General features: G+C 34.7%; 3 protein-coding genes across 4 annotated transcripts; 1 reads left to right on the forward strand and 2 right to left on the reverse strand.

Moving 5' to 3' along the window:
* The first annotated feature begins 18,773 nt into the window (after positions 1–18,773).
* Positions 18,774–24,449, forward strand: LOC114276320 (calcium-dependent protein kinase 2). Of its 2 annotated transcripts, XM_028218115.2 has the most exons (9): positions 18,774–19,168; positions 19,313–20,036; positions 20,972–21,115; positions 21,240–21,392; positions 22,050–22,165; positions 22,460–22,627; positions 22,742–22,869; positions 23,883–23,982; positions 24,067–24,449. In XM_028218115.2, exons 2-9 carry the CDS (start codon positions 19,340–19,342, stop codon positions 24,145–24,147), a joined length of 1,587 nt encoding a protein of 528 aa, XP_028073916.2. In that variant the 5' UTR covers positions 18,774–19,168; positions 19,313–19,339; the 3' UTR covers positions 24,148–24,449. The 2 variants fall into 2 exon arrangements, with proteins under 2 accessions (XP_028073916.2, XP_082736308.1); XM_082880182.1 differs by having other exon boundaries at positions 18,778–20,036.
* A 2,669-nt stretch (positions 24,450–27,118) lies between these two features.
* On the reverse strand, positions 27,119–30,549 carry LOC114276327 (protein translation factor SUI1 homolog 1). The gene is made up of 5 exons (XM_028218122.2): positions 30,278–30,549; positions 28,595–28,684; positions 28,111–28,316; positions 27,968–28,021; positions 27,119–27,382 (listed from the first exon to the last, which is right to left on the reverse strand). The coding sequence occupies exons 2-5, from the start codon at positions 28,641–28,643 to the stop codon at positions 27,338–27,340; spliced, it is 354 nt and encodes a 117-aa protein (XP_028073923.1). The 5' UTR covers positions 28,644–28,684; positions 30,278–30,549; the 3' UTR covers positions 27,119–27,337.
* A 5,077-nt stretch (positions 30,550–35,626) lies between these two features.
* LOC114276337 (AUGMIN subunit 4) lies at positions 35,627–42,711 on the reverse strand. The gene is made up of 13 exons (XM_028218129.2): positions 42,395–42,711; positions 42,265–42,312; positions 41,583–41,708; positions 39,817–40,170; positions 39,478–39,577; positions 38,881–38,926; positions 38,231–38,324; positions 37,991–38,062; positions 37,788–37,846; positions 36,916–36,984; positions 36,781–36,832; positions 35,967–36,044; positions 35,627–35,882 (listed from the first exon to the last, which is right to left on the reverse strand). The coding sequence occupies exons 1-13, from the start codon at positions 42,524–42,526 to the stop codon at positions 35,805–35,807; spliced, it is 1,308 nt and encodes a 435-aa protein (XP_028073930.2). The 5' UTR covers positions 42,527–42,711; the 3' UTR covers positions 35,627–35,804.
* Positions 42,712–72,089: the final 29,378 nt, after the last annotated feature.

Below are 72,089 nucleotides of genomic sequence, written 5' to 3' on the forward strand. Positions count from 1 at the left end.
TATATATATATATATATATATATGAATGTATTTGAAAATAAGGAAATTGTAGAGAATCAAAACAAGCATGAGTTGTGATTGGTTAGAAATGATGGGTACATAGATTTATTTGCTAGAAAAACAAAAAGGGGATACAAAGTCATACTAAATAATTTTTTTTAAATTAAAAGAATTTTTCTTAGTTATGAACAGATTTAACTGAAATCATCTTGTTTCCCAATGTTATGCTTCATTTATTTAGATAGAAAATATTTTTTAATGAAAAATATTTTTTATAAAAAAAATTCAAAATATATTTTTTTATATTTGATGGTGGTGGTGATAGAACGAAGGTGAAAGTAGAAATTGTTACATAGTGGTGGGGTGATGGCGGCAGTGATGATGGTAGTGGCTATGGTGATGGTAGTGTGACAGTGAAAGTGAGAATAGTGGTGATGGTGTTGTGAAATTAGTAAAAATTTAATTGAAAAAACATTTTTTGTTTTTTAAAAGTAACAAACAACAAAATTCGTGGGGGACTAAAGGAAGAAGATGGAGGATGGATTGGGTGTGGTAATGCATAGATATCTTAAAATGAGTGGTTCAGATTTGTTAAAGGTATAATTAGATTTTGGATAAATTAAAATGAATTGTCCAAATTTGCTAAGAGAAATATGGTTTAATGTCTAAATTGTCCGTGGCTAACAATTCCTTGTTTATGCCCTGATGCAATTTAATATGAGTCTTATAACACTTTCTTCAAACAAACTTTTTGATTTCTCAAAATTATATATTTGATTATTATAAAACAAACTTTTAATTAATTAATTAATGTGTATTTGATTTTGTTGTTGAACCAAATAAAATAAAATAAGATTGAATGTATATTTAGCTTTTGTTGTGAACCTTAAAAAAATAAAAAATAAAATAAAAAAATAAGTTGTTAACATTAAATATATTAAAAAAGAAAGAAAAAAGATTGAAGGTATATTTAGCTAAAACCTTTATAAAAAAAAAGACAAAAGAAAAACAAGAAGGTTGTTAACATTAAATATATTAAAAAAGAAAGAAAAAAGATTGAAGGTATATTTAACTTTTGTTGTGAACCTTAAATAAAAAATAAAAAAAAATTGTTAACATTAAATATATTAAAAAAGAAAGAAAAAAGATTGAAGGTATATTTAACTTTTGTTGTGAACCTTAAAAAAAAAAATAATAATAAAAAATAAATAAATAAATAAATAAAAATTGTTAACATTAAATATATTAAAAAAGAAAGAAAAAAAATTGAAGGTATATTTAACTTTTGTTGTGAACCTTAAAAAAAATTAAAAAATAAAAAATAAAAAATAAAAAAAATTGTTAACATTAAATATATTTAAAAAGAAAGAAAAAAGATTGAAGGTATATTTAGTTTTTGTTGTGAATCTTAAAAATTAAAAAAAAAAAAAAAAAAAAAAAGTGGTTGTTAACATTAAATATAAAAAATAAAAATGTGGATTAAAGTGGGTTGGGGAAAATCCATACCCATTAAAAAATGGGGAGGGTGGTACCCATGGAGAATGAGGAATGGAGAATGCAGAAAATTTATTATAGGGGAATGGGGATGGGGAATTAATATCCACCCCATTGCCCCCCATTGCCATTCCTAATGATTTGAGAAGTTGGTAAAAAGTGACTTTTTGACTTTTTTGATTAATGTTTGTTTATGATGTCAAATCATAATAAAATGACCAAACTACCCCCATTTATTTAAAATATTTACAACTTCACCTATGCAACACATTTTGACCCATGAGGGGTAAAATTATAATTTTACCGTTGGCTAAAAACTAATTTCCCAAATAAAAAAAAAACAAAAAAATCAACTTTTAACTTTAGTTACTAACCAAAAAAAAGTTACTAAAATAGGCCTAAGTAGGATGGAGTGCCCATATACAGCATCCCTTTGGTTTTGTAATTAAAGGACACCATGCTCTTGTTAATGACCTCAATAAAGGAGGGAATCAATAAGTGACCAAAAATGAATGAGAGAGAATTTCAAAACCAGGTGCTGAGACTCTGGTTTGCGGCTTCTCGTTCTGTGGGCTGGATAAGCTTGAGAGATATTTATTTTTTTGGGCAACGTTGGAGATGTATAATTTAGATTTTTAAATTTATGTATAATAATATAAAGTTATTTTGAAAAGATAGTTAAAAATTATTTTTTGACTTTTTTGGAGATCTATAATTTAAATTTTTAAATTTACGTATAATAATATGAAGTTATTTTGAAAAGATAGTTAAAAGTTATTTTTTGACTCTTTTATAAGAAAAGAAAGTGAGTTAAAAATTGAAAAGTGACTTTTAAACTCCCTTCCCAAATGGACTTATAAAAAAAGTAGGCTACATAAATATATGACAAATCAATTTTTTATTTTTTATTTTTAGATAGCAATTAAAAGATGACATTTAGGGAAAATTTGGAAAGTTAGAGCATCTCCAACGGTTAATCAAATTTTTCACTAAATTTGAGTAAAAAAAATCAATTTTCTCAATCTGATATGGCTTGCTCTAACCGTGCATCAAAAGGGAAGGGTCGACCAACCGATCGACCGATAAGGGTAATTTTTTTTTTTTTTGGAACCTTTTTGACCGGTTTGAACCTACCTATTTGAAATGGAACTAGTCAACCGGCCGGACAACTGGTTGGTTGACCGGTTGGCCCACCTCAACGGCAACGCACAGTGAAATAGTGAAATCTGGAGCTTGTTCTCATTTTGATGAATTTTTTGTTCTATTCTCATTTTGATACCAATTTGGTGAAACCATTGGAGCTCCAAAAAGTGACTTTTTCACCAAATTTCAAATCTGATACAAAGTTTGATGAACCGTTGGAGATGGTCTTATCTAAAAACTAGCTTTGGCTTTTAACCTATTTTGAGTCACATTACTTCTTACATTTTTAATACACAAAAAGATAAAAGAAAAAACTAAAAAAAAATTAAAAAGTCAACTTTTAACCAACTTTTCAAATCACCCTATATTATATTACATCATTATAGATTAAATTGTGAGAAATCTTTTGTAGGTGTCAAGTATTTTCCTTATTTTTTTATTTATTTACGGTAACTTAAGGTGTATTTAATTTTTGTCTCTTTAAACAGTTCAAGCAGGCAATATTTTGTGTCTAATGGAATTTATTTCGAATTTTATTTCGGTAATTTAAATTATTTATTTTTTAAGATACGTCAAGTATAACATATTTTTAAAAAATTAAATTTGATCGGATTTTAGTAATCTTTTCCTCAAATCACATTTATATTTTGAAAAAAAAAATTATGATAAGTAAGATTTAAAATATAAAACTAAATACAAATATAATTTGATGAAAGATCTGCCAATATTTGATCAACTTAATTTTTTATAAGTATTTTATTTGATATACCTTAAAAAATAAACATCATTAAAATGAGACTCAAAGTAAGCCCATTAGGATCATAGTAGTGACGGTTGTGTATGTCGCACATCAACCACCTCGATTGCGTGTATATATATGTAGGTCTGTTATGTGCACAGAGAGAACAACATAAAGAATATATAGATGTGGGACAAAATTTGTTTGTATCTATAATTGCAAACATGTTACAAACAAATTGTTTCTTACATCTGTGTATTATGCATTGATATTCTATAATTTTTCAAATAAATATATACATTAAGAAATATGAGGAAGTAAATACCAGTAGAAGCAAGGTATACCTACATGTATTCTAATTTGTTACTTTCTCCTAGTTGGGTGGCTTACCCACCATTAGCTAGTTTCTTCACTTTGGGCTGATGTAATCTCTCATCCTTCGTGAGTTTTAAATACATTTCGTGTTTAAAAAAAATTTAAAAAGTTAAAAAATAAAAGGTATACCTACATGTATTGTATTATAATCTCAAATTTGTTTATTTCCTTCTAATTTTTGCTTTTGTTTTTTTTTTCTTTTGTGTGTCACCTAAACACCTTTCTTTTGGTACTCTCCTTTGTAATTTCATATAATGGAATTTGGGCTTACAATCAACCAGCTCTGTATTTTTTGAAATCCAAAACAAACTACTAATATGAGACCTTTTATACATATATATATATATATATAAATGGTTGAAAATAAAATTATAATATGAATTGATATTTGAATCATTTTTTGGCAGAATCGAACTAGTTGTTAATTTAAATTATATTTATTTTTTTTGAATTTTCACATTTTTAATTGTAAAATTACAATTATGTTTGTTTTAATCAACCAATTGTAGAGGATCAAAAATTAAGTCCCAAATTAAGTATGGGCCTAAGTACTGAGGTCGCCCCAAAGAGACGACCATGAATGAAAAAAGGAGCATGGGCTAAAACCCAAGGGAAGTGGGCCAACAGAGGGCCGAAGCAGGTCCGACCCGTGCAAGGGGTCCAAATGGACTCCACGAAGGAAAATGCCTAAGTCAAGTTGCAAAGGCAACACATGTAACGATCAAGTTACAGAGGCAACACATGCAGCGGGAAAGTTGCTGAGGCACTTTGCCTCAACATCACCATTCCTAATATCTTCGGTTCTGCCACCATCCGAAATTGCTGAGGGAAAGAAAAAGCCGCTGCAATTAAGTTGCAGAGGCAACACTTGCAACGGCCAAGTTGCGGAGTCACTTCGCTCCAGCGTCGCCATTACAAGTAACGTCAGTGCCGCCGCCATCTCAAGTAATGTCGGTACCACAGCCATCTCAAGTTGCTGATGGAAGGAGAAAACCGAAACAACTAAGTTGCAGAGGCAGTACTTGCAGCGCCCAAGTTGCGGAGGCATCCTGTCGACGCCGCCATCTCTAATATTGTCGGTCTTGCCGTCTGAACTCGTCGCGAAAAATGGTTACCGCAGCAACTACGACCGTAACAACTAAGTTGCAGAGGGAATATCCTACCGAGGTGATAGCAGCCTTTGAGAGAGGCCTCCCTCTGCAAGTAGAGGCTAATGCTTGGCGCTGATAGTAGGTCCCAAGGCATTACTAGCCTAGGGTTGATAACAGGCCCCAAAGTTCATTTAACTTAGCGCAGATAGCAGGCCTAGAGATACCAGTTTACCGCGGCAATCTTGCGAAAATGGGAGCAGAGTAGCCTGAGCATAAGGGACTCCATTTCCATTACTCAGATCATGGACCTGCCTTAGTCGCACATGCAGGACTAAGGAGGCCCCCTTGGGTTTGGTACTGAGGCACAACAGGCTAATGGAGTCCTAAGAATGCATGTACTGGCCAAATAGAACTGAGAAGGCAAGTGTAGCGGCAAGGTTCACCGCTGCAAGTGCACTTGTTGGGATTCAAGCTGAGAAGGCAAGTGCAGAGGCAAACACTCCCGCTGCAACTGCACTTGCTGAGGCTCAAAAGAGAGTTGTAGTGCCAAACACTCCCATCGCAACTACACTTGTTAAGGCTTAGAAAAAAGGTAGTTGCAGAGGCAAATAGATAATACACAGTACATGCAAAGGGACACGTGGCACCTTCAGCCTGGTGACTCAAAGTAGAATATTCCATGTGATTCTCTGGCACACATGTCTTTTCTCTACTTGGCCACTTAGCGTCGTCTTGGCACCAAGAAAAAACTTATAAATAGAACCCATTTCCCAAGGTTCAAGAGAAGGAAATTTTTGGGATTTGGGGAGATGCTGCCTATTTTGGTACTGCCATACATCTCTTCTTGAGCCACTTACTTCACCCTCACCCAACTACACACTCTCCAACTCTCAGATAGTTGCTGTTACTCATTCTTCAACCACTTCCATCATTGTTGGACCATTAACATAGTTTTGCCTCTTTAATCACATCTCTAACCTCGAACCTCCTACACCAATCAACCAAACTCATTCAATCTTTCTTGTGATATACTTCACTAAATGTATGATTTAATCAATTTCAAATTTGAAACGTTTCTTTTTCTCATAAATAATTGTATGTAATAATTATAATCAATAATATTCTATACACAATTCATATATTTGAAAAACAATTATCAATTAGTTTTAAATAAATCACCAAATCAATAATTTTTTTTTATATTTATTTTAAGAGCCCTTTTTAGCAAGTACAATAACAAAAAAAAAAAAAAAAAAAAAGACTTATATGATATTTTTTAATTTTTTGGAGCCTTTTTTCCACTAATTTTCGGGACCCAAAGTGACCCCTTGTGCCAGTTTGTCCCAAAGCCCCCAAAGCGACCACTTGTGCCACTTGTGCCACTTGTGCCCAAAGCCGCCACTGATGATAATAACAAAATAGGTCGTGGTAATAATAATCATTTACTCATTTAGGAAAGAGTTCAGATTCATAATAAATATCAACTTATCATTGTACTTTTTGTGATTATTAAATGTTTTAATTATTTGTGTTTACTATTAGTGATTTTAATTAGATTAATGTCCTGTTTGGTAATGACTTTTTGATTAAAATAATTAATAAAAAAAAATATCACATCTAAATTATTATTATTTCACTTTTTTTTTTCTTCACAATCATCAAATCAATTACAAAAAAAGAAAAAAGAAAACAATCAAATTCTCAAACATAACTTTTTTAATCAAATTAAAAAAATTAAAAAATTAATTAAAATAATCAACTTTTCAAACAAGGAAGAAACACGTTAATGGTGGTAAAAAATGTACAAGTTAATTTCTTGCTAATGGTAACTTGGTACGTCATGAGGAGGTGGGTTTGAATTTGATGCGGTAAATATTACACTAAAGGAAAATATTAAATAAATATATATTTTTTACAAATTATTTTAACTCAAATAGATATTATATTAAATAAATATATATTTTTTACAAATTATTTTAACTCAAATAGATATTATGTATTATTTAAATATATAGTAATTAGGGTTTTGTTACTCAGGCTTATTTTGAGAAGATGGTAAAAAGTGACTTTTTGACTTTTAATTAAGCTTTTGACTTTTTTAGACAAATGATTTGGGAAGTTGGTAAAAAGTGACTTTTGACTTTTTTGATTAATGTTTGTTTATGATGTCAAATCATAATAAAATGACCAAACTACCCCCATTTATTTAAAATATTTACAACTTCACCTATGTAACACATTTTGACCTATGAGAGTAAAATTGTAATTTCACCGTTGGCTAAAAACCAACTTCCCAAATGAAAAAAAAAAGACAAAAAAGCCAATTTTTGGCTTTTGCTACAAACCAAAAAAAGTTATTACAAGCCAACTTTCCAAAATAGCCCTCAGTCTCCCTAGGATACAAGAATATATATATATATATATATATATATGACACTTTTCACCTATTTCAAAAATTCTTCACTAATTTTATAACTCTTTTAATTTTTTCATATATTTTAAAAACATTTTTCATATCATTCTTGATAATGATATTGAATGTCTCATAAACAAGTTAGAATTTGCTTAGAAATTAATGCTTCTTCATGATAATAATATCTCTATAAGTCGTCATATTTTGATAGCCAATACAAGACTGATAAAATAAATTACGTGATCAAAATATAATAAGGCGTAGCGAAAATGATCCGTAGCTCGAATATTGCAGGCTCGAATGGCTCGAAAGTACAAATATACCACCTTCAACAAATTGACTCTCACCTCTCTCACTCTCGCCTCAGCCGTCTCACCTCTCTTACCTCATCCCTCTGATTCACTCACTCTCGCATCATCCCTCTGGTTCACTCACTCTTGCCTTATACCTTTCACCTCTCTCGCCTCATCCCTCTCATTCACTCACTCTCACCTCTCTCTCCTCTCTATCTCTTCATTGTCCCCTCTCTCACCTGTCTCTTGAAGGAGTACGAAGAACGACGATACGGTGGACGAAGGACGACGATACGGTCGACGAACGACGTGGGAGGACAACCAACGACGACGGATGACGAATGACAGCCTACGATCTGAGGTAAACCAGAAATCGGAAAGTTAAGGTTTACGTTTGGCTTCAATTTTGTAGAAATTAGTCAATTTTGAGTGTTTTGGATTGGATTTTGCTTGCAATTTGTGTTAGGGTTAGGGTTAGTGTTAGGGTTAGGGTTTTGCTTGAAATACACCTCTGTGATGAGTTTGGTCATGCAAAATATACCTGCTATCAAGAATGAACTCTGTTATCAAGATTAACCTGGTGGTGTGCCTAATTCAAGGTTGAACTCTGTTAACAGGTTAATCTTGAATTAATTTTTAATCTTAACGAAATGTTCTTGAACTTCATTAAATGTTCCTATGTTAAATCATTTCAAAATTAATTCAATGAATAATTCAATGTTGAGTGTAGAGAAAACAAATTGAACTCTGTTATCTTAATTTAACAGATTGAACAGAGTTCTATGAAAAATTAATTCAAGATTAACATGTTAACCAAATTAATTCTAGGTTAAACTCTGTTATGAAGATTAACCTGGTTAATTCAACATATCAAGATTAAACTCTATTATCAAAATTAATTCAAGATTAACCTTTAACAGACTGAACAGAGTTCTGTGAAAAATTAATTCAAGATTGAACTCTGTTATGAAGATTAACCTGGTTAATTCAACATATCAAGATTGAACTCCGTTATCAAAATTAATTCAAGATTAACCTGATAAGAGAGTTCAATCTTGAACGCATCTGTCTCTATTTTAAACAAATTCAACTGTGTTATCAAGATTAAACTCTTTAAGCAAATCTGTTATGAAGATTGAATCATCATTTTATAGTAATAGGTAGTTAAATCATCATCTTATAGTAATAGGTAGTTGAATCATCATGTTCTACTAATAGGTAGAACAGCTTGGAAGATAAAAAAAAAATAAGAAGAACATTATCTTCTACTAATAGGTAGTTGAATCTGTTGGTACTTTTTTTTGTAGATAAAAAAATGGCTTCATCTTCTACTAATAATAGGAACATAAAATTAAAGCCAAAATTGTGTAATTGTGGAAGAACAACTTCCATGCATATTGTACGAACCAATGAGAATGGGAATGAAGGACGTGTTTTTTTTGTTTGTCCAACAAAATATGTAAGTATTTGTTATATAAATTAATCTTTTACTTTTTACAAATTTCATTTCTCATTTAATCATTAATTGATTCTTGTGCATTGTAGAACACGAACGAACACTGCAATTACTTCAGGTTCGCAGATGATGATGACGACGACGTTACCTTCACAGTCCGTGCCAATACTGGACCTCGGACAGATTCAAGAACAGAAGAAATTAATGATCTAAGGAGAAGGCTTGGTGAGATGGACAATGCAGTTCATGAACATGATAGAAGGCTTCAAAGGATGGAGAAGATTTTGAAGGCAATGACTTATGTCATTGTATTTTGTGTATTTTTTTACTTTATCATCTAAATGAATCAGTTGTTAGGTTTTGGACAATGTTATGAATGTAATTAATACTTCTTTTGTATTTTGTATTTTGTAATCAATACTACCTACCATCTTTATTTTGTATTTTATTTTATTTTGTATTTTGTATTTTGGAAGCATTGGATATGTTAGCCATGACCTAAAATTAAATAGTGATTTGGATATCAATGTTTATAGGTTCTGAAATCTGTTGGCTTGAATGAGAAACATTGATAGACTAATAGAAAGTTATTAATGATGGCTTGAATGAGAAGTGAGATGCATACACACAGGTTCAACAGGTTTATATCAATGATAATGGATATCAGGTTTATTGATGATGGCTTGAATGTTTATACAGGTTTCAATGTTTATTGATGAGAATGGATATCAATGTTTATAGGTCCATGTTGAACATGTTACGATCTTTTGGGTCTGTTTTGGTCTTGAGATGAGAAGTGAGATGCATTCACACAGGTTCAACATGTTTATATCAATGAGAATGGATATCAGGTTTATTAATGATGGCTTGAATGTTTATACAGATTTCAATGTTTATTGATGAGAATGGATATCAATGTTTATAGATCCATGTTGAATAGGTTTCTATTTTTTGGGTCTGTGTTTGGTCTTGAGATGAGATGAATACACACAGGTTTCAACAAATTGCAGGTTTCACTCACACAGGTTTCAACAGGTTCACACAAATTCACACAGGTTTGAACAATATCACACATGTTTCACTCATGAGATGCATCTGTCTCTATTGTTTTGCATCTGTCTCTAGTATCAGCTCAAAGTGCAGATTTTGATGTCAAAAAAATATGATTACTAATACATATGATGAAATTTGATGTCAAAAGAAAAAAAAAAAAAATGATGTAAAAAAATATATATATTACTAATCTATAGACATGCTAACAGTGAGGAAATAACAACTATTAACACATTATAAATTAACAAAGATTCAAGATACATGTATGTTCCTTGATAGTGAGGAAATAACAACTATTAACACATTACTTAATTGGCAAAAATGAGGTACAGTTTAGTTTGGGTCTACTCAACCAAAAATGAGATACAATTGTACCCATCTCATTGATCCCACATATCGAACCCTCATTTTACGTTGTAGTGATAGCAGTCTCTTGGAACTGTACTTTAAGGTCATGTTTGATTCACAAGATTAATAGTGAAGTATTAATAATCCTATTAAATTAGTGTGGTATTCATTATCCAATTGGATTAATATCCATTGGATTAATAATCCCACCCCTACCCCATTACTAATAATCCTACAAATTTGTTGGATTAATTATCCATTGGATTAATAATCCTAAACTAAAATGTTAAAACAAACATAGGATAATTGGGCCCACGGATTATTAATCCTAATCCCATGTCCTAATCCACCCAATCAAACATGCCCTAATTTCACCAATTTGGTTAACTTTTTCTTTCAACCATTTGAATCTCACTTTATAAAGCTTCCCATTTTACAATTGATCAATAAATGAAAGTTGATAGAACAAAAAATCATGCTGAGCCCCTAACATTCCATGGTTTGAATTCATATTTTATTATTGATGAATAAACCAAGAACAAAAGCATTAAGCAGGAGAATGTCATGGTGCACCAAAATAGAAAGAAAGAAATCAATAAAGATTGGAAAATCAGAGAGAAAGATAGACAAAATTTAAGGCTTGTTACCTAAAAGTCCAACACACCACCAGTGTATGGTCTCTCCAGAAAGGCCCCCTTAGCTCTACCTAAAACAATCATTCAAACATATTATATATATAGTTAAATTTCAGTCTCATCAGTTTGGCTCCCTCTGTAGATAAATAGTGAGAGTCTGATTTACTTAATTAGCCACATTGAAACTTAGCTAGGGCAGCCATGAGGTACAGTCTGATTTACTTAATTAGTTTACTTAATTAGTCTAATTAGCCATGGCAGTTCAGTTTAGTCTAGCTACCAGCTATGGCAACAACAATCACAGAACAATGGAAGAGGAATGGCACAAGGGGAAATAAAACGCTAAGAGGAAATACCTTATCCACAACTCAGTGAATGGTCCGATTTACACAGAAGCTTCGTCCTCTCCCACTCCGATCAAACAACAGTAGCGACGCCACAAAGAGACAGTTCTGCTAGGTTACGAACAGACCGGTTCGAAGTCAGTGGAGACTTCGATTGCTCTGCAGCACATAAACTTTCTCCTCTCTCACTCCGATCAAACAGCAGCAGCGACCAGACGACTTCGCTAGGTTATGACGACATGGTGCTTAGCTTTCTCTCTATATGGTGCTTCGCTCTGTTCGTTTATTTTTTTATTTTTTGTTTTTGAAATCAAAACAATTGTGGATGTATCCCGCGTAACAGAGTAGCAAATTCATTAATTCGAGCCACTCTTAAGCCTCGCCTTTCGAGCTACGTAGCAGAGTCGTAAGTCGTAGTGTGAAAGGAAAATGTTTGGTAGCTCAAAATTTTGTGGCTCAAATGGCTCAAATCTGTCAAAACGACGTCGTTTTACACTCAAAATCTGTCAAAACGACGTCGTTTTGAGTGATTTGAGTTATTTGAGTTACAAAATTTTGAGCTACCTAGTATTGTTGGTTAATAGTAGTTGGATTTAGTTTGTTTATTTTTTTAATTTTTTGGTGCATCACATCAGAAGTTGTAGTCTAAAAAGAAGAGTCTTCCCACCTTAAAAATAAAAAATAAATAAATAAATATAGTTTTAACTATAATAGGATTTGTTTTGGGGGATATTTACCAATAAATCCCATTTCACAAACAAGTACTCCAATTAGTTCCAAATTTTTTCTATTGATCTGTTAAGTCCTATTAGTAGAGAGTTTTTTTTCTGTGTGGTACTATTTTTGATTTTGGTAGTATTTTGGTAGACAACTATACCATTTTATTAATGTGACAGGTATGATGTGATACTCCAATGTAACAGGTATTAATGTGACACTCCAAAAAAAATTAGAAACTCCTTAGTGTATTTTTTCGAATTGTGACAACGTGGCGAGTATGATATGACACTCCAAAACTTTTACTCAAAAAAAAATAAAAACTCCTTAGTGTACCTTTTCCAAATGTGATAACGTGACAGGTATGATGTAACACTTCAAAAAAAAAAAAATTCCTTAGTGTATTTTTCCAAACATGACATGTGACACTCCAACATGACGGGTATGATAAAACTCCTTAGTGTACTTTTCCTAAATATGACAACATGACGGGTATGATGTTACACTCCAAAACTTTTACTCCAAAAAAAATAAAAACTTCTTAATATACTTTTTCCAAATATGACAACATGGCAAGTATGATGTGACACTTTAAAAAAAATAAAAATTTTTTAGTATACTTTTCGCAAACGTGGCAATGTGGTGGATATGATGTGACATTCTCAAAAAAATTAAAAATTCCTTAGTGTATTTTTTCCAAAAGTGACATGTGATATTATAACGTGACGGGTATGATATGACACTCTAAAAAAATTAAAAAAATCTTTAATGTACTTTTTTAATGTCATATTTTAACGTGGTGGGTATGATGTGGCATTAAAAAATTCTTTAGTGTACTTTTTTCAAGTGTGATACTCTAATGTAACAGGCAAATAAGTCATTACACATCCAAATAGACTAAATGGATCACAAAAAAAAATATGGAACTATATGAATTACAAGTTCAAAATATGAAATTTATTGATCAATCTCTTTTTTTTTTTTTTTTTTTTTTGGAGGGGGGACTAATTAGGCATGTCATTAGTTAGCTGGGCCGAGTCATAGATTACGAATTGGGTTAGGCTTGCACCTCGGAGCCCAAGTAGGTTGCCAGCAATTACCAGGCCGGACCCAATCAAAGCCCAGTGGGCAATCTAATCATACCCGACCGTCTTTCACACACGCAAATATGCCAGTCGGGTCCAGCGAATGCAAAATGGTCCCAAGATCCAATAAAACATGGGGAAATTTCAGTTGAAATTTTAAAAAATAATAACTACAAATAAGTGATAAATTATAGAGATTTTGTAATAAATTTATGGAATTATCACTCAATGATAATTTCCCCATAAAACATCAAGCCCTTTTTCTAAAATTTAAAATAAAAATTTGTTTAGTCTCTGTTTCTTAATTTTTAATATATATATATATATATATAAATTAAGTACAAAAGATAAAGCATGATGGTTTTTAAATTTTTAACATATTTTTGTCTTAATATTTGGATAGCTCAGATATGTTTAAATTATAAAACAATGGCTGAAATATATTTTTCAAAAAATATTTTACATGTATATTTTATACTTTTCCGTTTCTCTCTCTTACTTTTTCTTTTTTTCACTCATCTTTTCATGATCCCATGATCCCACATTCCCCCTTCTTTCTTTTTTATTTTTTTATTTTCTCTCATTTTTATTTTTCTCTCATTTATTTATTTATTTATTAATTTTCTCATTTTTGTTCACTTATTTTTATTTACACTGTACATTCAGGTACGGCCATACACTAGTACATATATAAATTAAGTACAAAAAGATATTAAATTTTAGTAAATAAAAAATTTATTTATTGGGTAAACTCGAGGCTAAAGGCCAAAACATTGCCCCCTGAGAAACCCCTATCAAGCCTTTTGCCGCCATTCTATCTGCACATCCATTAGCTTCTCTCCTTATGCACTGCAAGAAATAATTTCACTCTTTCACCATAAGACTCAGAATTTTCAGATTATGAAAAAAAGAGTTTTTTTTTTTTTTTTTTTTTTTTTTTTGCCCTTTAGCCCTCTAGCCAACAACCACCATACATGACCACCACCATAATCAGCCACCTCCATCTCTGGCCAGTGTCACTAGTGACCACCTCTAACTGAGATAAGCTCAATAAATCATTATCACAATATCACTGGACTTTTATGTCAAATACAAATGAGACTTCCCAAAGATCTTTTATAGAAAAGAATTTGGTCTCAAGTGATATACTTTAGTTGCTACCTATCAATAAGATGTGATTATTATAAAATTCAAAAAACAAAAATGGAGATTACTTTTCTCCAGTTGATTTTGAGATATAAATGCATTGATCATTCTTAAAAGCCAAAAGAAATCACAACTGGCAAAATTTCATTTGGTCAATTTTTATGGCGTCCGGATCCTCTAGAGTGATCCTGTGAAGTGATCCTCTAGAGTGAGTTTTTATGGTGCGACACGTGTCCCATTAATGGAATCAATGACTGAGATGATCCCTCTCCAAAACGACGTCGTTTTGGTGATTTTTTTTTTTTTTTTTGCAAATCAAGAGGGAGGAAGGAATGGATTAGAGAGAGAATCTCCTCCTTCTCTCTAGAACCGTGGAATCAATCTCCTCCGTCTTTTTCTCTGCAATTTTTTTGCAGAGTTTGATGCACGCCGTTTGAATTTATTCTTCAAGAAGCTTCTCTGCAAATCCATGTGGGTTTCATGAAGAATAGATTCTTCAAGAAGAATAAAATAGGATTTGAATCTAGAACTAGGATGGATTTGCAATTGATTCTTTTTCTCTGCAATAGGATGGATTTGCAAATCCATGTGGGTTTCATGAAGAATAGATTCTTCAAGAAGAATGAAATAGGATTTGAATTCAGAAATAGGATGGATTTGCAATTGATTCTTTTTCTCTGCAATAGGATGGATTTGCAAATCCATGTGGGTTTCATGAAGAATCTTTTTCTCTGCAATTGATTCTTCTTGAAAAATGAAAGAGGATGGATTTGCAGAGAAACCCACATGAACCTAACACAGCAAAAAAACGAAGATCGATTTCAAAGCTTAAAATTGAAATAAAAATTCGAACTCATGAAGACCCAAATGAATTCCCTTTGTCAAAGCTATCACAGTTCACTATCTGATGAAGACCCAAATGACCAACAATAGGGTTTGAAGCCCAAATTGAGATATGGGTCTGGTTCTTCAGTTTCGAAATTGTGTAATTCATCTGTTGGAAACTCGTTCACCATGTTTGCTGAGATCCTTTATTAAATCTTATAAACTGACCATAACCCCGACGCATTCAATGAGAGATTGAATCCAGAATCCTAGAACAAAACACGGTTCTAGAGAGAAGAAGGAGATTCTCTCTCTAACCCATTCCTTCCTCCCTCTTAATCTGCAAAAAAAAAAAAAAAAAAATACCAAAACGACGTCGTTTTGGAGAGGGATCATCTCAGCCATTGATTCCATTAATAAGACACATGTCGCGCCATAAAAACTCACTCTAGAGGATCACTTCACAGGATCACTCTAGAGGATCCGGACGCATTTTTATGAGGCTCACGATCACACATTAATATATGATGTTTTTATGTAAAAAATTATATATTTATTCCTAACTTTAATGGTAGTTATAATTAAATATTGGGCCTGGACTGTCTACAGTTTAGATCTGCGACAGCCCGGTCCAATTCGGCCAATTGGCCCTATTTTTGGATCATTTTCGATAATCTAAACCGTTTACATTTTAAAATTTCTTACGTACATTATCTCTGCAAAAAATTACGTTGATTGGATAACGGATACTATGTATTCGGATCACTTTTGTGTGAAAGAAAATGGGCCATCAAAAAATTAACAGTTTATAAAAAAGTGATCCGAATACATTGTGTGTTTGGTAACGTTTACGTTTTCAGTTTATATTTACAAAGATCTTATAAACTGATTTTTGTTTATTTTTAGAAAAACATAAACTACAAACGTGTTTGGTAATTGACAAAATGTTTAAAAAAATTTAAAAATATAAAAAAGAGTGAGAAATGGCAACTGGTGGCAAGTAGCGGCGGAAGACGGTGGTGGAGAGTGTTGACGATGGGTGGTGGGTAGCTGGTGGTGGTACGTAGTGGCGAGTGGGTGGTGGTGGTGGTGGTGGGTGGGTGACGGTAGTGGGTGGTAGCGAGTGGGTGGTAGTGGTGGTGGTGGTGGGTGGGTGACGGTAGCGGGTAGTAGCGAGTGGGTGGTAGTGGTGGTGGTGGCGGGTGGTGGCTGGTAGTGGCAGGTGGGTGACGGATGGCCGGTGGTGGTGGGTGGTGGCGGGTGGGTAGTGGGTGGTGATGGTGGGTGGGTGAGTGACGATGGCGAGTGGTAGCGAGTGGGTGGTGGTGGCAGGTAGGTGACGGATGGCGGGTGGTGGTGTGTGGTGATGGTGGGTGGGTGGGTGAATGGCGGGTGGTGGGTGGCGGGTGGCAGGTGGGTGACGATGGCGGATGGTGGGTGGTAGCGAGTGGGTAATGGTGGTAAGTGGTGGTAGCGGGTGGGTGGTGGGTGATGGTGGTGGTGGTGGTGGTGGTGGGTAGTGGTGGCGGGTGGGAGGCAAGTGGGTGGTAGTGGCAGGTGGGTGGTGAGTGGTGGTGGCAAGTAAGCAGCAGGTGGTGGTGGCGGGCGGTGGATGGTAGTGGCGGATAGTGGCCGGTGGATGACAGGTGGATGGTGGGTCGTGATGGCGAGTGGGTGGCAGGTGGATGGTGGCAGGTAGGTGGTGAGTGGTGGCGAGGGTGGGTGGCGGGTGGTGGTGGCGGAAGACAGTGGTGGAAAATGGTGGCGGGTGGTGGCTAGTGTTGGGTGGTAAAAAAAAAAAAAACTGAAAACTTAAAATGGAAATACATTTTTTGTGTTTTCATTTTTTAGCCAAATTTATAAACTGAGACCACTGATTTATAAATAAAAAATTTTACCAAACAAGTTTTTATTTGACTTTTTAAAATTTTTGTAAATATAAATAGAAAACTGAAAACGTATAAGTGTTACCAAACGGCATAGTATTCGTTATCTGATCGACGTGATTTTTTACAGCAATAATGTACTCAACAAATCTTAAAATGTGAACGATTTAGATTATTGAAAAGGAGTCCAAAAGTTCACCCAATATGCCGAACTAGACCCTCCAATCTAGATGGTGGAGTGGAGACAAGCCACTGCCTTAAATACTAAAGACCAAAATGATATAAATTTTTAGAAAGTAAAATGAAATTAACCTTAAACTTTAACACGAATCTAACATTTTAAGGATTAAAATTTTATATTTGACTTATTTGAATTTGGCATCTCAATTTAATAGAATGCTTGGATTTGGTAGGTTCATTTAAAAAAAAAAATATTATTTAAACATATAACTACTGATATTCGATTATTTTAATTTTTTATATTCTACTTAAAGAGTTCTAAAAAATGAATGGTTAAAATCACTAAAATTGATCTCATAATTGACATATTAAATCCAAACGGGTGTTTTGGGAAGTTGATAAAAAGCTGACGTTTGGCTTTTTTACCAAGCTTTTTAGCTTTTTAAAAAGTAATTTGGAAAGTTGGTAAAAAGTTGGTTTTTGACTTTTTAGTTTAATATTTATTTATGGTGTCAAATCAAATTAAAATGACCAAAATACCCTTACTCAACATAAGAAATTTATTTTTTTATTTTTTTATCATAGGCCCTAATTTATAATTTTACACTTGCGTTTTTAGAACCTCTTAAACCAATTTTGTTGTGTTTTTGGTCACTTGCGTTTTTGAAAAATGATAAAAAAAACGTGACTTTTTTCTAAAGTTCCAAAACGGCACTCTATCTAAGATGATAATTTGAGAAAAATTAAATCTTAAAATTTTAATTAACCCAATTATTTATTTATTTATTTATTTGGGATAAGAACCCTAACCTTCGATATATGACGTTAGACAACCTTTTATCTTTTTAAAGGAGACACACATTGCATGTGTAAACCAATTAATGAATGAACTTAAATAATAAGGCAAATTACATATACTCTCTTTCAGGTTTAGCAAAATTATCGATACTCTTTGAAATTTGAGAAATTACAGATACTCTCTAAAGGTACTATTTGCATAATAAATTAGAAGGCAAATTGTTATGAAAATATAAACCTCAGGAGTAATTTGTTATGAAAATATAAACTTCAAGGGAGTATCTGTAATTTCTGAAACTTCGGGAATATGTGTAATTTAGCTAAATCTCGAGAGAGGTATATGTAATTGGGTATGGCTCTGTCCAGTCCAGGATCGGATTGGACCGTGTTGTTGGGCCCGTGAGGGCCCACCACGGGTCCCATTTTGATAATCTGAACTGTTCAATGTGTAAAAATCGTTGAGTACTATACGCTTGTAAAAAAACACATTGATCGGATATCGATAGCTATGTGATCAAAATAATTTTTTGTCAACCGTTAATTTGTTCACCGTCTAATTTTTTTAATATGAAACTGATTTGATCATATAGCTATTGATATCTGATCATCGTGATTTTTTTATAGGCATATAGTACTTGACGAGTTCTACATATTAACGATTCAAATTATTAAAACAGAATCCATAATGGAACCTCACGAACTTAACAATACGATCTAATTCAATCCCGGACTAGAGAAAGCCATACCCTTTGATTTGCCCAAATAATAAATATTGATAAAACGCGTTTTCTTGGCATCCCACTCTGTCTCACTCTCTCTCTCGTTTCCTTGTCGAGTCTTAAAGAATTCATCGAGTTCAATTCAAACTCCTCGTGCTTTTGGCCACCTCTTATTACCCTTTCACTATTCAGACTTTTCCCAAGAAACAATCAAACCTTTGTTCTTTTTATATCCGTGTTTCTTACCCCACTTTCTTCGTAGCCCCCCATTAGAAAGAAAGATCATCATAACAGTCCCAATTTGAGTGCTGAATCGCATCATATTCTCTCTGATTCTCAATCTGGGTTTCAGAGCTCACCCACTTTCTTCACCAAGAAAACCAACTCCAGCTCTATCACTCAATTTTCTGATCCAAACCTGAAAAACGGTTCTTTTTCTGAATTCCCATCTGGGTTTTTTTGTTTTTTGTTTCTTGTTTCTTGTTTCTTTCTTTATTTGTGTATTTATTATTCCTCTTATTCCCTTTGGTCAACTGTGACCCCAGCCCTGACTTGGGTTGTTTTCTGTCCAGAGTTTGAAGATTTGACAGCAACAAGAGATGGGCCTTTGTCTAAGCAAATCAAAAAATTTGGATTCAAATGTTAATGGCCATAGATCAGGTGGTGGTGGTGGTGGAGTGCACTACCAAAAACCCCAAGAGCCACCAATTCATTACACCAAATCCCCTGCTCCGGTGGCGGCAGCGCCACCACAGGCATCCCCAAGCCCTAGACCAGTTTTAAGGCCAGATACAATTCTGGGTAAGCAATATGAGGATGTTAAATCTTTCTATACCTTAGGGAAAGAATTGGGTAGAGGTCAATTTGGAGTTACCCATCTTTGTACCCAAATTTCAACCGGTCAGCAATATGCTTGTAAGTCTATATCTAAAAGAAAACTAGTTACTAGGAGTGATAAGGAGGATATGAAGAGAGAGATTCAGATTATGCAGCATTTGAGTGGGCAAGCAAACATTGTTGAATTCAAGGGTGCTTATGAGGACAAACATTCAGTCCATCTTGTGATGGAACTATGTGCCGGAGGCGAGCTCTTTGATCGGATTATTGCCAAGGGGCATTATTCTGAAAAAGCCGCATCTTCGATTTGTAGGGCTATTGTGAATGTGGTGCATATATGTCATTTTATGGGGGTGATGCATAGAGACTTGAAGCCTGAGAATTTCTTGTTGTCTGACAAGAGTGAGAAAGCTCTGTTGAAGGCAACTGATTTTGGGTTATCAGTGTTCATTGAAGAAGGTGAAATTTCTCATGTTTACACTTTTGCTTTTGATGCCATGAATGAAATGTTGAATTCATTTGCTTTATATTTTTTGTTTGGATTCATAGGATTTTGTGATAGATAATAAATTGTTGTGCCATTGACTGAAATTTTCTTTGGATATATGTTTCATAGCATTGTGTTTGTATCTTAGATTTGAGGAGGAATTTGAAAATGGAAGTGGGAAAAAATTAGCCTCTATTTCATTTATTTTTCCATTCCCTTCTATTTTGCCTATACAAGTACTTCCTCAAATTCAACATCCAAACACAACCTAAAAGTTTTTGAAATCTAAATCTAACCTTTGGCTGAAAAGCTGTTCTTGGTTTTAAGATATATATTTCATATTTACATTGTTCCATTAGATTACCATCTGAAATCATCTCGTGGCAGTAGTAGATTGAATCTATGGTTTTTGTACAAACTAAAGAGGTTTAAAAAGAAGGATAAACTTGTTGCACACGAGGAAAGAGAGCAATGTCATTATATGAATCTCTGTCTAGAGGGAAGATCAATAACATACTTCATCAATGTCTTTGTGACTTTGTGTCTTACTTCCTTGAACTTTTTTGTACTGGCCATGTATTGAATTTGAAGGACTCTCCAAATGGAAAATCCTATCAAAATAAGCGTTCGGTCTAAGTATCTATGTCAATATTAGCATTTGTTTTCAAATTCCATTGCTAAAAGTAATACGTAAATATGAAATATATATATATATATATATGAATGTTATTGTTTTGGCATCTGCCTTTAAGCTTAAAACATTTGAATTAGCTTATCTTCATACGAACATCAATTAATGATTTTATGTTCCATCAAAAGGTGAATTCATATGTTTTATACTATTATTACTAACCTCTTTCTGATATAGAGCAAATGTGATTTTGTTTTATTTGATCAATTTTTTCAGGCAAGGTGTATCGAGACATAGTTGGGAGTGCTTATTATGTTGCTCCTGAAGTCTTACGGCGTAGATATGGAAAAGAGATAGATATTTGGAGCGCAGGAGTTATATTGTACATTTTACTTAGTGGTGTACCTCCCTTCTGGGCCGGTAAAGTCATGAATCCATTATTGTCCTGCTTGAAAACATAGCTATATTGCATGACCTACAAATTGCCGTTTCAATTGCTTTTAGTTGAAAGTGTTGGAATCATGACTGTAGAATGTTCTTGCAGAAACGGAGAAGGGAATATTTGATGCCATATTGAAAGGAGAAATTGACTTTGATAGTCAACCTTGGCCGTCTATATCAAGAAGTGCCAAGGACCTGGTTCGGAGGATGCTGACACAAGACCCAAAGAAACGAATTACTTCTACTCAAGTTCTTGGTACATCTCGAACTGCATAGTTTTAATAATCATTCTGGTCATTCAAACAAACCCTAATATTAACTTTCTATTTCTCATGCTTTTCATCAGAAATTAAGGAAAACAAAGAAATATTATGATGTTCAATATAGCTAAGAAAAAGATGTAATTGGATAATCAATAGTAACATACACTTTTAAACAAACTAACCCCGATAATAAGAATACAGTCGAAAAAATACTTCTAAGCATGTGAAAAACTAGTCGATGAGAAGGAAATCCAAATTGTTGGTTTAATTGATGAAAAGTTTATGAAAATAGTGGGAAGAAAAAACCCCCCAAAAGTTATCAGTGAAGCCCTAGAAGTGAATTTGATGATCGATTATCTTCTTCAGTGGAAATCATGTGCCTTTGCATGCTCAATTCTTTTGCCATTGTTTCTTTTCTGTAAATTCTATAAAAATGTAGCTCTGACCTAGTTTTGATAAATAAAAAAAAAAACTCCCCAACAATCTCTGTATAATTCTGTTTCATTTTTCCCTTTTCTGTTTTTGAGCTGTTTTATTTCCTTTTGTTCCTTGATTGGTTTATCATAAACATGTTTTTTTGAAATTTAGCCCCCACCCCCTATCCCAAACAAAAATTGACTGAAGTTTCATTATGTACCCGGCTTATCTAGAGCATCCATGGATTAGAGAAGGTGGAGAAGCATCAGATAAACCAATCGACAGTGCAGTCCTATCCAGGATGAAGCAATTCAGAGCAATGAACAAACTCAAGAAACTTGCACTGAAGGTACACTTGAAGGCCCTCTACTTGTGAAATTTCAGTATATTTTAGCTCAGTAGATGTATACTGGTATATGGGCATGAGAAAACTTTGATTTGGTATTGTTGAAGTAAATAATCTGCTTCAAAATTAATGGAGAAAAAATCATACTTGGATCTCGAAATATAATTTGAAAGACATACAGCTCGTGTCTTATGATCCATCTTCCTCTTACATGGTTCTCAACATTTCTTTCCCAAATTTGGCTCATGGATCTAAATCTCCTTCTGATAAAATTGATGGATTGTGAAAACTATCCAGGTCATTGCAGAAAATCTATCCCAGGACGAAATACAAGGGCTGAAACAAATGTTTACAAACATTGACACCGACAACAGCGGCACAATTACTTATGAAGAGCTTAAGACGGGATTGGCTCGACTTGGGTCGAAGCTCACAGAGGCTGAAGTTAAGCAGCTCATGGAAGCTGTAAGATACAATTGAATATTGAATTGCTTTGTTTCTTAATCCACGCTCCGTCAATGTTGAACCTCAAATTCTATATTGTCATCTTAGAAATAACATATGTGTTCTCTAATTCAGGCCGACGTGGATGGAGATGGGACAATTGACTACATTGAATTCATCACTGCTACAATGCACAGACACAAACTAGAAAGAGATGAACACCTTTACAAAGCATTTCAGTATTTTGATACGGATAATAGCGGGTGAGTGAATTTACTCAATGTATGTCAATATATAGTTCTTGCATTTGACACTTTCTATCTTAGGTTGTGAATTCCATTGTCGGAAAACACAATCCTTTTGATTATAAATCTTGTCTTCCATTGCATGAGAATCTATCGTACAGCTTAATGGTCACATTGTTAACATAAACGGACGTGAATGTTATTGCAATGATGTTAGTATAAAGGTGCATGCCTCTGAATTATGACTTATCAGATTCATATCAAGCTTCAGATGATGGGATGTTTGAGGCACACCTAATAAAAAAACAAGATTGAATCTGCCCTTCTACCAAATTGCTATACAAATAGGTTAGCTTATTTATACAGAATGGTGAAGTGGTCCACCAAAAACTTAGGCCTTGTTTGGTTTGTTTTTTAGAAAAAATTCTCTACAAACAAATTTTCAAGAGTAATCAAACTAAACAAATTTTTTCAAAAAAAATCTCAAAATTTTGTTTGGTTACCTACTTTTCAAAATCACTCTCTCATACACATCAAATCAATCACTTTTTTTAAAACTCTCTCTCAAAAACAATTTTCCAAAACCATTTCTGAAAAAAGACATGCCAAACAAGTTTTCGTACTTTTTATCTCAAAAACTGCTCTATAAACACAAACCAAAGACACCCTTAATGTTCTTGTGTACTTAATTTAGATTTTTGTTTGATTCATGTTTGTGTTTCGCATTTCACCGATCTTGGTTAGATATATTAATTCCTAACTAGTCCCCATAGTTAGTTCTTGGTATTCCAGTCAAAAAACAACGCCGATGAAGTACACTGAACTTGGTGGTCCAAAATAATAATAATTATTTTTCTCAGAGAATAAACTTTTCTTCTTGGTGGTCCATGGTAACTTCCATGGAATTCCCATTTGTTTCACAGAGAATGAACTTTTCTTCTTCCTTTTTTTATTCCATTTTTTCCCCTTTATTCGACCTTCGAATCAAAATCCTTAATTAAATGTTTTTCTTCTTTTGGATGTGACTACAGGTTTATTACAATGGATGAACTAGAATCAGCCATGAAAAATTATGGAATGGGCGACGAAGATACCATCAAGGAAATAATATCAGAAGTTGACACTGACAATGTGAGTCATAGTTTATATAATGAAATCATAAAGCAGCATAGCAATGCATAAGTGCTCAATTTGTTTTCAAATTTTTGTCAACAGGATGGGAGAATCAATTATGAAGAGTTCTGCGCGATGATGAGGAGCGGAACCCAGCAACAGCCTGGCGGCAAGTTCTTCTAGAACTAATAGCGCTTACCTTTTCCAACTACTCGAGGGGCCATGATCAAGCAATGGCGGCTTCTTCATACATTTTTTTATTAACAAAACTCGAGTTTGAAGGTTTTTACTTGGACACGTAGTGCACGCGTGCTTGTTTGCTCTCTTGTTTTTGGTTTTACCTTTGTGGCTTAGTTACATTTCGACAATTCTACGTGGACAGTTATTTTTTTATGTTAAAAAATGTATTTATTCTTTGTTTTTTTTTTTTGGGTCAAAACTGTTTGGTGAAGTTATAGAATTGGAGATTTGTTTTGTGTTTGCAATGTTAAAGGTTCATAAAATACTATGGAATGGGATGTGAGTCTGATACCATTATGTTTGGGCTTGAATCAGTGATGAGAACATGCTTGTTGGTCGAGCCAGGAATAAGGGAACATGAACACGTTTGAATTCCACTTAAAAAGGAAAAGTTATGCGGTCAAAATTCACATGGTATTGGTTATTGATTAAAATTGTAAGATTTAATATCTTTTGTTAGAATTTTGAAGAATAATTTGACAAGTGTCCAGTGATAAGGGATATGCATTAATATTTTAAAATAAAAAATATTAGAAACCTTCAAAGTTTTATCAAATGTCTCGCATGGGTATGGGGGTCAAACAATGTGAGTCTCACACAATAGAATTTTTAGGATTTCTAACATTATTCTTTTAAAATTATCAAATAATCACTTCTTAAAAACATGTTGGAGAGTCGTTACGGTGTACATTCTTAAAAATAGATATTATATATTATACAGTGCATCGGCCTAACATAATCATAATAGGTTTGTTTGGTGTAATTTTTATCAAGTTGAAAATTAAAAATTACAAGTAAAAATTTAAACACTTTTTTCTTAATTTTTAGCTAATCAATTTTATTTCAATTGTTTTCACCTTATAAGCTAAGTTGTATCAAACATTAAAACATAAACTCTATGTAGCCTCTATAAAATGGTTGATAATAACATAACTTTCATTTAAAAGATGCACAACATATATAATAGTAACGATGTTTTTAGGGGTTCACATTCTAAATTTCCAAATGTTGGTAATGGTGTTTAATTATTTAGATTGATAGTGACCAAACTGTGTGATTATGACAGAAATGGTTTTTTTTTTCTTTTAATTAAATTATCTATTTTATTGTTTTAGATTCTATATGACTTGTCAGACTTGGACCTTCCTTTGTAGTGCTATGAATGTGTTAAGCACAAAAGACGTGGGGCATGTTTGTAGCAGAATCAATCAATTCTAAATCCAAATAAATAATAAATAAATAAAAATAACACCAAACTCTTGATGTTCAAATTTTGGAATAATAACTTATTTCGTTGTCGTTTCTTAGATGAATCTTCGCTGTCAAATGAACAATCAAGAAGAGAATATGATTTATTTCTCTCAATAGTATTTAATTAAGAATAACAAAAATAGAACACCAAAACATTCAATATACATTATTTTTTTGATCGGCAAATGTTAATTGTTAGTCATTAGATTAACACCTATGGGAGAAAATCTCCCCACCCTTAACAAAGCACCTAAGTACTTGTACTCCCTTAATTCAACTCTCTTAAGAGGAATTAAACTCATGACCTCCTTAGATGAATCTTCCCTGTCAAATGAAAAACCAAGGAGAGAATATGATTTATTTCCCTCAATAGTATTTAATTAAGAATAACAAAAATAGAACACCAAAACATTTAATATACATTTTTTTTTTTGATCGGCAAATGTTAATTGTTAATCATTAGATTAACACCTATGAGAGAAAATCTCTCCACCCTTGACAAAGCACCTAAGTACTTGCACTCCCTTAATTCAACTCTCTTAAGAGGAATTAAACTCATGACCTTCTTAGATGAATCTTCACTGTCAAATGAAAAATCAAGGAGAGAATATGATTTATTTCCCTCAATAGTATTTAATTAAGAATAACAAAAATAGAACACCAAAACATTCAATATACATTTTTTTTTTTTGATCGGCAAATGTTAATTGTTAGTTATTAGATTAACACCTATAGAAAAAAATCTCTTCATTCTTGACAGAGCACCTAAGTACTTGCACTCCCTTAATTTAATTCTCTTAAGGAGAATTCAACTCATGACCTCCTTAGGAGATGACCAACTAAGTTAGGCCTAGTTGGTTAAAAACATTCAATATACATGATCACATATGTAGATCATTTATCATCCCAAAGAAAACCAAACATTCACTGGGTTACAATTTTTTTTTGACAAATATAAATCCCTCATTTTAAACCAACTGCAGATGTTTTACCGTAATGCCAAGAACATATGAAATCCAAAAAGAAAGCACTTAGCATTAATATCTTTATTTCAATTCAAAGATAAATTTGATTCACACTCTATATTCTATATTTATCATTCGAAAAGAGGAAAAAGTAAAAATATTTATATTTATCATTAGAAAAAAGATAAGAAAGAAATGAAATTCCCATTCTTTTCATCAAATACTCTGCTTGATATTCTCATCAAATATTCTGCTCGATATTCTAAAATATCCACGAATTCGCTGTTTGGAGACCAAACGGGACATACTATTTATTGAAAAACCCATCTAATTCACTGAAATGTAGACATCATAACTTTGCATTATTAAAACACAAATATACTTCCCACTCGGTTTTTTCCCCTTCAAATAGACAGCAACTTGAAAGGAATCTATATTTGTTTCAGCTTTGTCAAACTTCAACCAACAGACTATCTATTACCCTTTGCAATACTTGCTTGGAGAGGGGGAGAGAGAGAGAGAGAGAGAGAGAGAGAGAGAGACAGACTTGTCACTGCAAAAAACACATTTTATTGAGAAGTTATTGGTTGGTCTTGGAGCATTTATTGAGGGACAAATGACCCATTGTCTCCTAAAATGAGACAGAAAGGTGGTAGGTTCCACTAATTCAATCAATAACAATCAAATTGAAGTACCAGTAGGAACAAATAATAATTTTCCCATTTTATTATCACTGGAGAAATTTAGGAGCCAACACCATTGTACTGAAATCTCCATATCATATTAGAAGTTTCAAGAAAAAAGGCAAAAACAAGCCAAACACAACCTATATCTATGGACACAAAACAGCAAATTATAATAGGCGTTTATAGATCAACACAACCACACAAAACGCATCAACACCAGGCCCAATTGCTTTAGAAACCATGCAACTTTATCTGTTCCTTCTTCACAATGCCAGCCTGCAAACATTAACCAAGACAACTCAGCACACAAGCCACACAAGAAAACTAGACAGTAACTACAACTACAAGAAATCTTCATTTTTTCCCAGGATTAAAACTATAATTAGGAAAGGTCTTGGGTTCAAATCTCCATTAGCATCAGTTTTCCGTTTCTATTTTGTTACCCTATATGTTTTCATTCCCACATGAAAGATGGGGTTACACACGAAGAAATGTGTCTGAGAACTTGATCAGATACAAATAACGAATGTGCATGCATGTCCTAGTGTCAAACTTTTAAGGTATTAGGGTATGTATCCAAAATTACATATGGCTACATATTTGTATCTTGTATAATATCTTTTATCTATATGAGAGATTAGAAATGTTTCTTTACTAGCAAATGTGATTTTTTTTCCCCCTTCAAGCATCGAAAAAAAATTAGAGTATTAAACTATCTAAATTAAGTATTAAAGTCAAATACATATTCCACACTCTTACCCTTACCATATTTTTGGTTGACATGGATTTTTGAGAAAAATAGATGTTTTCATAACACAGTTTGTGAGACAATTGGTGATTAACCATTTACAAACAAATTACCTGGACGAGGAAATTGGAGACGTTCTTACGCTGGTCACCCTGGAGTTGAATAACCTGCACAAGAACAAAGGATTTTGTTAAACACGATCAACGTCCACTTGAAGCAACCACAAGTAGCATATGACATTTGGTATTTACATTACCTTGCCAAGCTCTTTGTCCTGCACAACATTCCCATTACAGCAGAACTCCTTCTTAAGATCCTTGAGGATCTTTTCGTAGCTGAATTCTTTCTTCAGCCCTTGCACTGTCGTCAGGCTTTTTCTACCATTCCTCTGTTGGATGCGAATATGAACATACCCTTTTGCTCCAGGGGCAGCAGAGTCGTCGTTGGCGTCAGAAAATGGATCTGCACACAAAAGTTTATTTTAAGGTCAGCCACCAAAGCAACATGACGTTCTTAGTTGATTTTGTTGATTTTGTGGAGGATTTGATTGCATTGTTCTGTTCTTAGTTTGTTTTCTTGTTTGTCCCCAAGTGGGACGTTCCATTTTGTATTCTTTGCATTATCTTGACACTTTTTTAAAGTTTGGTTATTTATCACAAAAAAAACAAAAAAAAAAACAAAACAAAACAAAACAAAAAAAGAAGAAGTCAAATTACACAATGATTAACAGGCAAACTCACCAAAAGGAGGTGGGAAAGGAGGTGGGATCTGGCCGTCGGGTTCAACCATGTACGTTGTCTGATAAGTAACTGTTACCCTTGTTGCGATTGCTGAACATACGAAAATTCGATTGGTTAATAAACAATGTCACCGATTCATACCAGCACAAGAAACCCTAGATTATTTTTAAAATTACCTTAAACCCTTTTGTTACCAAATTTAAGCAGTCGTGTTTCAAAAAATAGAAAGCAATTAATAGTCTAAAATATTACAAATCTTAAGACAGTTTATATTCTTCAACACATTGACTGGTTTGCTGTAAAACCCAGGGAAAAAAATAAATAAAATAAAATAAAATTCCTCCTGCGCTTAAATTTTGGATAAAGGAAGGGGTTGGCGGAAGAAAAAAGAAAAAGAAGTGATTAGTGAAAAAAATTTATATTCCATTCACAAATCCTCCCTTTTCCTTTCCCATCACAAATTCAAGAACCAAATACAAGCACAGTTAGGGGAATGGGCTGTGCAGTTCGGGCAGTTTGAGAGTAAAATTACAAACCGAATGACAGATTGATGAATTGACGGATTGACAAATCGCGATTTGGATAGCTTTAGATGGATTGGCGGATTAAAAAATATTCTAACCAATTATCAAACATTTGCATAATATATAAAACTAATTTGCATTATACTGTTCATACATATAACACAAATTAATTTTATATATATAACTACTAATTTGTAACAAATTTTATATCTTAAATCTCTCTCACATTCATTTTTACTTTGATATTTCATTAGAGGTTAAAATATATATATATATATATATATGTATTAACTCTAACAGAGCGGAACGGTTTTGAAGGAGGACTACAAATTTGGTATATTTGACGATATTTTACACAACTCTAAGCACAATCTAAAATTTTCTTTCTCCACAAAGCTAAGTAAGTATTCACCATCAAAAGCTGTCATAATCTATACTAACATATGAAGTAAAGGCAAGAGTTGATGTTAATGTCTCAATTTTTGAGTTTTTCCAAAATACCCTTACGGTTATGCCCTAAATTCAGGATTTTTTTTTTCTTCTTTTTCAAATTTCTCAATTGTTAGTCTTTTCAGATTCATAAAAAGTTTTAATTTTCATAATTTGAATTCAATTATACACTTCACAATCTTGTTTCTCTCAAAGAAAATGATCATATGAATGCTATTTCTACATCTAGTATGCAGAAAAGGGGAGACACATTTTTGAAAAAATTAGATTGATGACAACAATTTCATAAATAAATCCGGAATTTTTTTTTCTGATAAATCAGGAGTTTTAAGATTATTGGATCAATTTATTTTATGGCTCCCAAATTTGCCTCAAACTTATGTAGTTGTTTCTTTAAAAACAATTGGAGAATTCAGAACCAAATTTTATCAATAACCAAGAACAAAACATCTACAAACATATAGCATACTTCAAAATAACACAAGATCATCAAAGAAACACCCAAAATGGATCAAACCCAATACATCAAAATAGCACAATTCACTTAGTAAGATCATTATTTTTTTTAAATTTTTTTTTGATAAATACTTAGTAAGATCAATTTTCATCATTAATCAATAATCAAGATATATCAAACCTACTGATGGGAATAATAAATCAAGAATAATAATAATAAAACCCAAACAAAGGCCTTTGATCATGCTCTTACCTTTGAGAGAGAGAGAGAGAGACCCTTCTTGTTCTTGGAAGAAAGCCCTGGAAACAAAACACCAACAAAACAATATGAGATGAGATGAGAGAGAGGTGTTGTAAGAGAGGTATTTATAGAACCCGAGGGTTGGGTGAAGCGTGTTGGCTTCAGTTTTCAAGTTTAATTTTTGCTTTAGGTGTTATTAATTATTGAATTTTGTTAACAAGGACTCTAATAACACTCTATTCAATGCATTAACTTCTCCCAACCAACTCTATTATTATATTGTTAAAAATTAAATTATTTTTTTCATTATAAATAATATTAGAGATTATGAAAAAAATATTATAAAATATTTGATGAAATTTTTTTATCATTTCATTAATGTGTGGTGTTTTTTTTGTGTGTAATCTAACATTAGAAAATCTTTCATGATTATTTTTATGATATTTTTTTTCATGATACGTAACATTACTCTTTCTTTATTTGTCTCTATTTTTATATACATTTTATAATGAAAATTTTTAAACATTTTTTAATTATAAAATTAAATTTTGTTTTTATAAATAACATTTCGTGATTTTTTTTTAAAAAAATTTCAATCATATTTAAATTATATAGTGTAAGAAAAATAAATTTAAAATTTTTAATAAATTAAAAAAATATTAATCAATGATGGAATTTTATTTTTAAATTTTAAAAAATGTTTAAAAAATAAAATTCAATTTTATAATTAAAAAAATCTATCATGAAAAGTATATAAATATATAAGTAATTAAAAAAAAGAATAATTTAGTCTCTATCAATATAATATTTATAAATTATTTAATTTTCTATAATAGTAAAGTTGATTAAAAGTGCAGGACACTCGTTAATAAAATCTTTAATTATTTGGTCTCATATCGATCGTTCCGTCTCAAAATTTACTCAATTGACGTGACGGAAAAAGTTACATAAATCGTGAAATTAATCAAAGTGTCCATAAATTTGACTGCGATTATTACAAAAAAATAAATAAAAATATCGTAGTGGTTCCTATGGTGTGGTCTTAAAGTCACGCGTAATAATATTGAGTCGGTTTAGATGGGGAATGGATGGTAGGGATTGAGCATCAACGAACGGACGGTCATGATCAACGACGACATGTAAGTAAATCAGGATATTCTGATATGGTTGTCACTCGTAAATTCAACGCACCTTTGGGTGGGCTGAATGGCCTCCCCTCCCCAAACCCAATCACGTGACCCAAAAGCCAACTTCCCTCTCTCTGTGTCCCACGCCACCGCCGCTGCGGGGGAAATTATTCACTGCTTTTCACACCATCAATGTTGTTCCAACACTATCAAATAATTTTGGATTAATTGATCAAAAAATCATTTTTACGAGATTATAAACGAAAAATATTTTTTAATAGAAAATATTTTATACGATTTTTTTTTTAAAAATGATTTCTGAATAAAATATTTTTTTATGTTTAGTAATGATGGTGGTATAGTAGTGGAGCGATGACACTTGTGATGGCGGTGGCCATAGTGATGGTGGTGTGGTAATATTAGTAAATTTTAGTTCAGAATATATTTTTCACCTTTTAAAAGTAAGAATTATTGTTTGCCCTAATAGGTTTGTTTTTCATTGACCATGAAAAATATTTTTTATTGACTTTCGTTTTTCATTATATCAAACACTAAAAAATACAAAAAATTATTTTTCAAAAAATATTTTTTGTTCAAACAAACGAAGCGTATATGTCATTAATTTAAGCTTAATCTTTTTTTATATAAGAACAGAAGTTGAAGAACTGTTAGTGTCGGAAAATTCATTGAAAATTTGGTCAAAAAAGTTGTCATCAATAGTGAGATAAACAACGAGCGGTGATTTAGAGTACTAAATTTGAAACTCTAAAAACACCACTAATGAGGTGGCAATGCAAAGAAAAATAAATAAAACAAAATAAAGACGAAACTATCACATCAGTGGTAGGGTCCACATGATGCCACATCATTAGTGGTGCTAAATTAGTGATATGAAGCATTTTTCATAAACAAATAAGTGAATCTAGGTAACATGTGTACCGATAATGAAACATTTGAACACATAGTTAGATATTTGAGCACATAATTGTACAAATAAGTGTACAAATAGTGGGCCATTTAAACAGATAAATGATATTTGAACAAATAGACAAATAGGCAAACTCTCAACAAACAAATAATATCTTTTTGGCATAAAAAAAATTTAAACTTAGGCCAAGAGTTTCAGAAATAGACATTTGACCTGAAGGTCTAATTATTTTTGAGTCATTAAAAAAAATTAAAAACTTAGGTCTTGTAAATTTAAGGTTTATTTTCCATTTTGCTCTGGCTTAAAAATTAAGTCTAATAATTTTTGAATCATAACTATATTTTTAAAATAAATATGATAAAATCTAGGAGTGTAACTTGGGCAGGCTCAACCTGAGCAATCCGAACTCAGCTTGAATTTTTTTGGAACTTGGATAAGATATTTTCAAATTCGGTATGAGTTTGGACAAAAATTCAAAAGTTCGAATTAAATTTGGGCAGGCTTAGGCAAAAATGTCAAACAATCCGAGCAACCCGAAACCCGAATTATATATATATATATATAGATAAATAAAAATATTAAATATACATATAAATTATTAGCCATTACATGATATCAGTGGCAGAGCCAAGAAAATAAATCAGAGGGGGCATTTTTTAATTACAACATTAAAAATATTTCACATAAATATTTCACATAAATTTTTACAATTGACTTCAAGAAAATTTTTTTTAAAAAAAATCAGTGTGTTTATTTGAGTTTTTTGAATTAAGTTTTTTGAAAATTAAGTTTTTTTTTATATTTTATTTTATTTTTTTTTAGTGAATATTTTTAAAATTTTAAGTATTTTTTTTTTACTTTTTTAGATACATGATGTATCTAAAAAAAAAAATATTTGTGAAAAAATATTTTAAAAAATTAATAAATACATAAAAATACAAAAAATGTATTAATTTTTTGTATTTTTTTATATTTTTAGTATTTAGTGAATTTTTTAAAGATTTTTTCGCAAAAATTATACTTTTTAAGCATATTTATATTGGGTGTGTCTAAAAATTAAAAAAATTGTTAAAATATTAAAAAAAATTTAATAAAAACAAAAAAATACGAAAAACAAAAATGTAGAATTTTTTGAAAAGTGTTTTTAGAAAACTCAAACCAAACAAAGTGAATATGTTATTTGTAATTAATGTATCATGGACAACATTAAAAAAAGTCATGGATATAAAGTTTTAAAATAAATTATATAATGATAAAGTAAATTTTTTTTACAATATATGCGTAAAAATTTAATATAATAGTCATACCACGCAATCATTGGCATGTGATATTACCAACCAATAATAAAGAAACACATGGTGGGTGAACCCTGCTTATTAAATGTAACTTACCAATTTAATAAATTCTATATTTTCATTGAAATTAATTATGTTTGCATATTAATAATGATAGAGATCACTATTATATTGAAATTTTCATAGATAATAATATCATAGTCTCTTTATTTTCAATCAAAATAATAATTATTGTTCTTATAATTTTAAAAATATCATTGACATTTTACTCAAAATAATATTTTTATAATTTATTTTTATATAAAATATTTTTTTTATGTTTGTAAAAAAAAAAAAAAATCCAAAACTCAGGGGGGCACATGACCCCCCTGAGCCCTCCTTCCCTCCGCCCCTGCATGATATTAAAGTAATTAAATGATTAAATCATATTGAATATATATTATTACATATAAAAATAACATAAAATCTTACTTTTTTTATTTTCACTCATAAATTGTAATAACTACTATAGCGACATCTCTCTTACATTATATAAATTATTTGTTTTGAGGATATTAATGATTTTCTATAAAATAAAATAAATAAAAAAATTTGTAAATAGAGTCAAATTTTAATAATTTAATAATATAGCTGCAAAAAAAAAAATTCATTTACAATTCGAGTAACTCGAGCAATTCGCATTTAACTCGAGTCGGGCTTGGGCAAATAATTTTGGGTTACAATTCGGGCCTGGGCAGGCCTCGGCAGATCTCAGTACAACTTGGGTTGGGCTTAAACAACCTCCCAACCCAATCGAACACGTCCAAATTGCACCCCTAAAAAAATCATGTAATTATAATTATCATATTAATATTTTTTTAATAAATAATCTACCTATAAAAAACTATCCGCGGACCAATCCAATCCGCTTTGTGAATTAAAAACAGAATAGAGTGATTTATTTGTGAAGCCCACATTTCTCCTTTTATTCTATGTTTATTTTTGTACGGATAACACAGCTTTAGATTTAAGAAGAATCAAGAATTGGATGTAGGGTTAACAGCTCAAGCCTCAATTGGTAATTTTCACTTTTCTTTTATGTCTTATTACGTCATTTCTTACATTTGCACTCCATCATCAACAAAAAGTCAATAATCCCAATATTTATCGAACCTAGACAAATTGAGAGAAATCTATTAACCTAGTGCCGTTTTGGGCGTTTTTGTGCTGCGGAAAAAAGCTGAGCCAACTAAAAAGACCACCAGGGTTGGTGGCCTGGAGAATGCAGCACTAAGCCAAGGTCGATTTTTGAGAGGGGATGTTTAAAATCTTTTCAGAGAAGACGTCTTGTACTCCTCTCGACAACCTATCCTCTGTTGGGACGTGTGGTTACGCTCCATTAGTGCCCTGGTGATGAGTCCCTCACTTGGTGGGGGTTGATTCCTGATTGGCAACTAGTTATCCCGGGGTCAAGACCCACGAGGCCATGATGACACCACAGAATCCTTTTTTAATCATCAAAAAAAAAACCTAAAAAAGCAATTGTTGCATTTAGGATGGGATAAAAACGCTGCCGTGTCAAATTATGTAAATACCCTCTAAGTTCACAAATTGTGTAGAATTCCAAAGTTTGACGAGAATATTTTAATCATTTTACTTTGATTTGACACTATAAATAAATATTAACAAAAGAAGTCAAAACCCAACTTTTTACCAACTTTTCAAATCATTTTCTAAAAAAGCCAAAAAACTTGATAAAAAACTAAAAGTTAACTTTTTACCTTCTCAAAACACCCCTATACACATGGAATCTTATAATTTAGAGCCCAGGCCTACCCTCGTGTACCGCTCTATACTAATTTTTTTTAATTCAGTTGTGACATTGCAACAAACACATCCCAAAAAAGGTTGTGATGCGTTTGCAGCAATGCCAAATAGGCAGTGAATAACAGCTCTACACCGATGATGTTTCAAAAAAGATATATAAATATCACTGGTAAATCTCCAATGATATTATTCAGAGATGATATCGTTTTTAATTTCAATCTATATATGCATATATGTAATGTAAAAAAAACCAACATTTCAAGGCAAGTAATACACCATCTCTTACCAGAATATCACATGCTATGATGCTAAAACACAACACACACACACACAATACAACAAAACACAATCTCAGAATAAAAAAACAAATACAACAATGTAACTTAGGTGCTAGGGTGGTCTGGTAAACGATTCAGGTCCATTTCAACTTGGCGAATTGTCCATTGCATATTTTCCAATTTCTGTTAAAAGAAAATATGAAATCAGAAGTAAACCAAGTATCTGAATAAGAATCATCTTTCTACATGCAAAATTAATATTATTACCTTTACTATATCATGGTATTGCCTTGCAATTGTATCAAAGTGAGGATCAACACCTTGGTATTCCCGTAGCCGTGTAACCTGGTAAAAACTTCAGCATTACAACTGTTCATATCGAAAAACACATGCACTCGCGCAGTATCTTATTCGAAATAGGGAAATGACAATTTCACATACCAAAATGTTGTTACCACACATTTTCTATCACAAAAGTGTAAAAAGACCATAGTATCAGTATGAGAGGGTACATGGTAGCAACATATTGGTGCATAACATTACAAACATCAATCAAAATAATAAATTAAAAAAAAATGAAAGATTAATTGCCCCACTGCAGAAGTGTGAATAAAAAATGAAAGATTATATGAAGTGCACATTTTACAATTGCAAATACCTTGGTTTGCCACATAAATATTGTCGGAAAATCAACAAAAGGAACTCTAAAATTTGAAAACAAGTATGGATATTCTTATTTGCTAAAAGCCAAAACAATAAAAACTCCAAACAAATGAAATTTAATATGACTCGTCATCTAAAAAATGATGAACAAGTGAGTTGACCGTTCGGGCAAATTGTCGACCTTGTTTCAAGACAAAGCTAGTAGTGCGATTAATTATGGTTGAAAAAACCTTAACAGTTTCATAAACGAGTGATGATTCCTTAAACTACCATTCAAATGTTCCATCTACAATTAAAGAGTTCATATCCAACTCTGGAATTAAAAACCACACAAAGGCGTAAACAAAAAAGAAAAAAGAGAAGAAACAGAACATATAGCAATATGCTACAACGCTATGACATTTAAGACAAAACTTACCGCTTTATTGTATGCAAGCGAAGCTTCTTCTGTAGCCTCAACCAGATAATTCCTGGAACAAAAGATAAACCAATCAAAATCCCTCTTTGAACAATTAGCTCGATACGAATTTGAACCAGTGTCATCATTCATCACCTTATTTTATGGAGAGCGGGAATTGATTCCTGAGTGTAAGTCTCAAGCAGAAGAATATGTTCTAGAACCCTAAGTCAACAATGCAGTGTATCAGTGCCTATAAAAAATAGGAAGCATCATTTTTCATCAAATAAAAATCAATTGGGATTCACGAGGCATAAGTGGCAAAATGCTTGTATAAATTTTGGGGGGCAAGAGACAATATAAAACTAGTGGGAAAGATAACCATAAGAACAATCGATGGACATGTGTTCTATAAAAAAAATTTTAAAAAAAATATATACTAACACATACCAAAGGTTCATCAGATGCAACCCTCGCAAAATGACAATTGACTTTCTTCATGTAGGAATTATGACCAAGATTCAAAACTTAAACAAATTGAACTCCACCATTCTCACTAACATTTGGTCAATTGATCGGTAACACAATAAAGAAAACACAATACAGTGAGAAAATAGCATGTGATCTTTCTCATGTAAAAGGAGTTACCAGGCCACCATATTGACTATAAATTGTGTAATTGTAAACTGATAAGAGTGTTTGGCATATTAATTCACAATTCTATGAAAAATGGATACTGAAATTTTACAAAGGGCAGTCTGCAGTAGCAAACAATTTGAAGTCATTGGTTGGAGTTTTGAAAGATAACAATTTCCAAATCCGTTGTTATTTAAAAATAGAAGAAACGTTGTCCAAACTTAAGCATGTCTCAGTGTTTTCATTGCATCAGCCTTGCTGTCACACTTAACCACTTGGAAGAATCTGAAGATACTCTTGACATTCTTTAAATTCATTATGAATGAGTTTAAGGCTAATCAAAACAAATTGTTCAAAGAAAGAAGCAGAAAACGATAGTAGGTGATACAAACCTCAATTTTGCATTCATGGTCTCACATCTTTTGCACAGCCAAGTTTTTTGAAGTTCATCCTATTAAATATTAAAATAAATTAGTTCAAATGTCCGTCCAAGGAAGAAAAGAACATATATTATGGAAAGGGAATTTACCTAATACTGTTACATGTGTATTATGCAGTGTTAGTGTTCAAGATAACAAAGTAGTGGCAAGCTTACATAATTATGTTGATGTTGCAACTTCAAATCTTTAACAAGCTTGATAAGCACGCCGAGTATCTGCTCTAAGACCTTGTAGGGACAAAATGATTTACAAGTCACACATCATCTGATATATAGCATATGCTTCCTACATATGATATGACAACAAACTTGTACTACAAAGCGAAATTCTGATTAAAATAATAATAGGGAATAAAAAAACAAGATATGGATAATACAAAACTCATATTCATATACATTGTAATATTCTGCAAATTTTCTGTCTGCCGAATATAGATCCTCCCTCAGAGCTGCCTCTTCCCTCTCGATCTCCTCAATAATTAACTTTACCCTGTATAAATGACCGGTAAAGAAAAGAACAGAAGTTAAAGGCAACTGAACTTTTGAGAAAGTTGTTTCTGACAATTGAAGTACATATTAAAGAAAATTGATACATGCCCGTTTAGGTAGTTTTGGATTCTTTGGCAAATTAAGAATAAGCAGTTTTAATAAAAATCCAAGAATGACAGGTTCTGAAGTCATTGCTATTGAAGTAAAGCAAAGTATGAGATGAATTCAAATGAATAATCATCTAGTTATCAAAAGAAAATTTTAAAATGTTCATCTTTTTCTGAAGTGTTTCTTTGATCAATTTGATCTGGCAAAGCTTCAAATCTTATTCATTTAAATGGCAACAAGAAGAATATAAAACATGGTACCATGGCTTGTATGTGTGATCATATTACTGTTGAAATATTCGGGATTTATGTATATGGCAGTATATATTTTGTATATATACGGAATTATTTGAAACTTCCAAAATTAAAAATTTGTATATCATTGTGGACTCGACATTTTGGAGAGATATTACTTGATAAATAACGACAACATGAAAAAATAACACAAACCTTTCCGGAAGCCGAGCACTTGAATTTTGATGTCCAGTTGAAGTGTCTGAAACACCAAAGAAGGGGTAATATTATGCACATAATCTCTCTTTATGTTGGTGCATCTTATTCATTTTTCATCATAAAGTGATGCAATATTTCTTCATTAATTTTGACCAATCTACCAAACGCAAGCAGCCCTATGCTTGAAACATTCCTTGCACAAAACATTAGTGCAATTCATGTTTCGTGGCTATAGATCTAGGCATTGTATCCAAATCATCAGTCATAATGCACAATTAAGCCGATATTCGAACTGGGCATAATAAAAGTTTGGCTACTTAAGGTTGTTTTGGAAACTAGCTATTTTAGTTGGCTTTTTGGCCTTATATGAAAAGACGTGCAAAAAAGTACAGAGAAGAGTTGACTTTTTGGTAATGGCTTTTTGTCTTTTCGACTATTTTATGTTGTTGCCAAACTTGCCCGGCCAAAAAATATGGAACACAAATATACACCGTGAGATAATGAGAAGTAGTCCATGAGAGATAATAAAACATGAGCACTTGTGTATGCACACATGTGCATGCGAGAGAGAGAAAGAGAGAGTTTGATACTAACCAATGTCGTCTATGACAAAGGCATTTGCTAACTTATCACATTTAGCTTTCAAACGGCCCTCAATTTCACGGAATAGTGATATCTGGTACTCAGCCATGTCCTACAATAGAAGGGGAATGGAAGATAATTTACTTCGCCATTAACATCATTATAGAGTTTATTCAGAAGAACAAAAAGGAAAAAATAAAAATTGACATAACTATGGATCATAAATATTGACAACAATCTAAAAACACAATATATACATGTCCACATGGATTGAAATAAATCTCTTTACTAAAGGCACAAAATAATTTATCTAAAAGATGGAGTATCCTATCACCATATAAAGTGTCTAACCGTGGATAATGCTGCTTGTTGGAGCTGAGTTTGCCATAAATAAGCAGGCGTTATTCCAAGGAATTTATTAGGAACACCACCAACTCCAAGTTCAGCTGCATCAATAGAACTACTAGAAAATGCATTATTTGCACTACCACCAGCACTAGTTGAAGAAATATTCATGTAATTTGTAGAATTTGAGCTTGAGTTAATTGTGAAGTTAGTACTCGTGCTATCGAGGGAGCTTCTTGACAGTGTACTCCATTTTTCAATTTCTTCCTCATGAATCTCACCATCCTTGGAAATCAGAGGAAGCCTCAATTTTTGAGCTGCTTCTGCAACGACAAACCGGTGCTCAAGTGCCTCATAAACCTGAATTTAATGGATTTCTTATCATAGTTCTTCACATTTCAAGACTACTACACTGCTAAAAGATAAAATCTACACTGTCAAACATGAGATGAAAGCAAAATCACTTTGTTTGGTTTCAGTTTTCAGAATTCACTTTTCAAAAAATTCTACTTTTTCGTTTTCCGTATTTTTTTGTTTTCACTAAAAAATTTTAATATTTTAAGCAATTTTTTTAATTTTTAGGCACACTTAACATAAATACACTTAAAAAGTATAATGTTTGTGAAAAAAATCTTTAAAAGATTCACTAAATATCAAAAATACAAAAAAAATATGAAAATCTAGTACATTTGTCGTATTTTTGTTTATTTATTAATTTTTTAAAATATTTTTTCACAAATATTTTACTATTTAGATGCATCTAAGTAAGGTGTATTTAAAAAAAAAAAAAAAAAAAACTTAAAATTTTAAAAATATTCACTAAAAACAAAACAAAAAATACGAAAAACAAAAAACTCAATCTAAAAAATTGGGTTTTTTGTTTTTCGTGTTTTTTTGTAAATATTTTTAAAATTTTAAGCAATTTTTTTACTTTTTTATATGCACCTTACTTAAATGTGTCTAAATACTAAAATATTTGTAAAAAAATATTTTAAAAAATTAATAAATATACAAAAATACGAAAAATGTATTGAATTTTTGTATTTTTGATATTGAGTCAATTTTTTAAAGATTTTTTTCACAGATATTATACTTTTTAAGTATATTTATGTTAGGTGTCTCTAAAAATTAAAAAAAATACTTAAAATATTAAAAAAATTCAATGAAAACAAAAAAATATGAAAAATGAAAAAGTAGAATTTTCTGTGAAGTGAATTCTGAAAATTGAAACTAAACAGAGTGTTAGTTCTTTTCAAAATCCTTTTAAAGACTAGCTTTGTGCAATGTGTTCTGACAATTATATATGTTTAACTAGGCTCCTCCTTCAGCATAGTATGCATCTCTAACATTACACATGTCTTACACTAGCAAATTTGCATTTGCAATGCACTTGTTAAATTAGACAAATATTGGAGATATAATGAATGCAACTTAGATTGTCTGTTTGTTTATGTACTTCGACTCCCAATTTATACGGATAAAAATAATATTTCAAAATAATCATACAAATTATCTATGTTGAGACTAACTTCAAAACAACCAACGCGGTTGGCCAAGAGCTCTTGCATTTGATTAGGTGGTAAGGAGTTTGAGTCTCCCCACCTACCTGTGGGTTTATTCCCCTTATTTTATTTGGGGTCTTTCACCCTCTTTGGAAGTTTATATGTAATTATGATTTGGGTTGTATTTGATGATTTATTCTACTTCATTGTAATTGAGATACATTGTAATCCAAAATAAAAACTAACTACAAAACAATGAAAATTTGAAACCTGAGGTGAGTTCTTCAGGCCAAGTTGCGGGTATAGAACCTGGACATCACGAATACCTCCAAGGTTAGCCACTGCAACAGCCTGCTGATACTCTTCTACCATGGCAGTTGCCTCGGAATAAATTGCCTAAATAAACACCACCCACTATCAACCCATTGATCATCAATTAACATATATATACTATTATATAACTTGTAGAGTCCATTTGGTGTGAATTTTTCTATAATTTCAATGTTAATTGCTCACACTTTGTTTTTTAGAAAATTTTAAAAAAGTCAAAAGTAGAAAAAAATAATTACAAACTCATGAAAGTCCTATATTCATTTGCATAAATCACCTGTACTTTCATGAGTTTGATATTATTTTTCTACTTCCCATTTTTTTTGAAATTTCCCCCCTTTTTTTTCAGAACTTTAGCCTATAATTCCGTTAATTTAAAACTCCAGGTTCCGTAAATTAAGAACTTCACATTCAGTAAATAACTCCTAAAAGATTTTCAAATTCAACCATGTTCCATTCTAATCCAACAGTCCAAAAGTTTAGATATAAAATTTTAAAAAAATATACACATACACATATAATATTCTAATTCCGCAAAACACACAATCACATATAAACCCTAGACAAAACCAATTCCCAAAATGTACCCCCCCCCAAAAAAAAAAAAAAAACAGTGTTTTACCATGGCTTCCAAGTACCGCAATCTCTCTCTCGACATTTCATCTCTCGCCTGCAACACAAATCAGCCCATCAATCACAAACTTTAACAGATCATATACAATGTAAATCAATGTGGGAGAGAGAGAGAGTACAAGTTGGAGATCGTAGAAAGTGGATTTTGAGACGAGAGATCCATCTGGAGCCAAGCAATGGCGCTCCAACTGATCAATCAGCTGAGTCACATCTGCAGGAAGGTTTTGGCCCCCAACGATTCCCTTCACCATTGTTTGATTTAGGGTTTCGATTCAGAAATATGAAGAATTTGAAACGAAATTCGCTCGAAATTCAAAAACTAATAAGCCATTTTTTGCTTCCCCCAAGTTGGCCGACAGGCATCAAACTGAAAGCGGCCACAACAATTGTGGTACTTTGAAAAAAAACAGGTAAATGGTAAATTACTCTTAACACCCTTGGGGTGTGATCAATTTACATTGTTTTAATATTCGGGATGAACTTCTTTCTCATAAGGGTGGGCGCGGATCGATTGCGGCTATAAAACTTTTAATTCGCTATCTGTTCGTTAGATTAACGGATTGGAAAAAATTAATTTGCATCCGTTCGCCAATCCGACGGATGTGGATTAAGCGGATTGGCGGATGGATGTGAATTAGTTTGGCGGTTTAAAATTTTATAAATTTTCAACATAATTCAACTTGTGCACTTCTTAAAAAAAAAAGAATAAAGTATTACAGTCAATGACTTAAAAAAATATTACAATCATTGCATGCCTCATCCAAAACAAGAAAGTTTGAAACTTTAGAATATCACAATCACTGCATACTTCGTCCACATACTACAATCACAATATGCCTCATCCACATAAAGTATTACAATATGTGATTCTTAAAATATAAAAACAACGGTAGTGCTGGGACCCCCAGTGGGGAGTGACCCCTAGCACCCCTACCTCCACGTGGGGAGCTGTGAGACCAAGGCCAAAAAAAAAAAAAAAAATTGGACCAATCAATAAACAGTGGGGGTAGTGGGGGTCACCTCCACTGGGCTTTTTCCTAAAAATAATTCAAAGCACAAAAATCATGAACAGAGCAGTAATAGAAATTGTATGTCTCTATATTGTTACATTTATATCTGTTTTTGAAAATAAAAATCAACCGGCATATATCATATTTTCTATTTATTATTTTTAGAGATAGATTTAAAAATCAAAAAATATAGATAAATAATACGTTTATTTTTTTCAATTCAAAAAATATATTGAAGTTGAAAACTTTTTTCAATAGAATATTTAAATTCTTTTTTAATTGAAAACACAAACAGAATATTTAAACAAATTGAAAACACAAAGTCTTATAAATTACTAGGGGTGCTCGCGGTTTTTCGGTTCGATTGTGGCCAAAGGAATTTCAAATTCGCCATCCGTTCGCCAGATTGGCGGATTGGAGAAAATCAATCCGTAACCATCCGCTAGTCATCACGCATCCGTCCAAAATGCAGCGGATCGGTTCGGTTCGCTCGGTCAATTTTTGCAGATCGGTATATCTGCTACCCAGCCCTACTTTCCCATCCATAATCGGACGGGAGAGGCATTGTATAGCCTAGTGGGCTCAACTTTTAAATTCTATTTAATAATTTAAAATGTTTATATTTTAAGGTTTATGGAGTATATTATCTTTGTAAAACTTAAATTTACTATTCTCATTTCTATTTATGTTAAATTTATTCCTAAAACATAAAATTTACAAGGGCAAAAGCATAAAATGATAGTTTATTAATTAAAAGGGTAAATTATAAGTACATTCCTCAAGTTTGATTAAAATATAAATTATTCTCTGTGATTTTAAAAATCATATTCCACCTTATGAGGTTTTAAAAATCATATTCCACCTTATGAGGTTTTTAATTTCATAACAAATCGCCCCTATTAATAAATCATCAAGTCAATTAACAGTTTTCAATGATGTTATCAATATATTTAATTAATAATTTAGGTAATTTTATTATTGTATAGAGAGCAATTATGTTTTTTTTTTGTTAATTCTGTTAAATAAAAAAATTTAACAAGGGAGTATTTGTAAATTTTCAAACTACAAGAGACAATCTGTACTTTAAGCAAATCTCAGGGAATGTATTTGTAATTTACTCAAAAACTTTTGAAAGTAAATTAAAATAATTTTTGTAACTTAATTTTTAAAAAACATGCGAAAATGCAAGCATAAATAACGAAGAGTAAATTTCATTTTACTTCTTGTGATTTGACTTATGTGCAGTTTATTTCCTAACATTTGAAAATGACCATATAATTTGTAGACTGAAATGTACCGTTAAACATTTCGTATAACTTAACAGTAAGTGTGAAATACATGGTAGACATAAGGGGATTATGTATTTATTTTCAAATTTAAATAGGGTAAATCGCACATAATGTGACCCCCTGAACGTTTAATTAAATACCACGTAAATATTTATAGTTATATATAATTGTGGTTGTATGTGATATTATTTTTTTAGTAAAACAATAAATAAATAAATAATAACAATAATAATTGTAGCGATCCCAGTTTCGATCATTTTTTCATGATTTGCCACTTCGACTGGGCTGGTCGGGGGTCGAGCTGCCTGGTCAACTCGCGGGGGTTCAGGAGGCAGTGCCCTTTGGCGGGTCCAAGGGCAACGCCCTAGCGGGGGTCGAGCTGCCCGGTCAGTTCGCAGGGGTCCAGGGGGCAGCGCCCCCAAAACAAAAATGCAAAATGCATTCGAAGTTGCTTGTCTGTTCGAGCGGCTGTTTATGCGCTCGAGCAGAGAATGTTTGGTTTCAGAAGTTTGACCTGTCTGCAAAAGTATTGGGTTAGTGTATTTGACGCTCGAACGGGGGGCATTCCACGCTCGAGCGAACCATGTTATATCAGTTCGTGAATCTGATATTTTATATCACTTTTTCAGTTCTCTTTCTCTCTCTAAAACTCTCCAGAATTCCAGATCGGGAGCTTCTCTCTCTAGAAGTCATCTTCTCTCTTTGATTTCTCCAAATTCATTGGGATTTAGACCTAAGTTCTTCATCAAAGTTGATTATCATCTCGAGGGCTTCGTTGTGTGCGGTGAAGATCGAGTTTCGACACCGTTAATTTTGGGGGTTTCATCTCATTTCTTCTTCAAAACTTGAGATAGAAATTTTCTTAGAGTTATATATATGTTTTTGCAAGAACTAGTTGATTTTCGAAATCATCCTTTGATTAACTTTGAGAAATTGATTGTTGATTTCAAGAAGATGAGTGATTTTGAAAGAGGGTTTAATTTCTTTTCCTTTTAAAATAGAAATTGAAGGTTTTGAACCATATTGATTGAAGAAAGATAATTTTGGGGAGATTCTTCTAAATATCTTGGAGATAAATGGTTTTGGTGAGAAAACCTAGAAATTTGGTCTTTTTTTTGAAAGATGTTGAAAATCCTTGGAAGATGTTGTCATATTTATTTTGTATACCAAAATAAATGGATGTTTTGAAAATTGTTTATTTATATATAAATGACGAATTTTGTGAAAAAAATGAGAAATGTTGTTTATTTTGAAAATTGTTGTTAAAATGTTGATTTAGTCTTGAATTGACTAAACTGTTAAGATTGCTCAAAATGTGGGAATTACGTTATTCTCTTGAATGAATTGGATATAAAAGTATATATATATATATATATATATATTCCTCTTGTGGAATTGTGATGAAAAGAGGATTGGGAATTTTGATCACAATGGTATATTGTGTGGAACAATTGAATATGGAAATAATGTTGAATTGCATTATTAAGCATACATTGACATTTCAATTCATTGGACTATGTTAAGCTTTGGAAATTTGTATTGAGAAAAGAATGTTGCGAAATGGGTTTTCATGAAATGATTTTGGGGTAAATACGGTAATAAGTCTTGATAGGTGGTGTAGATGAAATTGTTTAAGTTGGCCTGAGTGTCCTTGGTGAAAGACCAGAAAGTCGCGTGGATAGGTGTCGAGCCTTCCAGTTAATACCGGTAAAAATGACAATTGGTAGTACTCGTACAGTCTACTTGCAGACACCGACCTAGGGATTACCAGAGTTGTATTTACCGTCCCCTTTAATTAAATAAATTTTGAACAATTGAAGTTGCATAACGTCATTGAGTATGATGATTTTCAAAAGATGAAGATGTGTTTTATTTTCAAAAAAGCATGGCATGGCATGTACATTCATATACTTTGTTAAGGATTTCCTACTGGGCTTTATGCTCACCCTACCGGATTTTTGTGCAGGAAAAGACGTGGTGAATCTGCCTAATTGAGGGTGTGAAAATGTGTGTGTTGAGAGCATTAAAGTTCTCATTTGCTTTGATCCTATTTGTAAGCCAATGGCTATGTATGTGTGGGTTTGAATAACCATTTTGTGTACCGAGCTTAAGCCTTGGAAGATTGTAAACCCTTGGGGGTGCTTATTTGGTTTATTACTTGTTGTTGAATCAATGTAATATCGCATGAGGAACTATTATTATTATGTAATGTAAGTATGGGAAGTTATATTTGGTTTTCCTTTAAGAGAGTCATGATTGTTGCATTATCATTTGGGCTAGAAATTTGAGGCGTTACAATAATAAAATAAATATATGGAATAAGAATAATAATGATAATAATAGTAGGCAATAGTCATACTAAGAATAAGCATACCAAATATAATAAAACCAACAGAAAGTGATAAGGCTAACATCAATTAACTAACAATTAATTAAGAAGATTTATAAATCTCTCCAGGAGAAGGATGTTGTGCCACATGTGTTATCTAGGCCTTAGGGGAAGTGAGTCACCATTTTTAGGCATCATGTGCTTGTGTATATATAAGAGGGGGGGCTGCGAATTGAGTAAAGGAATGAGGGGAAAAGAAGGAAAAAAAAAAAAAAAAAAAAAGACAGGAAGGAGGAAGGAAATGGTCTCGAGAAGCTAGCGTAAATAGGAGGGAAATAGTAGGAATTAATATTAAGGTGAGTTATATTATATCTTGACTCACCATAATATATTTTACGTATGTTTTGACTTATTATAATTTATTTTATACAAGTTATGTTTTATAAATTATATTAATATTTCAATTACGTGGATTGTTTTTTGAACTCTATTTGTTTAAAATGGAACGTATGCATATGTTTGTTTAAATTTTAAAAAATATTTGACAATGACCTTATAAACAATTATGTTTTGTAAGTACCACCACGAGAGTCCCACGCCTTGGGGGACTTAAATAACCATTGGCCTCTGTTTAGCCATTTTGTGGTCTTTTGTTTGTCATGGATCCATTGATCTCTGTTCTGACTGTCACTTCTGTGACCTCTGTTCTATTCTGTTCTGTATCGTGGTTATGATTATTTATTTACATAATTTTCGTATTTCAGTTTCTGCTATTTTGAATAATTTGTTTATTCAAATTAAGTTATGTAAATGTTTTAACGTTACTAACTATCCATGGTTATTTTGTGTTCCCTATACTTTTGGCATAATATTTCTCATTCTACTGTGTGCTTATAACTGTTACTCTTTCAAGTGATGAGATGTAAGGAAGACCCGTAACCTCAAGTAATGAAACCTGAACAAGAATTGATGTTGATCCATTATTTTGTTTTTTTTCCTTTTTTTTCTTTTATTTATTTATTTTTTTTACTGAGGGTCGGTCACTGCATAATAAAAATATAAATAAATAAAAGCCCTATGGGTGTATTTTCTCTTATTAAAATAATAGAATGAAGTAAATTTTCTGTTTAATTATTTTTTATTTGTCTCCGCCTGCGTTATTTAATTTGCTGTAAATAAATTAGTAAATTGCGATTCCAGCCCTAAGCCCCTGGGGTTGGGTCGTGACAAATGTGGTATCAGAGCTAGGTTCATTAAAAAAAAAACTATTTTAATTTGATCAGAAAGTTTGAAAAGTTATAAATAAAACTATATAGCTAGATACATATAATAAAATAAAATGTCTACATAATAAAATAAATAATAGATATTTACGTGCGACGTTAGTCCTTTTATGTACGTTTATTCTGGTGATGTAAGAATAGAGATGACAATCGGAACCCGGCCCGACGGGGACCCAATCCCCCGACCTCGAATTGAGCGGTTATTCTTCGAAAAATACCCCCGATGGGCCGGGGATGGTATTAAAAATTAAATCCCCAATGATATTCGGATCGGGGACGGGGATACATGTTTCAGCCCCGGACCTGGCCCGACCCCGGCCCCGATCCTCGGCCCGGTTGCCCCTTAATGTGAATTTACTATTTTGCCCCTGCTTATATATAACATATGTATGTGTGTAGGGTTTTGGCTGACCAGTCACACACAACGCACACATAGCCGCTCTCTCTGCTCTTGCTTTCTCTCTCTCTCTATCTCTATCTCTAGGGTTTCGCCTTCTTCTCCCTTTCTTTTACACAACGACGGCGCCGATCCTCCCTCACTGCCGCTCGTACCTCACTGTCGATCCTCCTCCCTCGCCACCGCTGCTGGTTAGAACTTAGGGTTTTGCCTCCCTCTCTCTCTCTCTCACATACACGACAGCTGCTTGCCCCTCACTGCCACTCCTCTCTCGCCGGTGATCCTCCATCACCGCCGATTTCAAAGGGTATATATCTCTCTCTCTTTCTCTCTCTCTCTCTCTCTCTCGATTTCGATATAGGGGGGTTTACATACATATATATAAAGTATCTCTGTTCGACCTCTTTTTTTTTTTCTCTAAATTTATTTATTTGAAATATATATATATATATATATGATCTCGATCTAATCACTTGAGTTCTTGATTTGTTATTGATCTCGATCTAATTAATCACTTGAGTTCTTGATCTGTTAAATATATATATATATATATATGATATGGTTTTTATTGTTAAAATATGTAATCCCAGTTTATGTAATGGATTTCAAAGTTATGGGACTTGATAATAAAGAAACACAACTAGGATTTGTTATGTAATGTAATCTTAGTTCTTAATCTCAGTTCAAAGTTTATGTAATGTAATCTCAGTTCTTGATATGTTATTGATCTGACATTTGGTTTGCTATTTTGTGTGTAGAAAGAAACACAACTAGGATTGGCTATACAATCTACTCATCTAGGTATTTTCTCTTAATTGATTGTGGCTTCTGAGTGTATTTTACCACTTCTGGTGTGTTCTGAAGTCGAAATTATGTGAAGATATCTATTTGTATTTTTTTGAGGCTGAATATAATTGTGATTGTTGAATCTTACACATATCTGTTTGTATTTTTTTAATTGTGACCTGGGGCTGAATATAATTGTGACCTGAGGCTGAATATAATAGTTGTTCTAAGAATATCTGTTAGAACATATCTATCTGTTTGTTTTAGCTCAATTATTAATTGTTTCTTTGATATTTTCAAATGTTTAGTTAATTTGTTTATCAGCTCCATTAATTCAATCCATTAGCTTAATTATTATTGTACGAGCACGAAATAATATTCTCGTATAATCCTGTTAATCAAGTCTGCACTCCTCCGTACGTCGTCGCTTTACTCCTTAAAAACACAAGCGTGAGCTAGCTGGCGAGTGTGTGCCGGATACCTCTCCGATGCCTAAGTTAGCAAAATAGATAAATAGACAAAAGCTTTGTGTATTCGAGAATCAAAGTTCTGTTACCTCTCCATAGGTGATGTTGTGAGCTTTTATAAGTCTCGTGTGGCACAATCCTAATAGGACTCTTATTCCTCCATGTAGAGTCTTCCTAGGAACCATACTCCTGAAAGATAATGCTTATTCTTCAACACCCCTCTCACTGCTTAAACCAAGTGAGATGGTTTTACTTCGGTTGGATGAAGGTATGACCGAGATAACACTAGCACTTTGTCATACTTAATCCCACGCCTTCACATGCAACTCATAGCTCAACTCTTGTTTACTTGTACCTCAGTTGCCTGTTGAGACCGAGCTAATTTTCAGCAAGCTTCGACCGTGCTAATCAAAGCGAGGTTCACCATGAGAAACCATCATACCTCGGCTCCGCATGCTATGGTCGAGCTATCTCTACTCCGACTGGTGACTATAATCACACTTGGACCGAGCTAACACTTGCTGAGCCCTTTTCACACTTGGACCGAGCTACCACTTGGACCGCGATCCACTTGCTAAGCTCTTTTTCCCCACGACCCAAAGAACGGCCCATTTACCATGCCTTGGCCTAGCTTGGCCCCAATGCACATAAAAACTCCCTCTCAATTGCCTCTTAATTCCATCTGCATAGCATGATTGGGATTACCTATCACCAGCCGAGCTAAAAACCTTAGCCTTTCAACCGTGCTATAACTCCGCCGGGCTACCGATCAGTCCGGTCAAAAAAATGTCTTTTCAGTCGCTGCAGAACTGAATCGCTTTTTATTCCATGGACACGTGGCTGACCTCCATTGGTCAAGCACAGCTGTACCAGCCGTCTTCGTACTTCGCGTATTTTGAACAGTCCCGCCTTTTCCATACGCTTTAAACAAAAAACCCTATGCTTTGAATCCACCACTTCTACTATTCATCATTCTCTCTCTTTTGCTTGAGCCTCCATTTTTGCAACCTCAGTACCTACGATGCTCTCCCTCGCGACTTCGATCTTCATCAACTTGTCTTCATACTTGTAAGTAACTCAATCCCATTTCCTATTTCTTTCCTTTCATCTTGCGAATATATACATAAGATGGATATATATATATATATATATACACTCATATACATTAGAAAACATACTCTGTAGTTTTGATGATAATGTGAAGAACGGATAGCACCAAAAACTAGACCCCCAAACCATAGGTTTTAAGAACACACCATCTGGATTCAAAAAATATGAAGTTTGAATCTAGAATCGTGGTGTGACCGAGCTAAAAGCCTGTTTGGGCAACTCAAGGCTTAGGCACAATCGAACTAAAACTTCACGCCATACCTGTAGTTCCAATAGGTCTAAGCACCTTCTGTTTCATTTAGCCGAGCTAGCGAACTGTATTAGGTTCGCGCAATACCGTGCTAGAAAGCCTCAACCACCGACCGAGCTATAACTTGGGGCCAAACCAGCTCTCTTAGTTAAAACCGAACTAAGAATACTGCACCATAAGCTTCTACCGGGATACGAGTTTCTAATTTTACTTAACTGAGCTAAAGTCCCTCGCTCAAACCGAGCTAAGAATGAATAGTATCCTACGTAGCCGAGCTAAGATAATATTTATTTTGCCTTCGTTACTTTTAGCACGGTCTATCGATCTGTGCTTAACACTTTTCTTTTTTACTTTGCAGACTTAGGTTGGCCAGGCACTCCCTTGAACGCTCAACCGAGATACTTAGCGTCATCTCGCCATCGAGCCAATACTTTGGTAAATTATACATAATTTAAGACCACATGGGTAAATATAGGTTCTTAGTAAACTCCCCAGGGGCTATGGCCGAGTTCCGAAGGGACTACCATATCCCTAATGATGTCCACCTTAGCTTAGCCGAACTAGACACTACCTCTTGGGAAAAAACTGGCTTCGTTCCCTTCACACTCCTTTCCATTGTAGAAACTGGACTCCGTTTTCCTGTTCAGCCTCTTCTCTGTGAATTCCTCAGACAAACAAATCTCTGCCCCACACAGCTTTCCACAAATTCGTATAGGATAATAAATGGCATCGCCGAGCTAAACCGCCGGCTTGGCCTTAATCTCGCTTTAGCTGAGCTATTTCACCAGTATTCACTTGGCTAGAACAAAGATGGCTGGGTTTGTTATTTAAGAATAAGACATCGCTGAGAGAAAATAATAAAAAACACACCAGACAAGGATGTAAATGATGATGACTTTTTCTGGGTCTCGGGTAACTTTGAAGACCAGGAGGCCCAGATCCCGGGTGACCAAATCAACTGGAATAAAGGAGTAGCCGGTATATAAACCTTAGTGCACTTTGTACGTTCTTTACTTCTTTTGTAAGTTTTGAACCGTACTAACCGTTGTCTTTTTCCTTTATGCAGACCTGAATCATCTAAAGTCGCAGTACAATTACCCCAACTTAGACGCCCTTCGTGCCGCGCTGCGGTACCACGAACGAGGTTGGGCCCAGCTACTTAATTTTGAACTGACCTACAGATACAACAGCAGGAGGAATACCAGGGTGACTGACTTCCTCTTGAAACCCTCACCAGAACTAGATCCAACACTTCCTCAAATCAATCTGATTCCACTAACTTCAGAACAAGAAATGGCCAAGAAGAGAGCAGTAAGGGCCCTCATTAACGAAACAAATCAGGCTGAGGTACCACAAACCGGCCAAACGCAAGAGGCCGTGGTAGCCCTACCAACTGCCCAGCCTTCATCATCTCGGGCAAATAAGCACGCTCAGACTTCCACAACCGAGCCACGCCTCATTGATGAACAAGACACCATACTTCCCCACTCCACCCGGACTAGCCCAGAGCCAGTGCGTTCAAACCGGGCTAGTACTTCAGAATGAGTGCCCGAGATCACATACAAGAACCGAGCTATCACTGATTCTGATTCAGTGGTCGCAAAAAAAGACCATTGGCTGGCTTTTAACTTTGCTAAGGGTGCATGCCTTCCAATCAATATGGAGCATCATGACAACCTTACCGAGCTGAAGGCCATTCGCTCGGCAACAAAATCAATGGTGCTGGTAAGTTTCTCTTTTTTCTTGCCCAAATTTCCACATTTGTTAGCTCGGTTAAGCTCAAAATTGTTCCTCTTTTTGCAGGCCCTACAGAAGAACCACGTCGCTCACAAGCGCGTGTTGGAGCTTTGAAAAACCGCAAGGCAGGCCGTGGCAGAGGCCGAAGCTAAATCAGCCGAGCGAAAAGAGGGCAAGAAGAAAATGGCCGAGCTACAAACCGAGGTGGCTCGCCTGACCAGTCTTGTCAGCTCGGCTGAGGCAGACAAGCAGAAAGCTGCGACCGTATTGAAAGATAAATATCTACGTAAGCTGGCCAAGCTTGAGAACAAGAAGAACGCCAAAATAACAGAGCTTGAAAAGAAGATGGAGGCCGCGGAAGACCGCAGTTACAAGGAAGGTGAAGCCACCTACATCCAGCAGTGTGAGGCTGTTAAGGATATATTCTTCAAGTGTGGTGGAAGGCGACTTTGGTGCAGCTCAGTCATAGCCAAGAAATCAAGGTCTTCCTGAACCCTCCCCCACACTTTATACCGAACTACATGGTAGAGTATGCAAATGCCATTCAGTAAAAGTTTCTTCACAGTGAGGACGAAGAAGAAACCCCCGAGCTTAACAATGCCCCGGTCATCGCCAATGACCCTGTTGTTCAGTCAGCTCAAGTGGAGCCACCGGTGGAAGACTTGGTTGAAACTGTGACTGAGCTACCTGTTGAAACCGGGCTTCGAGTTGAAATAGATGCGAATCTTGATGACCTCTTTGCTTGATCTTGTATTTCCTTCTTTTTACTTCTTTGGAAAGAATGTGTAACCGGGCTGGGGCCCCATCTTTTGTACCTTTGTCTTGAAATTTGAATGGAATCTTCTTTTATTTTCCTTAACTGTTTGCTCGGTTGATTCCACACCTGCACTTATTCTTCAACTATAATTTGTATTGTTTTCTCTGGCCGAGGTACTTATCTCGGTCTTGGAGCCTTGTATTTTGCTCGGTCATTCCTGTCAACCACTCTTCAGCCTAGATCCTTATCTCGGTTGAAGAGTACTTCAAGTTGGTTATTCCAGCCAACCACTCTTCAGCCTAGATCCTTATCTCGACTGAAGAGTACTCAGAGTTGGTTATTCCTGCCAACCTTGAGTGAAGTGTTTGGTTATTCCTGCCAAACGTCCTGCAGCCTAGATCCTTATCTCAGCTTAGGAAAACTAAGTGTTGGTTTTTCCAGCCAACCTCTTCAACTCAGATCCTTATCTCGGCTGAAGAGTACTCAAAGTTAGTTATTCCTGCCAACCTTAAGTGAAGTGTTTGGTTATTCCTAGCAAACGTCCTACAGCCTAGATCCTTATCTCGGCTTAGGAAAAGTAAGTGTTGGTTTTTTCAGCCAACCTCTTCAACTCGGATCCTAATCTTGGCTAAAAAGAGCTCAAAGTTGGTTATTCCTGCCAACCTTGAGTGAAGTGTTTGGTTATTCCTGCCAAACGTCCTACAGCCTAGATCCTTATCTTGGCTTAGGAGAAGTGTTGGTTTTTCCAGCCAACCTCTTCAGCTCAGATCATGTTCTTGGTTGAAGAGAGCGCAAAGTTGGTTATTCCGGCCAACTCTGCTTTCAATGCCCCTAGTTCACTAAAACAACTTTTACAGCAGAAAACTATTATACTGAAAAGAAACTACTTGTTTAATTGAAAAAGGAAAAATTACAAGTACTTTAAAGAAAAGCTAAAAATAAAATAGTTTGAGATTGGCAGTGTTCCATGGCTTGGGAATGGCCTTGCCGTCTCCATCCTCCAAGTGGTATGCCCATTTTCCTGCTTATCTTCAAGCTTGTGTGATTCGCAATGTGGCTGGGTATCTTCTATTAGGGGTTGCGCATTTACTGCGACACTTTTCGTCCCCATTTCAATTGTACCAGTCAAGTCAACTGGGCAGATGTGATGACTTCCTGGTGTGAATTCTGCTACAAAGTCTGTCAAAGCTTGGGCTTTTATTGCGATTCTGGGTTGAAACTTGATATCATACTGTCCCAATTCCATCGCCCATTTCAAGATTCGCCCAGAAAAGTTTGCCCTCTCAAACAAAGATTTTAATGGAAAAGCTGTGAGGACGATTATGGTGTGGGCGTGGAAGTAATGTGACAACTTCCTTGATGCCATCATCAAGGCTAAGGCCAGTTTTTCCAATGGTAAGTACCTGGTTTCTGCGCCCAGCAAGGTCTTGCTAACATAAAGATGGGCAGGTGTTGGATTCCTTCCGCTTGGAGCAATACTGCGCTGACTGCATGCTACAAAACTGCCAGGTACAGAAAGAGCTCTTCTCCAGGTATTGGGGTTACTAGCAATGGTGAAGAAGACATGTATTCTTTCAAGCTTTCTAGGGCGTGGTCACATTCTTCATCCTACTCAAACTTGGCCTTCAGTGCTTAGAAGAATGGTTGACATCTGTCCGACGACTAACTTATGAACCGGTTGAGCGCGGCTGCCATGCCAGTGAGATGCTGCACTTCTTTTACTGAGTTGGGCCTCTCTAGATCCTAGATTGCTTTAATCCGAGAGGGGTCTGCCTCTATACCTCGGTTGGTCACCAAGAAGCCTAGGAATTTGTCTAATCCTACGCCGAACGCACACTTGGATGCATTTAGGCGCAACTTGTTCTTCTTTAGTATCTGGAACATTTCATCTAGGCCCCTGAGGTGATCTTTCTCATCCTTGCCTTTGACCACCATGTCGTCAATGTAAGCCTCCATTGTTCTGCCTAACAATGGTTCAAACATTTTGGTGACCATTCGTTGGAATGTTGCTCTTGCGTTCTTTAGGCTAAAGGGCATGACATTGTAGCAATACAACCCTCTAGGAGTTGTGAAGGATGTGACCTCCTGGTCTGGCTCATACATAGCGATCTGATAGTAACCTCTATATGCATCAAGAAAGCTAAGCCGATTGTGCCCTGCCGTCAGGTCTACCAGTTGGTCTATTCGTGGGAAGGGAAAGCTATCCTTTGGGCATGCTTTGTTGACTGTTTTATAATCCACGCAGACACGCCATTTTCCATTATTCTTTGACACTACCACAATATTGGAGATCCATCTGGGATAGTGCATTTCTCTGATGGCTCCTGCTTCCAGCAAGTTTTCTACTTTCTCTGTCACTATCTCAGTGTGGTGGAGTACTGATCTGCGAGTGCGTTGTATAATCGGTCTGGCAGTTGGATGGACATTCAGTTGGTGACAGATGAAGTTTGGGTCAATGCCAGGCATGTCGTATGGTGTCCAGGCAAACACTTCGATGTTAAAGGTTAAGAACTCTATGACCTCTATTCTCTCAGTGCTGGACAATGACGAGCCGAGCAAAAAGAACTTTTCTGGGTTCTTTTCATCTATCCTTACCTGTACCAAGTCTTCCACTGCCTTCTGTTCAGCGGCCTTGCCAACATCCGCGAACAATTCATTGCTCTCAGGTTCTTTCACCATTTGTACATACCCTTTGGCAGCGCGGCTGCCATTTACTGTGACGAAGCATTGTTTGGACATAATTTGGTCTCCTAAAACCTCTTCAATTACTCCGGCTTCGTTGAGGAATCGCAATACTTGATGGTAGGTTGAGACTACCGAACACATGGCGTGCAACCATGTCCTCTCCAAGATTATATTGTAAGTGAAAGGGACTTTCAATACCCAGAATTCCACCTGTTTCGTCATGCTTCCTGCTCTGACTGGGAGGATTATCTTGCCCACTGGCCATTCTGGCATTAAGTTGAAACCGATCAGGGGAGATGTTGCAGGTGCCAAGTCTTTGTCCTCCAGTTTCAATTGTTTGAAGGTTTCGTAGTACATTATCTCACATGAGCTCCCTTGGTCAATCAAAATCTGCTTGATGTCATAGTTCTTGACGCGGAGAGTGACAACCAATGCATCATTGTGAGGGCAATATATTCTCGCCAAGTCTTTGTCTAAAAAAGATATGACATTCGTGGCCTCTGTTCTCCGTTTTTTTATGGCAGGCTGTGCACTTAATACCTCTCTTAAGTGCTCAGTCTTTTTGATCATTTCCCTGAGTTCATATACCCGCTCCGGTTCGAATACTCCATGTATTACATTAATTACGCCTTGAGGTGGGGCGTCGACCGGCATTCCGTTTGGGTTGTTGTGGTTCTGGGGGGCTAGTTGTGTCCCTCCTTCTATGTACTGGTCCAAATGCCCCTCTGCCACTAACTCCTCCAAATGCTGCCTCAACGGCGTGTAATTTTCAGTGCGGTGCCCCTTTTCATCATGGAAGGTGCACCGGGATCTTTCGTCTTAGTCCTTTTGTACTTCTCCTAACTTAGCTGGCCATCGGACGAAAGGTTCATCGCGTATTTCACTGAGAATCCGGTAGATTGGGTTTTTAAAAACCGTGGTAATGACAGTGCTGACTCTTAACCACCTTTTGTCTGAGTCCTCTCTGTTGGCCCGTTTACCTCGCCTATTCCTGCTCGGTCGTTCTACTGTGTTGACTTTTGCCGTAGTCTTTTTATCTGGTATTGCTGTTGCGCCAGATTTTGCTTTAGCACATGTGCCATCCTCCTCCACTCGAATGTGCTGGTGCACTCTCTCCATTAAGGCCTCCATCGTGAGGGGTGGCGTCATAGTAATTGAGTCCCTCAACTTGTTTCTAACTGGTAGACCCCTTTTATACTGCGCGATGGTGAGATTTGTGAGGCAATCTCTTATCTGGTTGAAGGTTTCTCAGTAACGACTGTTGTAGGATCTCAACGTCTCCTTATCGCCTATGTCAATGGAGAGTAGCTAATCGATCTCCATTGGTGTTTTAGTGTTCGTTCTGAACCTAGTTATGAACGCCTCTGCCAATTGCGCCCAGGAGGCGATGTTGCCTGCTGGTAGCCTTTCGAACCAGGTTAAACCTAGGTCGCCCAGGCTAGATGGGAACAGAATACACATTAAGGCCTCGTTCTGCCGGTATACTGCCATAACCTGGCGAAAGTGGCTTAAGTGCATGTAAAGGTCTGTCTTTCCTTCGTAAGTAGTGAACTTAGGCTGGTGAAAGCCTGATGGAAGTGGTGCGTTCTCAATCGCCGGAACGAACGGCGAGCTCTGTAACCTTACTAATGCTTTGTCCTTTGGTTCATAAGCAAGGCGCGACATTGGCATTCCTACCTCGACGCTTCCATGCGATCGAGGGGCCAACCGCCGAAGGGTCAAAATTCTGCGCAGGTCACGTGCTCTAGTATCCTTCTTCCATCGGGCCTTTTCTTCAAGCACTATTCGCAAGTTGGACGATCTAGGCAGCTTCGTTTGCTTGGATGACATCTGGTGCGTGCGCGAGGGCCGATAAGTGCTTCCTTTAGTAGATGACCTCTCAGTTCTTGTTCTCTCAGACCTGGAGTAACGAGTCCTAGACGTCCTCGATTGAGTGCCGCCCGTTCTTAGGCTCCTACTTTCTGCTTGCATTGGTGTGGTATGCCTATCACAATCCTCCGAGTGGCGAGAGGGCGTATTGCCTTTGCGCCTCTCTCCTGTCACCACTCCTTTTTCTTTTATCTGGCGCTTCATCAACTCCATGTCTGCCGCCATCCTTCGTATTAACTCGTCCTGCTCCTTTACTCGATCCTCTAGAACTTGAGGGTCGATCCTCCGCCTCTATCTTTCAGGACTTTGAGAGTAACGGGGGCTGTTAGCCCGCCTCCCCCTTGCATCCCTTCGGGGATTCTGTCGCTGGGGTTCTAAATTCGCCATAAGAGGGATAGAAGGCAAACCTTCACGCCTCTCACCCCCCTCTGGGGTTTGCCCATCAATGGCTGATTGCGGCAAATTTTCATTGTGCGCCATTGCTTCTAACTAGAGAGGAAAACTTGATCAAGAGATTTTGTTCTTTCTGGATTTCCCACAGACGGCGCCAATTGTACGAGCACGAAATAATGTTCTCGTATAATCCTGTTGATCAAGTCTGCACTCCTCCGTACGTCGTCGCTTTACTCCCTGAAAACACAAACGTGAGCTAGCCGGCGGGTGTGTGACGGATACCTCTCCGATGCCTAAGTCAGCAAAATAAACAAATAGACAAAAGCTCTGTGTATTCGAGAATCAAAGTTCTGTTACCTCTCCAAAGATGATGTTGTGAGCTTTTATAAGTCTTGTGTGGCACAATCCTAATAAGACTCTTATTCCTCCACATAGAGTCTTCCTAGAAATCATACTCCTAAAAGATAATGCTTATCCTTCAACACCCCTCTCACTGCTTAAACCAAATGAGATGGTTTAGTTTCGGTTGGATGAAGGTATGACCGAGCTAACACTAGCACTTTGTCATACTTAATCCCACGCTTTCACATGCAACTCATAGCTCGGCTCTTATTTACTTGTACCTCGATTGCCTATTGAGATCGAGCTAATTTTCAACAAGCTTCGACCGCGCTAATCAAAGCGAGGTTCACCATGAGAAACCATCATACCTCGGCTCCGCATGCTATGGTCGAGCTATCTCTACTCTGACTGGTGACTATAATCACACTTGGACCGAGCTAACACTTGTTGAGCCCTTTTCACACTTGGACCGCGGTCCACTTGCTAAGCTTTTTTTCCCCACGGCCCAAAGAACGGCCCATTTACCATGCCTTGGCCTAGCTCGGCCCCAATGCACATAAAAACTCTCTCTCAATTATTAATTTGTTTATCAGTTCCAGTAATCTAATGTTATGTTGCCTCTGTTAACATTAATTCAATTCATATTATTTTTATAAAGGTTAAAAATGTCAGATGTTAACTCTCAAGCACCAGTTAACTTTGAAGTACCAGTTAACTCTCAAGTACCATTTGAGAGTGACGCGTCACAACATTCATCGCCAGCTACCAACTCACCTACGAACTCACCGTCTCCCCTCTCTAATCAAAATGTTATTGATTTAGAAGAAGAGTCTAATACTTGTGGAGGAACTAAAAGAAAACCTAGTGTTGTGTGGGAACATTTTAAGAAACAACAAGTCAATGGGGGTATGGAAGGCAATATGTAATTATTGTAATAAGCGTGATTCAAAAAATAGAACTAGGCATTTGCATGATCACCATAAGAGTTGTACTAGGAAAAAATGATGGACATGAGGCAAAAAGTTTTAACTAACAACTTTAGTAGAGACAGTCAAAAAATGAATTCTTATATTTTTGATCAAGATTTTGCTAGGAAAGTGTTGTCACATGCCATACTCTTGCATGAATATCCCCTCTCTATCGTAGACCATGTTGGTTTTAACGATACTCAGCAGCACTTCAACCATTATTTAAAGTGCCTTCTCGAAATACGATAAAGAGTGATATTTTAAAGAATTATGAATATGAGAGGGTGAAGACATTGAGTTTGGTGGAGCATAATAAAAGTAGGGTGGCAATCACAACTGATATGTGGACTGCTAGCAATCAAAAGAAAGGATTTATGGCTATCACCGCACACTTTGTTGATGATTCATGGACATTGCAAAGTCGCATTTTGAGGTATATATGTGCAAATTTGCAAATCATTTAAAAGTTCTATCTTATTCAGTTCAATTTGCATGCTATTAATACTTGTTTATGAATATCATATTTTAGGTTTATTTATGTTCTATGTTCAAACACAAAAGAAGTTATTTGTGATACTTTGCTTGAGTGTATGATAGACTGGAATATTGATAGAAACATCTCTACTGTTACTGTTGATAATTGCTCCACAAATGATGCCATGATTACCATGTTGATAGATAAGTTGAGTAATACATCGCTTTTGTTGGGTGGTACTTTGTTTCATATACGTTGTTGTGCGCATATTTTGAATTTGATAGTGAAAGATGGATTGGATGTCATACGAGTGGGTGTGGAGAAAATTCGAGATAGTGTAGATTATTGGATAGCAACACCAAAAAGACTAGAAAAATTTGAAGAAACAGTTAACCAATTGCGTATTCCACATACTAAAAAATTAGGACTTGATTGTGCAACTAGGTGAAATTCAACCTACTTGATGTTTCAGACTGCCTTATTGTATAAGGATGTCTTTTCTCAGTTGAAAATTAGAGAGCCCCAATATAAGACTGTGCCAAGTGAGCAAGAATGGGAGTTTGCTAGAGAGATTAGTGGGAGGTTTAAGATTTTTTTTTTCTATCACAGAGTTATTTTCTAGTACTAAGTATCCCACAGCCAATGTTTGTTTCCCAACTTTATGTGAGATTAGGATGACACTGTCTCAATGGCTCTCTTGTGAAATTGAAGTGATTAGAACAATGACATAAAAAATGGCGGAAAATTTTGATAAATATTGGTTAGTGATACATGGTGTTATTAGAGTTGCTGTTGTACTTGATCCTAGGTATAAGATGAGTGTATTGGAGTTTTATTTTGAAAAACTTTATGGAGACAAAGCTGAAGATGAAGTTGATAGGGTTCGTCAGATTTGTTATGATTTGTTTCAAGAGTATCAGCACCGAGTTGGTTTGGAGACCGATGTTGTTGATGACTCTTCTACTCATCCAGAAATTGTTACAGAGACCCTTTTAGAATTTGATTTGTTTATTAGTAGAAAGAGAAGTAAAAAAATGAAGAATGTAAGATCAGAGTTGGACCATTATCTAGAAGATAATGTTTTGCCAAGAACTTCATGTTTTGATGTTTTGAATTGGTGGAAAGCTAATGGACCAAAGTATCCGACCTTACAGGCAATAGCTAGGGACATTTTAGCTATTCCTGTATCCACTGTTGTTTTTGAGTCATCATTTAGTACTAGTGGAAGGTTGGTGAGTCCACATCATAGTAGACTTCGTCCAAATACATTAGAAGCATTAATGTGTGCACAAAGTTGGTTGTGGGGTGCGGAGATGAAAGGTATTCATATTATTATTTCATCCAATCTACATATTATTATTTCACTTTTATATTACCATGGAATAATTTCAATACTGAATTTATATTTTTTACTTTTTAGGAAATTCAACATTGGAATCGGTGGGCTATGCGACTATATATGATGATGATGAGATCGACTCGGATGTGTCGTGTGCCACTTTTGTGTTATGTGTCACTTTTGTGTTAGTTGTCATCTTTTTGTTTTTTTTAATTGTTAACATTTTTTATTAGTATTGATTAATTGTTAACATTTTTTAATTGATTATATATTCATTATTAGTATTGATTATTTATTTTTTTTCCTTTTGTTATTTAACAGGAATTCAAATTGAAGGAGATGATGAGAATTATGATGTGGTTGTATGAGTATTTGGACAAACAATCTTGGTTTTTTATCCCTTTTTTTTTCATGATGGATTTGGTTTGATATGTTGTAATGGATTTGTTTTTTTTTTTTTTAAATTTTATTTTTTGGGTGGCTTATCCCTTGCAGGCTGTGCTTGGCACTAATTATTCTCTGTGCTTGTGATGTGGTTGCTGAATTTTCTTTTGTGTAGGCTGTGCATGGGACTATTTTGTTGTTTACAGATGCTATGTGGACAGATGTTGTTTTATTGAACAGTCTCAATATTGTATTGTTGTTTACAGATTTTTTGAACAGTCTCAATATATTGCACAGTCCTAATATTATTGAACATGATATATTGAACAGTCCCTATATTATTTTGTTGTTTACAGATTTTTTATTTTGAAAACATGTTAACAGAGTTTTTAATAGAATGTTGACAGATTTATTATTTTGAAAACATGTTGACAGATTTTTTATTTTGAAAACATGTTGAAAACATGTTGACAGATTTATTTTGAAAACATGTTGACATATTGAGCAATCCCAATATTATGTTTGAATAGAATGCTTACAGATTTTTTAATTTGAAAAAATGTTGACAAATTGAATAGGATGTTTCAGATCACAAAAAAAAAAAAAAAAACCTGAAATGTTACAATAATCCAGGGATTTTTCAGGGTCGGGGATCCCCGATCCTCGATTGGAGGCGGGGACGGGCAATGGGTCCCCGTCGGGGATCAGAGGCGGGAACGGGGAAATTGTTGCTTTCGAGGATCGGGGATGGGGAGTGTAGTCCCCGGCCCCGCCCCGTTGCCATCTCTATGTAAGAATGTCCGAGATTAACCTTGATGAGGCATTTTTGGAGGCGTTTAGGGCCATTAATTTGGATGATATTTTAGCAGAGCACCCTATCCCTGCCTCACCTGAAGGATGGAGAGACTCAGAGGATATAATTAGGAGACTACATCTAGGCCTTGCCCAATTGATGGGTCGGCCAATCTATATACAGACTGGTCCTATTGATGTCTCATACTTACTATAGAGGCAGAGTCGTGCCTATACGCGCCGACGCTTTCTCGGACCCACTTGTGTCTTCGGCATTGCCCCGGGATATGAATGCCTGCACTACATCGTAGACCCTTTGCCCTCAAATTTTGTGGCAAGAAGGGAAAATGTGTACCCCGATGATTACATTTTTACCACTGTCCCTAATCTGTTGGAAATTATTAATATTCAAAATATTGATTTTAGTAATGACCTATCATATATTGAGACACCCGACTGGATTGTTGATCGAGCGTTTTTGGGATACATACAGTTCGTCCTATTTTCACAGCCCAGGCAGCGCGGATGTGTTTTGGTGTGGTCTAGTTAGGATGAGAATTTAACATTTTTATGCAACACTACTTCCCGTGGTTGTTTGACCCGTTTGACCCACCACTCTAGATTTGGTAGAAGAAAACCTTTTTTGTATGCTAACCATGATGTGTTCTAATCTTTTTTTTGTTTTTTGTTTTTTTTGTTATACCACGGGGATGAGACACTAATATATTTTGACTTTTGAACAAGGATTAATATTAATTGTAAAAATAGTAAAGTCGGTATTTTATATGTATTGCGCTATACATGCTTATATATATGCTGCGTTATGGATGTAATGCCTCGTTTACTACTTTGTAGAATGGCCAATAATGGTAACAGAAGCGAGTCATCAGTCAGTGGTACTAAATCAATGGAAAGAATCATGAAAAGAGCGGTTACTAGCTTTTTGCAAGCCTTACAGACTAACATTAACAACGGGATGCTGGAACTACAAAAAAAGCCGGTTACCATAAAACAGCTCCAAGATCTGAAACCCACCATATTTATCGGCGGCCCAGACCCAATGGTAGCAGACGCTTGGGTTAAAGACATGAAAAAAGATTTTTTTGCGCCCTTCCTTGCACTAAAAAACAGAAGGTTACTTTCGCTACTTTCACTTTTAAAGATAATGCACGGAATTGTGGCTTCTCACCCTAGAGAAATAAGAAATTATGACTTGGGCAAGATTCTTGGAAGTGTTCTATGCAAAATACTTCCCAGATTCATTGCAGGAACAGAAGGCATCGGAATTCATATATCTAAAGCAAGGAACCATGACGGTGGCCGAATAAAAGAGCAAGTTTACATAACTTGCTCGGTTTACGACATATGTTATCCCCATCAAAGCTTGAAAAGTAAAGAAATTCAAAGCAGGATTGGATGCTAAAATCAAATTTAAGCTTGAGGTTTTGAAACTGCCAACCTATGAGGAAATGGTAGATCGGGCGTACATTGCAGAAAAGGGGATTAAAGCCTCGCGTTCCGGGGAACCAAGCCAAAATAAGCGATTATGGGAAAGAGACAACAGAAGACTAAGTGTTGCGTCTCCCAAAAAGGTGAATACGGGCATAACCAGTTCAGGCAATCAAGGTCCTACTAACCTCCGATGTGGCACTATTCTAACTTGTGGGAAGGCTCATTGGGGACAATGCCATCGAGACACGGGAGCATGCTTTAAATACGGTCAAGTTGGCCACTTGCTGAGGGATTGTCCAAAGCTGACCAATCCTACAGCCAGCCCCTTTGGCCCAGTGTCACAACCCAAACATGCTCTTATAGGTTTAGCGTCGTAACTGGCTAGTAATCCGTGATTACTAGAGGCCTGTTTAGCAATAATGACAATAATACAATATAAAAGGGCTGGCGGAAGCCAATCAATAATAATATACATCGTCCAATGAGCTGTGATGACCTGAATGGAAATAAACTTCCATATACATAGTTATATACATGAACACTTATGTCCATAAAGCTCATATATACAAGACAAAACACAATGTAGGGAATTAAATCCCATTATCGAACAAAAGTCATAAAACATTCATTTCACTTGACCAATATCAAAGGGGTGAATTAGAACCACCCAAAAAACGTTGACACATGTTGGTTCGAAACCTCGTGATGAGGCACAATTGCTGGCTTGACAAAACAAGGGTTCAGGTTGACGCCACTAGCTTTGATCCGGTGTTCGATCATCTATATATATATAATAAATAGTGAGCTAGAGCTCAATGAATAACAGATGTGTAAAGAGATTGAGAATGATGTCCTTATAGTCTTTGAAACAATTGATTAGCATTAGAACATTTTCAATCAATATCATTTGTCAATCAATCATTCAATTCGATCAATTCGATCCATCATATTCATATAGGTCATACGTGCTACATCCAATAACAACAATACACTAGGCCTTAAAAGATCGAACAATCAATTGATGGCCATCATACAATAACAATAGTTCCAAGATTTAGAACTGACAGAGATCTCTGTAACAATAGCGATAACAATAGCAATATACTATGGATGCCACAAATACAGTTCAGAAAATAGGATCATCATTCAATCGATAAAAAGTATCATTTCAGAAAACAATATAATTCATCAATCAGAAAATAAATACGATTGGACATATATTTACAACAGTGTTACTCACAGTGGGCTTCTCAATACACGTACTATTGGTTCGACGTCTGACCTAAACAATTAAAGTCAAGCACAACACAATTACAATCACACTCTTACAATTCTATTCAATTCGATTGTTCGATCTCTATTCATTTTCTCTTATTTGATTTTGATTTTTCATTCGGTTATTCCTACTTATTTTTCTTCCATTTCTTTTAAATATGGATGACTAGTATTAGGAATAAATTAAATTATTAACCTTCAATTAAAATATGTTTAGCTATGTATTGACCAAACTAATTAAATATTAAAAAAAAAAATCTAATCATATACCAACCCTTATTAAGTTCACTAATTACACAATCAAACTTAAATTAGGCTCATACACATTAAATTACAATTATTCAGTCATGTTTAAATTACTGAATCAGAAACTCATAAATATGTACATTTTGCAATTTCGACTCCATTTTCAAGTAAAGCAAGGCCAAAATAATTTATCTTCACATTTATTTCTATAATCTTAAGCCTAACTCAATTTCAATTTAATTTAATTAATTCTCAATTAAGGCTTAATTTGACTACATCTAACTTTACAAACCTAAATCAGATTTTTAATTGAATTCTTATAAGGCTCTAAATATCAAATTAAACTCATTCTTTCATTTTTGAAACTCAAATTCATGAAACATCCATTTTCTTGAACCCAAGCTCTAATTCATGTTTAATCTCTTCTCAAACTCCACGAATCATGTTTAAAAATAAGTTTAGAAAATGATTGTTTTGTTCATGGATTCTTGAAAACATGACATGCATGTAAGGATCATGCAAACTACTAGGTGTTTGAACTAAAATTATGTCATGCATGTTGAGTTTTAAGCATGTATTCTTCTAATTCCTCATTTTATAATTATATAGACCCAACTCTAATGTTTACTCCATGAATTGAAATGTTTAATCTTAAAACTTGCATCCTTAAGCTTAAAATCCTCAACTCTCATGGAAAATTACTTCATTTTGTGAATCCATGCAAGAGAATGAATGTATGTTCATGAATCTTTAAAAATCTTGACATGCATGTATACATTTTCCATTTATATCATCTCTTACAATCAAGTTTAATTCACCTCATCAAGTTTATATTCTTCTTAAATAATCTAGAATTCCATAAATATGAACGTGATTCTTCAAATTGGTGAGATACAAGCAAGGAATTCTTACCTAGAGTTAGAGAATTGAGTTGAATTCCTACTTTTCCTTCAATTTTCTTCTTTATCTGGGTGTTCTTTTCTTCACTTTCTTTTTCTTCTCTTCCTTCTCTATGTTGAGTTGACTCACCAAGTCTTTACTCCCTCTCTCTCTACGTGTATAGTTTAAGGCTACCCAACAAGATCCACTAAGTCTATTTTCTATATTCTTTGATGAGTAAAAAGCATTAGACTCAAATTAATTAGACTAAAGAAATTAATTAAAATCAATTTGACTCAAATTAAATTAATCTCATCATCTTATAATCTTAATTACACTAAATTAAAATATACTAAGGTGAATTAGGCTCTAATTCCTATCCAATTATTTAATTCTAACTTATTAAAATTAGCGAATCAGACATGTTTAATTTTCATTCTAACTTATCTGGTTAAACAATACAATTCAATAAATCTCATAACAATCAATAATACTTAACCACATAATTAACGTGTAGGAACATAATAAATAATTCCAATTAAGGCTCAATTCAATCATTCAATCACAGACAATTTCAGTAAACTGAATCAATTTTCAATTAAATTTCTCAAATGGCTCTAAAAATTACCATAAGCCCATCTATGTACTCAATTTCAATTGTGAACCTAATAAGATTGTCGATTTCAATTTCAAAGTTGTAACCTTAACAGACAATTTTCCAATTTGCACAGATGTGCACAAATTAAATTACTTGGCATTTAGTTCAATTAGCATTAACACATAATTAATTAAAGTCACGATTAACAAGTCTGGGTTGTCACACCCAGTCAGAAAACCCGCAGGACCTGGAAGAGAGAGGAAGAACCAAAAAGGCCAAGAAAGGGCTTTTGCCTTGGTACTTGGAAAACCAGAAGTTACCGAAAACGTTGTGTCAGACACATTTTCTGTCTGTGGTCATTTAGCTCATGTCCTCATTAACTCTGGGTCAACTCATTCTTTTGTTGCACCATACTTTGCTGCCAAGCTGGTATTAACACCTGAACCTTTAGGATATATTGTCTCTGTCTTTTTCTTTTGGTAATTCTGCCCTTAGTGCTGATATATACAAATCTTGTGCTATATCCCTAAAAGGAAAAACCTTATATGTGGACTTGATTCCCCTCTGTATTAAAAACTTTGATGTGATCTTAGGCATGAATTGGCTGGCTGCCAACCACGCATCTGTTGATTGTAAAGCCAAAAAGGTCTCCCTCAGGTTACCAAACCAACCGGAGCTTGTCCTTGATGGGACTGGAGTTTCCAACCCTCCTTGTATTATATCCTCCATGGCAGCCCAACGACTTCTAAGAAAGGGTTGTGGTAGTTATATTTGTTATGTGATCGATACACAAAAAGAGACCCCCACTGTTGATGCGATCCCTGTAGTACGAGAATTCCCGGATGTCTTTCCTGAAGATCTACCTAGTACCTCGGTTGATTGGGAAATCGAATTCACCATTGAAACTCAACTTGGTACCCAACCAGTATCAAAAGCCCCTTACCGCATGTCAATGACGGAATTGAAAGAACTGAAGACTCAACTTCAGGAACTCCTGGACCAAGGTTTTATTCGACCTAGTACCTCACCCTGGAGAGCTCCAATACTATTCGTAAAGAAGAAAGATGGCACGATGAGGTTATATGTTGATTATTGGGAGTTGAACAAAGTCACCGTCAAGAATCGGTACCCCCTACCACGAATCGATGATTTGTTTGATCAACTACAAGGCGCTCAAGTATTCTCAAAAATTAACTTGCGTTCTGGCTACCATCAACTAAAAGTCAAAACGGAAAGCATCGAAAAGGCTGCCTTCAAGACCCGTTATGGGCACTACGAGTTTCTCGTCATGCCATTTGACGTCACAAATGCCCCAGTAGCCTTCATAGACCTTATGAACCGAGTGTTCAAACCCTATCTTGATGAGTTCGTCATCGTCTTTATTGGCGACATTCTCATATACTCTAAGTCACTAGAAGACCATGAGAAGCACTTGCAAATGGTTCTACAAACACTACGTGATTACAAACTTTATGCCAAATTGAAGAAATGTGAATTCTGGATCACTAGTGTACACTTCCTCGGTCACGTCATTAATAAAGATGTCATCTTGATTGACCCCTAAAAAGTTACAGCAATCGTGGACTGGCCACGACCTACTAATGTGTCAGAAATTCGAAGTTTCTTGGGTCTAGCTGGCTATTACCGACGTTTCGTGCAAGATTTCTCAAAGATAGCATCACCCTTGACCCAGCTAACTCAGAAGAACACACCCTTTGAATGGACTGACAAATAGGAGCGTTGCTTTCAAGAATTAAAAGTCAACTTGTGTCAGCTCCTATACTAGCACTCCCTACAGGAGCAGATGGGTTCGTAATTTATAGTGATGCCTCATATAATGGTTTGGGTTGTGTTCTTATGTAAAATGGAAAAGTCATTGCTTATACATCACACCAATTAAAGACACATAAGAAAAACTACCAAACTCATGATCTAGAATTAGCTACGGTGGTCTTCACCCTTAAGATCTGGTATCATTATCTCTACGGTGCAACTTGTGAAATTTACATTGATCATAAGAGTCTTAAATATCTGTTCACACAGAAGGAATTGAATATGAGGCAACGATGGTGGCTAGAATTTATGAAAGACTACGATGTAAAAATCCATCACCATCTAGGCAAAGCTAACGTGGTGGCAGACGAACTGAGCCGAAAGACGACCAAAAGTTTAGCATGTACTCTTGTTTCTTACAAGATCAATGGACTACTTGCCAATATAACCGTGGAACCCGCATTGATTGAAGAAAGTAAAGCGCACCAATGTGAAGATAAACTTTTGAATAAAAAGTACGAGGAGCAAAAGAGTACGCTTGATCCTGATTTCACTATAAGCAATGGGATACTAAAATTTTGAAATCGAATATGCGTACCCGACATTCCAGAACTCAAGAAGAATATATTGGTGGAAGCTCATAGCTCAAGATTTACGGTCCACCCTAGTAACACAAAGATGTACCATGATCTAAAGGAACACTACTGATGGACAAGAATGAAAAGAGACATAGTAAGCCATGTCTCCAAATGTCTGCATTGTCAGCGTGTTAAAGCAGAATATCAGAGACCTGCAGGAATGCTGCAATCATTCTCTATTCTTGAATGGAAATGGGAGCACATTACTATGGACTTTGTAGTCGGGCTACCACAGTCATTTTCGAAGAATGATGCAATATGGGTTATAGTATATCGATTGACGAAGTCGGCACATTTTCTACCAATCAAAATCATGTACTCCCTTAATAAGTGTGCCATTTTATACATCAAGGAAATTATTTGTTTGTATGGTACCCTAGTTTCAATCGTGTCTGACCGAGACCCTCGCTTCGTGTCTCACTTTTGGAACAAATTGCAAGAAGTTTTGGAAACCACACTGAAGTTTAGCACTACTTTTCACCCACAAACTGATGGGCAGTCCGAAAGAACAATCCAGACGTTGGAAGACATGTTACGTGTATGCGTGTTGGACCTCAAAGGTAACTGGGATGAGCACCTACCTTTAGTGGAATTCGCCAATAATAACACCTACCAAGCAAGCATTGGAATGGCATCGTACAAAGCTCTGTATGGAAGGAGATATCGATCACCTCTGTGTTGGACGGAAGTCGGGGACAGGAAATTCGAGATCGTGTAAGTCACAAGTGAAAAAATCCAACTCATCCAACAGCGAATTCGCATTGCTCAGAGCCGCCAGAAAAGCTATGCAAATACACGAAGACGGGACTTGGAATTTCAAATAGGAGATCATGTGTTCCCTAAGATCTTACCAACAAGAGGAGTTATCCGGTTTGGAAAACGAGGAAAGTTAAACCCACATTACATCGAGTCATTCGAGATATTGGAAAGGATTGGTCCTGTAGCCTATCGCCTTGCACTACCACCTAAACTATCCAATGTCCACAATGTATTTCACGTTTCAATGCTTCGACGGTATCTTCGAGATCCAAAACATGTTGTTGATTATGAGAACTTGGAAGTTCAAGAGAATCTCTCTTACGAAGAGCAACTAGTGCAGATTCTCGATCGTCGTGATCAAGTTCTCTAAAACAAGACCATACCGTTAGTAAAAGTCTTATGGCGAAATCATCGTATCGAAGAAGTTACGTAGGAAACGGAAAGTCAAATGCGAGCCAAATACCCACACCTCTTCGAAAATCAATGTACGTCAAGTTTGGGAACAAACTTCTATTTAGGAGGAGAGAAATGTGACACCTTGAACGTTTAAATACGACATAAATATTTATAGCTATATATAATTATGGTTGTATGTGATAATATATTACTAAAATAATAAATAAATAAATAATAAAATAAATATGTGGAATAAGAATAATAATGATAATAATAATAGGCAATAGTAATACTAAGAATAAGCATACCAAATATAATAAGACTAACAGCAAGTGATAAGGCTAACATCAATTAACTAACAATTAATTAAGAAGATTTGTAAATCTCTCAAGGAGAAGGATGTTGCGCCACTTGTGTTATCTAGGCCTTAGGGGAAGTGAGTCACCATTTTTAGGCATCATGTGCTTGTGTATATATAAGAGGGTAGTGGGCTGCAAATTGAGTAAAGGAATGAGAGGAAAATAAGAAAAAAAGAAAAGAAAAGAAAAAGAGAGACAGAAAGAAGAAAGGAAATGGTCTCGAGAAGCTAGCATAAATAGGAGGGAAATAGTAGGAATTAATATTAAGGTGAGTTATATTATGCATTGACTCACCATAATATATTTTACGTATGTTTTGACCTACCATAATTTATTTTATACAAGTTATGTTTTATAAATTATATTAATATTTCAATTACGTGGATGTTTTCTGAACTCTATTTGTTTAAAATGGACCCATGGATATGTTTATTTAAATTTTAAAAAATATTTGACAATGACTTTATAAACAATTATGTTTTGTAAGTATCACCACGGGAGTCCCACGCTTTGGGAGACTTAAATAACCATTGGCCTCTGTTTGGCCACTTTGTGGTCTTCTGTTTGTCATGAATCCATTGACCTTTATTCTGACTGTCACTTCTGTGACCTCTGTTCTGTACCGTAGTTATGGTTATTTATTTACATAATTTTCGTATTTCAGTTTCTGCCACTTTGAATAATTTGTTTATTCAAGTTAAGTTATGTAAATGTTTTAACTTAATTAACTATCCATGGTTATTTTGTGTTCCTATACTCTTGACATAATATTTCTCA

The sequence above is a fragment of the Camellia sinensis genome, chromosome 7, assembly GCF_055761805.1.
Source record: "Camellia sinensis isolate YWXY chromosome 7, ASM5576180v1, whole genome shotgun sequence".
Taxonomy (NCBI): Eukaryota; Viridiplantae; Streptophyta; class Magnoliopsida; order Ericales; family Theaceae; genus Camellia; species Camellia sinensis.

What these genes read in the sequence shown, in the direction of transcription:
- LOC114276320 (XM_028218115.2), top strand. Translation starts at nt 19,340, where the DNA reads ATGGGCCTTTGTCTAAGCAAATCAAAAAATTTGGATTCAAATGTTAAT. An exon ending in ATCAGTGTTCATTGAAGAAG is followed by an intron (nt 20,037 to 20,971) that starts GTGAAATTTCTC and finishes CAATTTTTTCAG; the next exon opens with GCAAGGTGTATCGAGACATA. An exon ending in CAGAAGTTGACACTGACAAT is followed by an intron (nt 23,983 to 24,066) that starts GTGAGTCATAGT and finishes TTTTGTCAACAG; the next exon opens with GATGGGAGAATCAATTATGA.
- LOC114276327 (XM_028218122.2), bottom strand. Translation starts at nt 28,643, where the DNA reads ATGGTTGAACCCGACGGCCAGATCCCACCTCCTTTCCCACCTCCTTTT. An exon ending in TCCTTTCCCACCTCCTTTTG is followed by an intron (nt 28,317 to 28,594) that starts GTGAGTTTGCCT and finishes TTTTGTGTGCAG; the next exon opens with ATCCATTTTCTGACGCCAAC. An exon ending in AGGACAAAGAGCTTGGCAAG is followed by an intron (nt 28,022 to 28,110) that starts GTAATGTAAATA and finishes GTTCTTGTGCAG; the next exon opens with GTTATTCAACTCCAGGGTGA.
- LOC114276337 (XM_028218129.2), bottom strand. Translation starts at nt 42,526, where the DNA reads ATGGTGAAGGGAATCGTTGGGGGCCAAAACCTTCCTGCAGATGTGACT. An exon ending in AGTGCTCGGCTTCCGGAAAG is followed by an intron (nt 38,325 to 38,880) that starts GTTTGTGTTATT and finishes TCATTTATACAG; the next exon opens with GGTAAAGTTAATTATTGAGG. An exon ending in CGCTTGCATACAATAAAGCG is followed by an intron (nt 36,045 to 36,780) that starts GTAAGTTTTGTC and finishes AGTTTTTACCAG; the next exon opens with GTTACACGGCTACGGGAATA.